Source organism: Emys orbicularis, chromosome 10, assembly GCF_028017835.1.
Source record: "Emys orbicularis isolate rEmyOrb1 chromosome 10, rEmyOrb1.hap1, whole genome shotgun sequence".
NCBI classification, from domain to species: Eukaryota; Metazoa; Chordata; order Testudines; family Emydidae; genus Emys; species Emys orbicularis.
Genome location: NC_088692.1, coordinates 42,486,312 through 42,557,813, shown reverse-complemented (window position 1 = coordinate 42,557,813; position 71,502 = coordinate 42,486,312). Strand labels below are relative to the sequence as shown.

The 71,502-nt window shown below is 49.0% G+C and overlaps 1 protein-coding gene across 1 annotated transcript; it reads left to right on the top strand.

The window, feature by feature from the left end:
- The first annotated feature begins 35,534 nt into the window (after positions 1-35,534).
- TBC1D21 (TBC1 domain family member 21) lies at positions 35,535-62,162 on the top strand. Its single transcript, XM_065412812.1, has 11 exons — positions 35,535-35,594; positions 36,510-36,617; positions 40,295-40,398; positions 42,842-42,936; positions 49,690-49,800; positions 51,341-51,441; positions 52,569-52,665; positions 53,719-53,816; positions 57,873-57,989; positions 61,942-62,031; positions 62,118-62,162. The coding sequence occupies exons 1-11, from the start codon at positions 35,535-35,537 to the stop codon at positions 62,160-62,162; spliced, it is 1,026 nt and encodes a 341-aa protein (XP_065268884.1).
- Positions 62,163-71,502: the final 9,340 nt, after the last annotated feature.

Genomic DNA, 71,502 nt, shown 5'->3' with positions numbered 1-71,502 from the left:
TTGATGCAACCTCAATAAGGATTCTTTAAAATACAGCCAGCTGTCCTGGACTACTTTCCCCCTCATGTTATTCTCCCAGGGGATCCTGCCCATCAGTTCCCTGAGGGAGTCAAAGTCTGCTTTTCTGAAGTCCAAGGTCCGTATTTTGCTGCTCTCCTTTCTTCCTTGTGTCAGGATCCTGAAATCGACGTTCTCATGGTCACTGCCTCCCGGGTTCCCATCCACTTTTGCTTCCCCTACTAATTCTTCCCTGTTTGTGAGCAGCAGGTCAAGAAGAGCTCTGCCCCTAGTTGTTTCCTCCAGCACTTGCACCAGGAAATTGTCCTCTACACTTTCCAAAAACTTCCTGGATTGTCTGTGCACCATTGTATTGCTCTCCCCGCAGATATCGGGGTGATTGAAGTCTCCCATGAGAACCAGGGCCTATGATCTAGTAACTTCGGTTAGTTGCCTGAAGAAAACCTTGTCCACCTCATCCGGTCTGGTGGTCTATAGCAGACTCCCACCATGACATCACCCTTGTTGCTCAAACTTCTAAACTTAATCCAGAGACTCTCAGGTTTTTCTGCAGTTTCAAACTGGAGCTCTGAGCAGTCATACTGCTCTCTTACATACAATGCAACTCCCCCTCCTTTTCTGCCCTGCGTGTCCTTCCTGAACAGTTTATATCCATCCATGACAGTACTCCAGTCATGTGAGTTATCCCACCAAGTCTCTGTTATTCCAATCACATCATAATTCCTTGACTGTGCCAGGACTTCCAATTCTCCCTGCTTGTTTCCCAGGCTTCTTGCATTTGTGTATAGGCACTTAAGATAATTCGCTGATCATCCTGCTTTCTCAGTATGAGGCAGAAGTCCTCCCCTCTTGTGCTCTCCTGCTTGTGCTTCCTCCCGATATCCCACTTCCCCACTTACCTCAGGGCATTGGTCTCCTTCCCCCAGTGAACCTAGTTTAAAGCCCTCCTCACTAGGTTAGCCAGCCTGCTTGCCAGATGCTCTTCCCTCTCTTCGTTAGGTGGAGCCCGTCTCTGCCTAGCACTCCTTTTTCTTGGAGCACCATCCCATGGTCAAAGAATCCAAAGCCTTTTCTCCAACACCACCTGCGTAGCCATTCGTTGACTTCCACGATTCGATGGTCTCTACCCGGGCTCTTTCCTTGCACAGGGAGGATGGACGAGAACACCACTTGCGCCTCAAACTCTTTTATCCTTCTTCCCAGAGCCACGTAGTCTGCAGTGATCCGCTCAAGGTCATTCTTGGCAGTATCATTGGTGCCCACATGGAGAAGAAGGAAGGGGTAGCGATCTGAGGGCTTGATGAGTCTCGGCAGTCTCTCCATCACATCGTGAATCCTAGCTCCTGGCAAGCAGCACACGTCTCGGTTTTCCCGGTCGGGACGGCAGATAGATGACTCAGTCCCCCTGAGGAGGGAGTCCCCGACCACCATCACCCGCCTCCTTCTCTTGGGAGTGGTGGTCGTGGAACCCCCATCCCTAGGACAGTGCATCTCATGCCTTCCAATCGGTGGAGTCTCCTTCTGCTCCCTTCCCTCAGATGTATCATCTAGTTCACTCTCCGCATTAGTACCTGTGAAGCCCTAACGGATAGAGCTTTGCTCTGACAAGTGACGGTAAAGTGCTAGAATGGGAGTCGATGCTACTTGTCCTGGGTGCTGAAGCCCAAAGGGCTTTGCATGGGGTGTAAGCCCAAGCAGATTTTGGCCCAAGTTTACACACAGTTTTCTTTTTACTAATTACCAACCTTATAAACTCAACCTGGGCCCTGAAAGGTAGGTGATGTGTGTATTCCTTCTCATGCATCGTCTTCAGAAACCTACTTCAAATGAGAGGTAGCTAAGGAATGTCTATGTGCATCTGATTTTGGGTCAGGATCACAGGCGATGACAAGAGGATAAAAGACCCTAGCTTGAACTTCAGCTCCCAGATTGGCTTTCCAATGGTGGCATCTTGTAAACTGAGCTAATGCTGAGATGGAGTCCTTAGGCCAAAACCTGCCTGGGTTTATGTAGTGACCACCATCTTGGTCATGACCAGTGACTGAAGTTAAAACACCTCATGCTATAGGACTAACCCCCCACCCTCCAGCTAGGAGCTGCAACAGGCTCTAATCCTCTATGGAATGAGCAGTGAGAAGGGGACATGTCACGCTCACTGAAAAATGGTGTGATGGGGTAGTTTGCCCTTAAGGGTAGTAGACAGGGCTGGCCTGAGGGAAAATGGCACCCTGGGTGAATTTCTATTTTGGAGACCCTGATCCCTGCGTGCTCCCCCCCCCCAATTATCCATGACCCCCACAGGTTCCCCCCCCCCCCCAAGAAGTTAGTTCCCAAATCTGTAACATGTCTGAGGTCCAACCTACCCTGGAAAAAATGTTTGCCAATGTCTGGCTCACGCTTTTAGCCCTGGTGTTGCTTAGAGCTACTGTTTACGGCCATCAGGTGGCAAAATCCGTGAAGGTCAGTATGTACAGCTTTCCTCTGGATGTTTTCTTAGGGAAAGGACCCAGAATCTCCACAGCTAAACGCTGAAATGGAACTTCAATTATGGGGAATGGTTGGAGAGGGGCCTTGACCTAGTCTTGGGGCTTTCCAACTCTCTGGCACACCTCACAAGACCCAGAGGAGTTGCCAAGCCTGCCCGGCACCAGCGATCCCGAGGAACCTATGGTGCTGGACCCCCCTGAGGACATCACCGTGACCCAGGTACCTCAAGAGGGGGAGTCCGGAAGTAGCCGGGGACAGCCAACCCTAGTCTGGCTGCAACACTGCCAGAACCCATGTCAGTGTGTTGCAGCCAGGATCCCCACTGATGCAGCAGCGGGTCTTCTGCTGCCACTAGGGCCCCGGGCTGGGCCACAGTGGAGTAGGAGGGCCTGCGTGCCCCCTGCCACTCAACTCGCGGGTGGCAGTCTCCACCTCTCCCAGGCCTTCGAATCTAGGGCCTGGGCTCACTGTTTATATACTGCTATTGCTCAGCCCCTGCCTGAGGGCCTGAGCACCTGACTCACCATTGCCCCGCCCTGACCTAGGGCCTGGGCTCATGACTAACTGTTTATTTCTGCCCTCACAAAGGCCACGGAGGAAGACTCCTGCGGCTGGACTAATTCCCTGCTAGGCCTCATCCCGAATTTAGTAAAGCGGTGGGGGTCCCCGCTGCCCCAGAGAGAGACAAGCCCCAGCTAACCTCTCTACAGTGCCTTACATCACCCCTCCACAGTTAGGGAAATCCATTTCTGCAAAGCCATCCACTATTTCATGCACATTTCCCAGAGTCACTGTCCTTCGTAGCAGAATGCGATTAATTACTCTGCACACTCGCATTAATGCAGCCCCAACGGTCAACTTCCTGACTCCAAATTCAACTGCTACCAACTGGTAGCAGTCTGGAGTCGCCAGCTTCCACACCGCGATAGCCGCAAACTTCTCTACCAATAGGGCAGCTCTCGTGCTGAGGCAAGCTCCGCACACAGTTCCAGGAAGGTGGCTTTCTGCATCTGAAAGTTCTGTAGCCACTGCTCGTCATCCCACACCTGCATGATGATACGATCCCACCATTCAGTACTTGTTTCATGGGCCCAAAAGCGATGGTCCACCCTCTGCAGCTGTTCTGTGAATGCCAAAAGCAATCTAAAGTTGCTTCTATCCATATCACACAGCATGTCAGGCAACTGGGAGTCTTCTGCAGTTAGGAACTTCGCGATTAACTGCACTGCCATCTGCGATGTCTTCATGACAGTTATGAGAGCATAGGAGAGAAGTGCAGGATCCATCCCTTCTCGCAAGGATGCTGGGGTGCACAGCAAAGAAGGGCCATTGAAAAATGCTGTGAAAGAAAACCGGAAGCCCATGGAATGCTGGGACAGAAAGCAATGCACCAGGGGACATTGAGCCTGGTCCCAAGTTGCACCATGATCCGCTCTGCCTTCCCACAAGTCTAGTGGCAGAAGGTGTCAAGCTGGACTGTGGGATAGGTACCCACAGTGCACTGCTCACACTGTCGATGCTAGTGCCCCAACTGTGGATGCGCTCTGCTGAAAGAGGGAGGGAGTGTGATGCAATACTGATTTTTATTATAGTGCTTTTTGAGTGTCGACATAACATCCAATCTTAATTCAAAAATTGCCAGAATTGGAGAATCCACCATGAGCCTTGGGAAGTTTTTCCAATAGTTAATTACTCGCACCCTTAAAAATGTACAGCTTATTTCCAGTCTGGATGTGTTACTTGCTGGGGAACAACTTGGAACAGCTTTGTTGCTTGCTGAAGAATACCACCAATCTGAAGCATCTGAGGACGGAAGATGGGCTAGTTTGTTTCTGATGTTGATATCCCCAGGAATAATGGAGAGCCTTTTACCATAGGGGAGCTGCGACTGCCTGCGGAGCCTGAAAGACTGCATCCCCTCCTTGGTGTGAGAAGGGGACCTGGCCCCTGGTGGGCCTTGAAACATTTTTCTTTGGGCTTGTCTACACTGGGAAGTTTTTTCGATTAAACTAATGTCGCCAAGGAAAAATCGACAAAAGCAAATGTCAAACCAGCAGGGTGATCCTCAGAACAGCAGGTGTTGGCCAGCCTGGCAGAGTAGGTAGCACGGCAGATCAGAGCGGACTCTGTGAGAACACCATTGTCTGGAACTCACCAACATGGTCACTGGATAGAACTTTTCCTCTCACTTTCCTGATAGAGTTCTCTGACCTGCTCTGACCCAAATAGCAGCTCCACCCTCTCAGCAAAGTACAGTGTGTGTGTGTGTGTGTGTGTGTGTGTGTGTGTGTGCACGAGGATGCATTCAGTAAATAAGCCATCAAGATCACACATTTCCAGCAACCTCACTGGTGAGAATTGATGGGTGTGAGGAGCACCCTCCCCAGCTAGTGACTCAAAAGCCATATCAGGGAAGAGTGGTGATTTTCCACTCCCACAACCATTCCAGCATCACAGATAATCACTGCATGCATTTCTTTTCCATTAGGCAGAATTACTGAACATTAAATAATGTGTGGCAAAGTGCAGAGAAGCAGATGGCTTAGCAGTGGTTGAGTGCCTCTGCTAGTCGCATACATTCTAGTAATGGGAGGGAAGGAAGAAGGGAAATGGTCTAATTAGAGGACTCTCTTTCTCAAACTACCCACTGAAGTAATGGTGCCAATGTAGAAGTCATGTAATTGTATGGAGATGTATGATATGGCCTGGCAGGGAGGGCATTCAGTGCTGGGGAAAGATGCCAAGACAGAGAGCCCTGGAGAATGAAGGTGCTATTTATCCACACAGCCTAGACAGAGGAAGTTCAGTGGCTGGGATGATACTCCAGAGACTTTGCTTCAATTCCTAGCTATGCCATACACTTCCTGTATGACTCTGGGAAAGTCACTTTGGGTGCGTCTACACTGCAATTAGACACCTGCACCTGGCCGGTGCCTGCTGACTTGGGCTCACAGGTCTTGGGCTGCAGACCTATTTAATTGCAGTGTAGACTTCTGGGCTCGGGGTGGAGCTCTAGGAACCTGCGAGGTGGGAGAGTCCCAGAGCTCATGCTGGAGCCCGATCCTGGTAGACTTCACAAAAAGCAAAGTCGCCAAAGTGTGTCTACATTTGCTCCCTCTGTCGACAGATCATGTCCACATTTGGGGCAACTTTGTTGACAGTGAGAGCAATGGACTGTGGGTATGTATTCCATAGTGCCCGGTGACAAACATCTGTTGCTAGGTGTTGTGGGAATGCGGAAACGGAGCGCAGCGCATTCTGAGATATGCAAAATGTACCCGCTTTGTGTCCCACCCCTCCAAAGGTCTCTGGCTTCCTTTCGCGCCATTTTTCCAACTGTCATTCTTTTGTAGTGCGCGCCAGCATCTGCAGTGAGAGAGGATGGATCCCGCACTTCTCTCTTATGCACTGTTAGCTGTTGTGAGGACATCGCGCATGGCAGCACAGTTACTCTCAGAGTTACTCGCAAAGTTAGCAGAGGATGAATCGCAGGCACCCGAGTGTGACATGGACAGCAGCAATTTATCAGTGCTTTGTGCATTCACAGAGCAGCTACATACAGTAGACCGTCACTTTTGAGCTAGGGAAACAAGCACTGATTGGTGGGATCGCATTGTCATGAAGGTGTGGGATGACGACCAGTGGGTACAGAACTTCAGGATGCATAAAGCAACCTTCATGGAACTATGTGCTGAGCCGCCCCCGACCTGCAGCGCAAGGACACCAGATTGAGAGCCGCCCTTCTGGTAGAGAAGCAATCGCTGTGTGGAAGCTGGTGAATCCAGACTGCTACCGGTCAGTCGCAAATCAATTTGGAATAGGAAAGTCCACTGTTGGGGCTGTATTACTCCAAGTGTACAGGGCAATAAATGGCATCCTGCTGCGGAGGACCATGACTCTGGGAAGTGTACATGAAATAGTGGATGGCTTTGCAGAGATGGATTTCCCTAACTGTGGTGGGGTGATTGATGGCACGCACATTCCAATTTTAGTGCCAGACCACCTTGCCTCTGAATACATCAGTAGGAAGGGATACTTCTCCATGGTATTGCAGGCGCTTGTGGATCACTGGGGGCGTTTCACGGACATCAATGCAGGCTGGTCTGGAAAGGTGCATGATGAACGCATCTTCAGGAACAGTGGCCTGTACAGAAAGCTGTAGGCGGGGACTTTCTTTCCAGACCACAAGTTCACAGTGGGGGATGTGGAAATGCCCATAGTAATCCCTGGGAGACCTGGCTTACCTCCTACAGCCCTGGCTCATGAAACCTTACACAGGGCACCTGGACAGCAGCAAGAAGCATTTTAACAACAGGCTGAGCAGGTGCCGCATGGTAGTCGAATGTGCCTTTGGCCATTTGAAAGCCCGCTGGAGGAGTTTAAATGGCAGGCTAGACCTTACCGAGGATAATATTCCCGTGGTCATAGCCGCGTGCTGCACTTTGTATAATCTCTGTGAATCTAAGGGTGAAATGTTTGCTCAGGTGTGGAGCACTGAGGCAGAGTGCTTGGCTGCACAGTTTGAACAGCCAGATGCTAGGGCTGTCAGAGGAGCCCAGAGGGTGCTATTAACATCAGAGAGAACCACTTTGACAATGAGGGGCAGTAACACCTCTGCTTTGGAGTTGCTTCCCTGTTGCATCCATGTACAATTTTGGGGCCCAAGATATGTGCAACACAATGCTTTAGGAACACAGAATAAAAGCGCTGTACCATTAAAAACCTTAGCCAGTGGTGAGCTGGAGCCGGTTCCCACTGGTTCACAGGAACCAGTTGTTAAATTTAGAATCCCTTTTAGAATCTGTTGTCCCAACTGGTTCTAAAAGGGCTTTTAAATTTAACAACTGGTAAAGCTCCGGCAGCTTTCCGCCCCGCCCCCGGCCCCAGCTCACCTCCCCCTCCTCCCCTGAACGCTCCACCCCCTTCTCCTCCCCCTCCCCTGCTTCCCGCGAATCAGATGTTCATGCAGGAAGCCTGGAAACAAGCAGCGGCAGGTAAGCTGGGGCAGGGAGGGTGCAAGGAGGTCTCCAGGGAGGCGTGGCGCGGCATGGCGCAGCCAGTCCGGCCCCGGCCGAGCGGCTCCCTCCGTCCCGGCCCCATGGCTCCGTCCCGGCCCCGGCCGAGCGCCCCGGTCCCGGCCGAGCGGCTCTAGCCCCACAGCGTGGCTCCGGCTCGGCCCCGGCCCCGATTCTGGCCGGGCGGCGCGGCTCCGGCCTGGGCCAGGGCCCGGGCCCTAGCCCCTGTGCAGCTCCGGCGGGGGTAAGCGGTGTGGTAAGAGGCCGGGGCCGGGGGAGGTTGGATAAGGCAGGGGCAGGGAGTCCCGGGGACAGGGAGCGGGTGGGGGTGGTTGGATCGAGCAGAGGTTCTGGGGGGGCGGTCAGGGGATGGGGAAGGGGGGGTTGGGTAGGCGTGGGAATTCCGGGGGTCTGTCGGGGTGGTGGTGGATGGGGTCGGGGCAGTTAGGGGACAGGGAGCAGGGCGAGTTGAGTAGGGGGTGGGGTTCTGGGGGACAGTTAGGGTGGGGGGTCTTGGGAAGGAGTGGTCAGGGGACAAGCAGCGGGGGGGTTGATGGGTTGTGGTTTCTGAGGGGGGCAGTTGGGGGCAGGACATGGGTGGGGGTCGGATGGGGGGGTGATGTACTCACCGGGCGGTTCCCTACCGGGTCTTCAGGGGCGGGTCCTTCACCTGCCGGAGCCGTGCCGCCAAAGACCTGGTCGGGAACCGGTTCCTAAGATTTTGGCAGCTCATCACTGACCTTAGCCTTTATTTATTGTTAAAAAGGGTAAAACCTCACAACTGTGTGTAGCTCCAGCTATCATTATGCAAGCTGTTAGAGGGGGTGGAGTGATGGAGAAACTCAGGAATGCTGTAAAGTGAAAAGGAATGTGTGGGCATAGAGGGGGGTTGGGTTGGCAAAGAATTGTGCATCTGCTGCAGTGGCACTCGAACTCAGATCTGTTCAGTCTGCAGCTGTATCAGAGACTTGAGCATCTCTGTCTGATCCTCCATAACTTTTATCATCTGCTCTGTCGCTTGCCTAGCAAAAGCAGCATTCTCTTTTCTGTCCTATCTTTCGGCTTCCCATCACTCTATCCGTTCCCTGGTCTGTCTCTCATCACACTGTATAACCTTGCGAAACATGTCTTCTTTGCTGCGCATAGGTTTTTTTTCTTATCTGCCGCAGCCAGTCCGCGGGGGTGCGTGGTGTGTTTTTCAAGGTCTGTGCTAAACAGAAGAGGGATTGTTACATTCCAGCAAACAATTGAAACATTTTAGTAAAAAGGGTATTTTCCTAGTAGAAATCACTTTCTCTCTGATGAGACTCTAGGCAGGCACACAGCTCCGCGAGCACTCCAATGATGGTGAGTTTTGGGAGTAGGGGGAAGGCAGTTGTGCATACAGACAAAAAGGTCACGGCTTGCAGGGCAGCTTTTTAGGGGACTCATTCTAAAATTATCCCACAATTTTTCACAGGCAGCCAACCTGCTGGCTGACATCTCGCTGTTGAGGGTGACCAGGGAAACCAGGGCTCAGCTTCTGAATGCTTGCAGCTTTCACCCTGGTCTATATGCAGCTCAGCTATGTGCTGCTTTGGTCCCACCTCCAGTGATTGCTAAATGGCATGGTACAGTTTCCTACAATGGGGGAACTAACAAAGCTGCAATCCCTTGGAATCTGCAGCAGAGGATTAACAAGTACCTCTTGGAAATTTTCCACAGCTTCTCTCTGGAGGATTCCCTGAAGGTCTCTTGGCCATGCACATTAGCTACACAGGGCAATGTCCAGCTCACAGAAAACACTACCTGCCTCCCACTTTTTGATTCCCTACACAAGCCACAGCAACTTACCTGGCGTCTCATCTACTTCCTGCTCCCTGTTGAGCACTTCTGGAGTGGAGAAAAGTTCCTGGCTGCCTGCCCCACCAGCCGACCCCGCTGGGAGCACCACAAATTCTTCTAGCTTGACTTCTTCATCCACAATTTCAGCCTCCAGGTTACCCCCTCTTTAAGCTGCATGCGAAGTATCCACGGGGCAATCAGTGATGGAAGTGGGGTCACCACCGAGGATAGCATTCAGCTCCTTATAGAAGTGGCAGATCTTAGGTGCACCACCGGAGCGATGGTTCGCCTCCCGTGCCTTATGGTACGCCTGCCTCAGCTCCTTTATCTTCGCTCTGCACTGCTGCGTGTCCCGATCATAGCCCTTTTCACACAAGCCCCGAGAAATTTGCCCATATGTGTCCCGATTCCTACAGGTCACTCGCAGCTGCAACTGAACAGACTCCTCTCCCCATATACTGATCAGATCCAACAACTCAGTGGTGGTCCAAGCGGGAGCACGTTTGGAGCGATAGCCAGCCATGCTCACTTGGGAAGCCACCTGGGAAGCTCCTCTGGGAAGCCAGCAAACAGGAAATGAGATTTAAAAATCCCAGGGCTTGCAAGGGGGAGGGGTGGGTTGGCTGCAGGGCAGCGGAGTTCAAACCGCTGACCAGATCGGCAGCATGGGAATTGTGGGATACTTTCTGAAGGCCAATAAAATCGGGAAAAAAACCTGTGGTGTCTACACGGGCTGTTTGTCGACAATAAAGGGAGGGGAAAAGAGGGGAAAATTCTCTCGCAGGGGTGAAAGTTTTTTGTTGCCAAATCTAGGTGTGGGGGGGGGGGGGTTTGAAAAAAGGGACCTTGCAGTGTGTACGCTATCGCTGTTTTGTCACCAAAAGGCAGTTTTTGGCGACAAAACGTGCCAGTGTAGACAAGCCCTTAGTTTGGACTGTTTTTACAACCCCTGCTCTGCCCCTCTTACAAAGGGGTGGACTTGCTAAGAGAGAGAACTAGATGGCATACACCAGGACCAGTGGCAGGACTGCTGTTATCCAGGGAACAAAATATGAGGTAAGTGGGGTGTGACCTTGAGACAACCTTTAAGAGCTAGTTAGGTCCATATTGTCCAATATTCTGCTTCCAAAAGTGGCTAATGGCCGAGGATGATGAGGACATAACATAACACGTCTCAGTGAGTAAGATCTTGCCTTCTTCAGGAATTTACCCTTATTCCCACAATCAGGGTCCAGATACTGATGTATCTGTACCAGTGTGAGCCCTTCTTGCAAATCAGCAGATCTGTGATCGCCCATCCTTGCTTGGAACCAGCCTTAGCTCCCAAGATACAAGTCACCACTCTCCCTGTCCACACTCAGGCTTGCGCTGGTGAAATCCATATGAGAGCTGAGGCACATTGGTGGGGAACAGAATGGAGCCAGCTCAGGTGCGAAGCCCACCCCTTCTTGACAGCACAGTTCTGTGTATCAGGATACAATGTGGCAGCTCCATGTACCGCGATCTGACAATCGTTGGCAAATGATGCTGTTTAATTGGTGAGCCTTGGAAGTTATTTGACTGGCCATCAGCTGGTGGAAATGAAACACATTCTCAGTGAAGACAAGCTGTGAAGTTATCTGATTAAAATATGACCATGTATATCATTGTTGCTACCATTGTTATACATTGCAACAAATCTTGTACAAAGTATGTCATGTAAGGTATCAATGGAAAAGTTATGGTTTGCTGAATAAGATTATTCTATGTGTATGTATGTATGATTTTTGTATCTGAAATTATGAATATTGACTATGTACCTGTATTTCAAATGTGTTTGCTCATGTGGTAACACCCACAAGGCAGTTTGCATCCAGTCTAGCCAGCACATTGTGAATGGACTATTCAAGTTGATGGCCTATCAGCGAACACAATGGGCATGGAAGAAGCTTATCCCCACCTGATGGACTTTCCTATGCATGTTCCAACCAGAATATGGGTAATGGCTGCTATGACTCATCGAAGCATGAAAGGACATGTGACCAGCTCACGTGATACTGGACTCCATCTTGTACCTGTACTTTCCCACAAACTGTGCTGAGGGCTTTCTTGGAACAATGAAGTTCCCTCCACATGGCAGAAACTATAAAAGGTCCTGGGAGCATCACCATTTTGCCTTTTTCCTGCTCTGATCTCTGGACTATGGACTTACACTAATGGGAGCATTCTAACACAAGGGATTGAGGACCTTCCAATCTTTTGGAAGCAACCAGAGACTTAACAAGCCAGGAGTTTATTCCATCACTGATACAAGCATGATCCAAGAACTTTGCAATTACTGTATGTATTTGATTCGTTTAACTAGTTTATACTCTCATCTCTTTCTTTTTTCTTATAAATACCCTTTAGATATTAGATACTAAAGGATTGGCAACAGTGTGATTATTGGGTGAGATCTGAGTTATATATTGACCTGGGTGTGTGGCTGGTCCTCTAGAATCAACCCTTTGGTTGATGACATTAGTTTTAAATAACCACTTATCATTAAGTCTAGTGTCTAGGTGTTGAAACAAGGACTGGAATACTTAAGGAGGCTGCATTTCTGACTTGTTAGACAGTGTGGTGAGACAGTTTACTTTTGTTACTGGTTTGGTATATCTTATGGAAGAATAACCATCAGTTTTGGGGTGTGTCTGCCCTATTTCTCAGCAGTTTGTCCTGAATTTGTGACCCACTGAGACACGATGGCCCAATATTCATATGGGCTAAATTCCCTCTTGACCCTAGCCAGTAGCCAGGTTATGGCCTGAAGCATAAAGATCAGCAGCTCTTCTTAGCTTGATCCAAACTACTGAGGTTGATTCATCTGTTTCATCTTTTCTTACTTTAAAGACAGAAAATGCAGGACTTCAGTAATCTGCACCAATGAGTGCCATGGGTTAACTATATGGGGTGTGTGAAAAGGCATTTCCTTTGGTCACATTTTAAATGGTTTGACTTTCCTTCCATAGTTACATTTCCACAACTACTCTCCACTTCCCTTTTGTTGTTGTAAATTCAGGACCAGACTCCCTGATACAATTTGTGTTTCATCTTCCCAATGCTGCAAAGTGACCATAAACCCAACTGCCGCCATGTTTATAGCTGCTACTCATTACCAGACAGGCATAAAGCTGTTAGAGAACTACTAGGGAATCCAGCCCTGCAGTTCTTTCCTGAATGTCTTCTTTACACCATTCTCCCAGCAATAGATCAGATCCTCAGCTGGTGCAAGTCAGTCATAGCTCTGCTGACTTCAGTATAGCTATGCCCCAGCTGTGGATTTGGTCCATTATGTGGAGCAGAATACAGTCATTGGGTTCTTCACTTGTTTTTTATACGTTTTGTGTTTCCCTTGGCACTCACCTGTCTAAGAGCTATCAAATTGCCCTTGGCCAGATCCTTGGGGTCTGGCTGGCTGAGAGGGGAGGGTGGTTCTTCATTTGGAGTGTAATGATTTGTAAAGGTTCACTGCACAGTATTTAGAAGCCCTATAAATGGATAAAATGATAAATATTTAATGACCCCGATGCCAGGTAGTAAGCTTGTAAACTGTGAATTCATTCCCAACCTACTGACATGAGTGAAATTTACAATTATGGTAAGCAAGAATAACAACAACAACAAAACCCATGGAGAGTTGAGTTAAAGTGCAGAACACTTAAGCTGTATTGGGACAGACAGTGTAGTCCAGTGGCGAGCGCCTGGAACTCATCAGGCCTGGGTTCTATTTCTGGCATGTGTTGCTATCCGCAGGGATGTGTTTTCAAACACAGTGTCCCAGCGTGGGCCCAAAATGTCACATACATATACTGGCTGTTGATGATGTACCCATTTTGTCTAGACAAATGGATACCTGATCATGTGCCAAGGAACATAGGACTTGTCAGACTGGATCAGACCTTTGGTCAACCTTATCCAATGTCCTATGACTGACTGAGGGCAGCCCCAGATGCTCAGAGGCAGGTGCAAGAAACCCTGTAGTAGGCAGTTGTGGGTTCATCATCTTGATGGCAAATCCCAAAGGGGCTAACTTCCTTGCAGACTGAGCGCCACCCTATCAATCTCTAGCTAGCTCTTTAAAATGCTCTGGCTGGATATTCAGTTTATGTCCATCACTGTCGATCTTACTGTGCCCTAAAAGCAGGAGGGCTTAGATCCCTTCCAAAGCTCTTGTTTGTTTTGGTCGTATTTACTATTCTAATTCTGAGTATTCTTGTCATCCAGATGAACATCTAATCCCTTTAGGAAACCTGCAAAGCTCTTGGCATTGATAATACACCTCTACCTCGATATAACGCAACCCAATATAACACGAATTCGGATATAACGCGGTAAAGCAGTGCTCCGGGGGGGCAGGGCTGCGCACTCGGGTGGATCAAAGCAAGTTCAATATAACGCTGTTTCACCTATATCGCGGTAAGATTTTTTGGCTCCTGAGGACAGCGTTATATCGAGGTAGAGGTGTATCTTTACACAAGGTGATCCGCAAGCTACCCATGCCCTGGGTGATGAAGTATTTCCTTCAGTTTTGAATTTACCACCTTTCCATTTCCTTGACTGTCTTCTTATTCTGGTATTAATAATAAGGATGATTAGTCATTCCTGATCTATCTTCACTATTTTGAATGTTTTCATCATGTCCCCTTCTTATTGATCTTAATCAGGTAACTGAGTCCCCGATTTCAGTCCATAAGCAAGCCCCTTCTGGGTCCAAATGTGTGTGTTTGGGGACAGGGTGGTGGTGCTTCTGCTGTAAACATGGAGCCTGCTTGGAGGTCAGTTGTGAATGAGCTCTCTGTGTCATTAGTGCTGAGGGGCTTATGAGCTGGACAATGATCATTGTTCACTTTCATATCAACTCTGAAAAGCAACCACATGCTACAACTAGAGCTGGGAGAATGTCTTCACAAACCATTTATAGGGCTGGCCGGAAAATAAGAATTCTACTCTGCAAATGTGTTTGAGATTTCAGCATTTGGTTTTGTTCCACATTAGGATGAAACTGAGACCTTTGAAAATATTGAGTGCTCACTCCAGACTAGCCAGTAACCCAGTGGTTAGGGGACTGATGTGAGAGACCCAGGTTCAAGTCCCTACTGCACATCAGGCGGAGCAGGTACTTGAATCACACTCTCCCACATCCCAGATGCTAAATTCTGACCATTGTGGGTGACTGGAGAAGTTCTTCTGCCATCCAACTTCAGTCCACAAGAGACATGGCAGATGCAATGGGCAGGCTGTGATGTAAACAACAAGCGCATCATAGATGATGCTACGGCCGACCCGCCTGGTCCTGTGCTCTGCCAAAGACAGAGGATGACTAATAAGCATGTCAGGACATCATATAGAAGATGCACCTGATGTACAAATGTTGAAACCTCCAAATCATTGAAAATATTGTGAGCAAGAGTCCCATTGTGTTAATTTTCAGGAGGTATAGCACAGGTATAGCACTGGGCATCTCCTGAAGCCCTCAGATGGATTTCAAACCTTTCTATCAACTTGAAAATGTTGCTATTGCCATACGAAAGAAGGATTACCATAGCCACCCGGGCTATTGGCTATTCTGCCATGAATCTATCTCCCTCCCTCTGGTTTTGACTGTAAATTCCATCCTGGAGCTGTGAAACTTTTCTGATTAAACTTTCACTTTTGACAAATCGGCATCTTCTGCCAAAAAATTCCTGACCAGCTCTCATAATTTATTCAGTGAATTTATCTTTTTTTTCCCCTGTTCACAAATTGGCCATGGAGAGATGGATTTTTCTTACATGCGTTCATTACTCTAAACAATTCACTGAATAGCGCCTGAAACTAAATCCTGCTCTGTAAATTAGTTGCAAGCAATTAGTTATGAGTTTTCTAAATTTAACCTGTCTCACTTAGTGTGAATGGTGCATGTGGGTCACATGCTGTGTTTTCCACCCCCTGATTGGGTGAGTTTGACTCTTAGAACTAGTGTGAATATGCATGTTTTGAGAACAAAATTTGCTTTCCTGAATAATATGCAATAGCTAATTAAATTTTGCTATTTCCAAGGTTCCTGTCAGTAAACTTGCTTGCTAGAATATTTGCAGGAAGGAGCCACAAAAGGAGAAGCAAACTGAGAGTTTTGTTGCCATCAAGTGGCTGGAGGCGTTCTGAAAAGGCAAGATCTAATACTAGTAGAAGCTAATGAAGGTTTTTCTTTAGCTCAAGTGGTGAGTGATGTTTTTTTAAACAGAATATCCTTCATTCTACTCTTGTGGATGAGTGCCAATATTTTGTTGCGAGAGACAAGGTAGGTGAGGTTATAACTTTTATTGGACCAACTTCTGTTGGTGGAAGAGACAAGCTTTTGAGCTACACAGAGCTCTTCCTCAAGTCTGGAGAAGGAAACACTTCTAAGCTAAATGTGAGATGGGACAGAATTGTTAATCATAAGGGGTTCACACATGTTGTAGGTGACCACTTAAAATTAGTGGGCAATTAAAACCTCTGCAGTCATAGGACAATGAAGGGTTAGTAGGCAGCAAGGTGTGTTGCAAGTTGTTGTAATGGGCCATAAAACCAGTGTGTCTGCTTTTTGTGTAAAAGTTATGCCAATATTTCAAAAGGGTAAGCGGGAGGACCCAGGTAATTATACGCTTGTCAGGGTGATCTACACTGGGAACTTATATCAGCATAGCTCCGTCTCTTGGGGTAATCCACCCCCAGATAGATGTGACTATGCTGATCTAGTTCCCGATATGGGCAACGCTAGGTCAACAGATGAATTCTTCCATCACCCTAGCTACCACCTCTTGGGAAGGTGGATTACCTCAGCTGAAAGGAGAACCCCACCCCTCAAAGTAGGTAGTGTCTATACTGTCGCATTTCAAGTGAAGCAAAGCCTTCAGTCTGACATCGATCCCAGGAAAGGTAATGGAGTGGCTGATATGGGACTTGATTAATAAAGAATTAAAGGAGAGTAATATAATTAATGCAAATCAACATAGGCTTATGGAAAACAGACCCTGTCAAACTAATGTGATATATATTTTTTGAGATTATATATTTGGTTTATAAAGCTAATAGTGTTAATGTCATATACTTATACTTTTGTAAGGAGTTTGACCTGGTACTGCATGACCCCAAACGGGCTAATGTGATCCTGGGATGCATAAACAGGGGAATCTGGAGTAAGAGCAGAGAGTTTGTTTTACCTTTTTAATTTTGCACTGGTGTGACCACTGCTGGAATACTGTGTCTGGTTCTGGTGTCCTCAATTCAAGAAGGATGTTGATAAATTGAAGAGGGTTCAGAGAAGAGCCATGAGAATGATCAAAGGATTGAAAACCTGTCTTATAGTGATTGACTTAAAGAGCTCAATTCATTTAGCTCATCAAAGAGAAGGTGAAGGGGTGACTTGAGCACAGTTTATACATAGCTACTTTGGAAAAAATATTTAGTAAAGGCTCTTCGGTCTAGCAGAGAAAGGTATAATGATGCAGTGTCTGGAAGCTGAAGCTAGAAAAATTCAGACTGGAAATGAGGCATACATTTTTAATAATGAGTATAATTAACCATTGGAACAATTTACCTATGGATGTGGTGGATTCTCCATCACTGGTAACTTTTAAATCAAGATGGGAAGTTTTCATAGGAGAGATGTTCTAGGCATTATTTTGGTGCAGCTTTATGGCCTGTGTTATACAGGAGGTCAGACTAGATAATCAGAATGGTACTTTCAGGCCTTGGAATATATTAATTTATGACTGCAAAGTGCGTGTAGTGAAAATCAGTAACACAGTAGAAGATTGAAGCATCTATGCTGCCAGTATTTAAGAAGTTGAATGCCTGTGAAAAAAAATCCTACAGTATCATCTTTCAGTATCTACAGTGAGAAGAGGCTAGAGCAATGGGTGTTAATGAGATTGATTGGGAGCAGCAGTTGCACAAATGAACTTGGGAGCATATTTGTTCTCTATGGCCCCTGTGCTGGAATTGGGTCAGCTAGCACAGACTGAAATTCCACATGGGCACAGGGTGCTAGTGGATTTTATATATATATATCATAGAATATCAAGGTTGGAAGGAACCTCAGGAGGTCATCTAGTCCAACCCCCCTGCTCAAAGCAGGACCAATCCCCAGACTGATTTTTACCCCAGATTCCTAAATGGCCCCCGCAAGGATTGAACTCACAACCCTGGGTTTAGCAAGCTACTGCTCAAACCACTGAACTATCCCTCCCCTGGATTGGGACCTGTAAGATGGATGTGCCTGTCTTGGATGATCTTATGACCAAGCCTCAGTGCATTATTTTTCATACTTTACTAAATTTTCCCCTCCCCATCTTTTACATTAGCATGTTTGCTGATCGCATCAGAACAAATTGGTGACAAGGCTGCGAGAGAATATGAAAGATTAATGGAGCTTTGTCTCAAAAGACTGAAAATTAGGCTGTTCCAGAATTTTTACTTTTCCACCATCCCTGCTGCTGATGTGGCACATTAAATGTTTAAAGAACTTGCTTCCCATGCATATTCCACAGTGAGGAAAACTGCAACAGGGGATTGAGTCTGAAAAAAGCTTGACATAGTTTTAGCTTTCAGGGTTCAACTATATATGGGGCCATACCCCCAAACCCAGATATCCTTAATATAACCCTTCCTTCCTTCTTTAGCGTTCAAGTCAGGAAGAATCAGCCCTACAATAAAGTTTTAACTCCAACACAACCACTTTGTCAGCACTCCAACACACATGCATGCATGTAAGCACACGTTGTCAGGTTACAAATACAAAGGACTGGGGGCTTGTTTACATGGCAAAGATGCCCCAATATAAGGTGTGAATTTAGACCAATATAGTTAAACTGGTGCTAATCCCTATGTAGATGCTTTGATTTTGGTTTGAGTTTGGTTTTCTTCATTTTGCTTAAATCAGTTGGAAGCAGTTTTAAATTCACCTCAAATAAATCTCTCTTAATCCAAAATCAGAGTATTTACATATGAGTTTGGACAGGTTTAACTATATCAGTTTAAAAACCAATTTAAGTTCAACCAGTGTAGTTTTTTTCATGTGGACGAGGCCTAGACCACTGGTTCTCAGTAGAGTTGTTTGAATAAGCAGTGTTTTGGTTTGCTGGCCAAATTAGAAGCAGGGGAGTTTGGGGTTAACTGAAACAATTTTGTGAATTTTTGACAAACCAAAAGAATTGGAAAAAATTCACTTGGGGGGTCAAACTAAACATTTTGTTTTCAAGGTTGTTGTTTTTTTTACCTTAAAAATATAAAAATGAAATCAAATTAGAAATGAGAAGTCATTTCAAACTGGAAAATTACAGTGTTTTGCTTTGAAAATGTCAAAATGAAACTTTAAAAAAATATGGGGGGGGGAAGGTTTCCAACCAAAATAATTTGGATAATTTGACACAAATTCACAAAATATTTTGATCAACTGAAACCTTCATTTTTAGGTGGAAAGCAATTATATCCAAAAAATTTCACCTAGTTCTCAGCCATTTTCACATCTTGACCCCTTTTCCATACCAAGACCCCCCGAGGCTCCCCTCCATTTCTTTCATTAGTAATAAGGTGATGTATAAGGCAGGCAGAGTTGTAGGAAAGAGATCTTTATTAAGTATGCTGACTGGCCAGTGATACATACTGGTATTCTATACTTTCAGAGATAGCAGCTTGGCCTCTATTTGCATTCCTGACTCCGAGCTCCCGGTGTCACACCAAAGTAGGTCCCTCCTGAAACGTGACTTTCTTTCTCCAGTTCCATTCCTCATACTCTACATTGGGTGACCACCTGTCCCGAATTGGGCAGGACAGTCCCGAAATGCAGAGTTCAAGTACCGGTCCTGGGCTGAATGACTTTGGGACAGCATTTGTCCCGGATTCCCGGCGGCGTTGCTCTGCACTTGGCCAAGGCTCAGGGGTGGCGCCAGCCTCTTCCTGGAACAGGGGTTGAGGTGGGCCTTAGCCCCCCTTCACCATGAGGCCCCATCCCCGCACCTCTTCTTCCCCCTGAGGCCCTGCCCCCTGGACAGGCCAGAAGCCGGAGCAGGGCCGGCTCCAGGCACCAGGCAACCAAGCTGGTGCTTGGGGCGGCACCTGGAGGGGGCCGGCGTGGCGCTCGGGCCGCCGGGGAGAGCGGGGCCACAGCCGGGCTCGCCGCCCTCCCCCCGGCGCTCTGGCCGCCCTCCCCCCGGCTGCCGGGGGGAGAGCCGAGCCCCCGCCGGGGCTCGCCGCCCTCCTCCCAGGGCTCCGGCCGCCCTCCCCTCCGGCGCCCTCCCCCCGGCCGCCGGGGGGAGAGCGGAGCCCCCGCCGGGGCTCGCCACCCTCGCCCCGGGGCTCCAGCCGCCCTCCCCCCGGCGGGAGAGCGGAGCCCCCACCGGGGCTCGCCGCCCTCCCCCCCCGCGCCCTGCCCCCGGCCGCCGGGGGGAGAGCGGAGTCCCCGCCGGGGCTCGTCACCCTCGCCCCGGGGCTCCAGCCGCCCTCCCCCCGGCGGGAGAGCGGAGCCCCCACCGGGGCTCGCCGCCCTCCCCCCCCGCGCCCTGCCCCCGGCCGCCGGGGGGAGAGCGGAGCCCCCGCCGGGGCTCGCCACCCTCGCCCCGGGGCTCCAGCCGCCCTCGCCCCGGGGCTCCAGCCGCCCTCCCCCCGGGCTCCGCCCCCCCCCCCCCCCCGCGGGGGGGGGGGGGGGGCGGCCGGAGGCTTTTTTGCCTGGGGCGGCAAAAAAGCCAGAGCCGGCCCTGAGCCGGAGCTGGACCATGGTAATTGCTGTGCAGGAAGCCCAGGCTGCTTTGGGGAGCTCCAGACTCTCCACCTGCCCTGGGCAGCACACCCTGGGGGTGGGGACATGGGTCAGGGGCTACTCTTGGATACCCCACCCGCCCCCGCCCAGGGCAGACGGACGGTCCGGGGCTTCCTGGGGGAAGAGGCGGGACAGGGAGCAGAGCCTTGAGGGAAGAGGAGGAACAGGAGCAGGGCCACAGAGGGGATGGGCTTCTGCATGTATTCTGCTTTTGCCTTTTGAAAAGGTGGTCACGCTAACTCTACATCTATCTGGGATCTAGACAGTGTCCCCTCCCAGTCAGCAGTATGGGAAGGGCAGTGTAGTGGTCACACCCTGACACTTGTTTGCAGCCCCCATCTTGAGAATCACTCGACTAGCACATGCAAACAACTCACTAAGCCAGACCCAAAGCCCATTAAAATGAATGGGAGTCTTTTCATTGGCTTCAATGGACATTGGATCAGGTCTGTATTTAGGTATATTCTACCATCAAATTCAGCCATGGGGGCACTAAAAGATGTTGAGGTCAATAATAATGTGACCTGCTGGTAGAAGGGCTGAATTTAGCACCATATTTCTATATCCTTTGTGTCCCACTGTTGCATGGGCTAAAGAAGTTTAAGGAATGAGTGTTAATTTGATTTTTACTGCACTGACATAAAATATGGATTTTACTTTGGTTTCTTTTAAGGACAAAAGCAAATTGACTTGGTTGTTGATGGGGAAATGACTCAATACAAATGTTTTTTAAAAATTATTGGACATATAAAAGAAAATAGTATTGTGGTCAAGTGGAGAGTCCTCAAAAATGACACACTCTGTGTTCTTATTGGAACTTGGAAAACAGCATCTGCTAATATTTGCAGTTCAATTTGAGTTGAAACACATTTTTTGAAAATTTTCATTGAATCAGAAGCATTTTGAAAAGACTGAAATATTTCTAGTTGATTCAAAATGATTTTTTTTTGAGTTTTTTTGTTTAAATTCAGCCATTTCAGGTGTTTTCTCCTTTTGTTTTTAATTGGCCAAATTTGAAATAAAAACACCATTTTGAAACAAAAAAAGGCTAAATGAACTGCTTTGACTCGTTTGAAATTTTTTTAACTAAAAGCATTAATCAAGTTCAACTCAAAATCGACAATAGTTTCAGGGCTCCCAAAATGCATTTTTAGATTAAAAACAATTTGTCAATTTTTTTTTTGCCCAGTTCTACCACTGATTGATTTGTCCGCATTTGTGCATCTGCATTAGTTGCTGTTTGGGAGCATTTACACTAACACATTTTTGTACATCTGGACATTAAGGGAATAGCCATTCCTCATGCAAACACACAAATCACAAGGGTACCTATAGGAACGTAGGACTGGAAGGGATCTCTTGGGTCATTGAGTCTAGTCTCCTGCCCACTTGTTTATGACCAAGAATATTCACTGTTTGCTATTATAAAAGATCATTCTCCATTCTAGAAGTGGGGCGACATTAGGATCAGATTTTCAAATGAGTGTCAGGTTAGATTTTCAAGGGCTCAGCTGTTTAAGCACTTAAATAAGGGACAGAGTTTCAATAATGCTGAGCACCCAGAAGCTCCCTTAGTGATGTTCATGGCCAGATTTTCAAAGATCTCTGCACCCAATTTGCTCCGCTCATTTGGAAATCTGGCCACTTATTTGGAGCTGAAATTCCTTTGGAGGGAAAAAGGATGGTCTAGTTCCAGACTAGGACTCAGGAGACATTGGTTCAAGTCCCAGCTTAGCCACTGACATTTTACACAGTCCTGGACAAGTTGTAGAGGGTATGTCAACGCTGCAGCTAAGAGCGAGCCTCCCAGCCCAGATACACAGACTCATGCTAGCGTGGTGCAAGCTAATGCACTTAACACTAGCAGTGTGGATGTGTGGCACAGGCTCTCAAGCCATCCTGACCTCCTGGGCTCAAAATCATGAGCCTCAGTCTGAGCTGCAACATCCACACTGCTAGTTTTAGTGCATGAGCTCAAGCCATGCTAGTCTGCCGGGACTGAGCGGCTCACTCCCACTTGCAGGGTAGACGTACTCTTAGTGTAACGCCAACAGACCCCTGTCGTCAGCAGGTGGGCTCGAATCTGGGACCTCTGGAACTTAGTGCATGAGCCTCTACCACATGAGCTAAAAGCCAACTGGCTGTTAGCTAAGGCTGTAGAGCAAACTCATTAATCAATCTCTCTCTCTCTCTCTCTCTCTCTCTCAGTGCCACTACATGGGACAGAACACCACACCCAGGAGGTGTGGGGGTTACATTAGCAGAAGAATTTTAAAGGTATTTAGGCACCTAATGCCCATTGATTTCAATGGGAGTTAAGCACCAAAATATCATTAAAAATCTGGCCCTTCATCTACCCTGTGCCTTAGCTCCCACTTTGTAAAATGGGGATTAACACTTCCCTACATCCCAGCAGGACTGTGAGGCTAACTTCTATTAATGATAATGAAGTTATGAAAATCTGAGCCCTTATGATTAGGGATGTAAAATATTAAACGGTTAACCAGTAAGCATTAGTCTTACCAGTTAACCCACCCTAACCATTAGCCTCCAGCCCTGGGCTGGCCGGCCGACCCTAGCCCCAGCCGCACCGGCTGTCCAGAGTGACCCCGACCCCAGCCACGCACCAGCGGGAGCGACCCCAGACCCTCTCCCTTTAATCGGTTAACCAGTTAAATGGTTTTTAATCATTGAACTGGGTAACTTTTTAAAGGATATTTACATCCCTACTTATGATTAATCAGAGGAAAATATTTGCCAACAATTCATATGCTTAAAATGCGTCATTAGTAAGGCTACAGTTTTGTCACAGTGGTCACAGAATTCATGGAATCCGTGACTTCCAAAGACCTCCGTGACTTCAGTCCGGTGGCTGGGAGCTGCAGGGTCCCACCGCCTCCCACAGCAGCAGGGAGCTGAGAGGTACCCCCGCCGCCTGAGGCAGCGGGGCCCCCAACCTCTTAGTTGCCATAGTGTCGTGGTGACAGCTCCTGCTGTCATGGTGGGGCAGGGGGCTGCGCGGCGGCAAGGGGACCCAGCAGCTCTGAGCCCCCACAGGTGGCACGGGCTCCTGGAACTCCCAGACACCCCACAGCTGCCCAGCCCCTTCTCATTTTATTATGGATATTTTTAGTAAAAGTCACGGACAGGTCACAGGCTTCCATGAATTTTTCTTTATTGCCTGTGACCTGTCCGTGACTTTTACTAAAAATATCCATGACAAATTCTTAGCCTTACTCATTAATGAATAATCTTGAAGACATTTTGATCCACCTGCAAGAAGAAATATTCAGAATTAGAGCTGCTTGGATTATTTTTTTGTAAGAAAACATTTTATTGTTGGGAAAAGTGGTTTTGTCAGACAAGTATATTAGAAATTGTACTATGAGAAGGGGTGAGTAGCAGCACCTAATTTACCCTCTTTGTTCCATTCATTATTTTGCATACTTCTATCATGCCTTTTCTTATTCATCTAACCATCAGTGGAGTGAAGTTCTGGAACAGCCTTCCAAGGGGAACAGTAGGTGCAAAAAACCTAACTGGCTTCAAGTCTGAGCTTGATAAATTTATAGAGGGGATGGGATGATCGGACTGCCTACAGTGGCATGTGGCCCATCAGCGACTGCTAATAGCAAAATATCTCTAACAGCCGGAGTTGGGCCACTAGATGGGGAGGACCCCAATGTTTGGGGACCACTGGGTTAAAGGGAACTAATGGTACTTTCTTACCTTCCATGGATATGATGTGACATGGTAGGCCAGATCTTCAGCTAGTGTACACCGGCATTGCTCCATTGAAGTGGATAAAACTACACTGATTTACACCAGCTGAAGGTCTTACTCAGTATGTGTAAAGTGCTTCGAGATCTCAAACAAAAAATGTTTCTGAAAAGGCTAGCATCATATACATTGAATGTATCATAATCTTCCTGGAAATGCTAGATTTATTTACGTGTGTTTGTGGAAGGGGGAGAGAACAGTGACTGTATTACCATTAATTCATCACAGCACTGTTCCACTCCGCTGCTGATGAGCCATGCAAATGCTTGCCAATAAAGCTTTGATTTCAAGTAGGCAAGGTGACTCTACTTTCCTTTATGCTCTGTAAATAAAATATAGCCCCTTTCAAGCATATGATTACCTATGTTGATTTTTATTTTGTTTTAACTTGACCAAAAATGATATCTGCAAAATAGACACATTAGATCTGAAGCCAGGCACCCTCCCTCCACGACTGCTCTGGCAGTTCATGCAGGGAAGCAAAAGACCAGCGATGATTGAGGGCCTAGTTCAGATTCCATCGTGATTGTTGAAGAGCCATGCTGTTTGACAGAAGGAAAATGGGTCCTGTTAGGTCTGCGTAGATGTCAGGCACAGGGAGTGGATGGGGAAATCTCCCAGGGAGTATTTCAATGAGCTGCCTGAGAGATTGCAATAGTCATAGATCGGCCTTTATAACAATGACAGCTTTATTAGAAAGAGGAGGACAAAGGGTTGCAAAGTGCTTCCTCGCTTCTTTTTTTCTCTGACACTCTTTCTTTCCCACAAGGCCCTTATCTTCACTAGGAAATTCATTTGAGATCAGGGTCCTATTGTTCCTGGTGATGTAGACATCTAATGAGAGACAGCCCTGACCCTGAAATGCTAACAGTAATAGACATGAGAGACAAAGAAAATAGAGGCTCAGAGAGGTGGAGTAACATGACCAGGGTCACCGTCAAAGCCTGGAACAGACCCCAGATCTCCTAATTTGTTGTCCAGTCCCTTGTTCACTAGATGACCCTGCCAACTCAATGTCTAGTGAGCCACTTAATGGCATTATGCTGAGTAAGGAAAGGTCATGCTCTGTATGCTAGCTAGTGATGGGTTATGCCTTCCAGGCCTAGGGTTTAACCACAGCTAGTTGGTGCCTTTCTGCACCTGAAATGTGCTTGCATGATCTGGGTCAGGTATGCTTGTATACCAGGGTCGGTCAGCCATGATCTGGGTCAGGTCACCTAGCTTAATGGTTTGAACATGGTTATGTTTCCTAGTGCAAACAAAGCTCTTGGATTTTCCACAGTTCAGTTCTATATATTGGGGGAGCGTTGCTTCAATTTGTCCCATCTAAGCACATGACCCCAAAATCAGGGCTTTTAAGAAAAACACCAAATATTGCAAGAGCTGTGATAAAATCACAAGAGATGGCAACTCTGGACTCTCAGCTTCTAACTGGTCTGTCCCAGTCTTAGATTTTCTTCAGAGACACCCGCACCTTGTGGGAGAAGTCTCTTGAGTTTGGCTGGATAGAGTCCATTATGCAGCCCCTCCGCTAGTTCTGGCACCATTAATTTCCATCCACCATCATCACATTGATTAATTAGAGGCCAGTGGGATGGGGTAATGGATAGTGGCATATTTCACCCTCACTGATTTGCAGTCTTTTTGGATCCTCTGTTTTTTCAGGTGAGAAGCATCTGGTGTATCCTTTGTTTTTCAGCTCTTTGGGGCATGGTCTGACTTTTTGTTTTGTGGCTGCATGGTGCCCAGCACAGTGGGGTCCCGGTCTATAACTATGGCTCCTAGGTGTTACCATAATGCCAGTAAATAATTGCATGGAGGGCCAGATTATTATACCTTCATGCACAACGCATAGCAGCATGTTTCATAAGAAATCCTGTTGACTTCTTGTGAAATAAAGAAGTAATCAATATGTGTAAGGTTATCAGAATCCAGCCCAGACATAGCACTGTTCTCATCTCTCCTCCATTCATCCTTCTTGCCTTGCTGGACTGGTGACATGGTAGATCACACTACGTGACTAACATGACTGGACCTTATTTAAATCTAACGTGACTGGAGCTTATTTTTTCAAGGCGGGGGGGGGGGGGGATGCAACTTGATAATAAGGAAGCTGGAAAGTCCTAGACTAAGCCTACATTAGGAGCACTTCCCAGTATAGCTACATCAGTGTACTATCCCACGAAGCACTCCTTGTGTGAATGCAGCTGATAGTGGCAAAATGGTGCTTTTGCTGGAATCATTTATCCCAGTGCAGTTTTGCTGCTATAAGCAGTGTCTAAACTAGGGGGCTTTTGCCTGCACAGCTATATCAGAGAGGGCTCCCATCTCTTCACACCCCTTACTGAAAAAGCTATATCGTGTAGACAGAGCCCTAGTCACCAGTGCAATCCAACTCCTCTATTGACCTGCAGGCTGTGACATGCAGGTTGCAAAGGTCAAGTCTATTTCAGGCGATTCCTGTCAAGAGTGAGGAATGCCAGAGCCTGTTCTTGTGGAGATGGGCTGCGGAAGTGATGGCTGCTTTCAGTTTGTGTCATCGCTTGCCTTCAGCAGACAGACCCCCCTGGTACAAGCTAAGGAAGATTGTCACTTTGTGGGGCAGTGTTACTGAGTTGTCAAATACTTGGGAAGCATCGCAAACGGCATTGAAGGAGGTTCGAAAGCTGTGTATCCTCATATAGCAGCAGCTGCTGGCATGTTTCAAGTACATAAAAGGTTGGAGGAGGGAGATAAATTGTTCTTTTTAACCTCTGAGGATAGGACAAGAAGCAATGGGCTTAAATTGCAGCAAGGGTGGTTTAGGTTGGACATTAGAAAAAACTTCCTAACTGTCAGAGTGGTTAAGCACTGGAATAAATTGCCTAGGGAGGTTGTGGAATCTCCATCATTGGGGATTTTTAAGAGCAGGTTGGACAAACACCTGTCAGGGATGGTCTAGATAATACTTAGTCCTGCCTTGAGTCCAGGGGACTGGACTAGATGACCTGTCAAGGTCCTTTCCAGTTCTATGATTCTATGTTCAGTGCTCTCTGTGAAGACATGAGGGCATCAAGCATACTACGAACCTGCGGATCGAGAGGACTCCGGTTTTACTGACTCTGTGGCTTGGCAGTGAAACATGGGCACTGAGGAAGGCTGATGAGCACTGGATTGATGTTTTCAATGCTTGGGGCCTTTGTCAGCTGCTCCATATTAAGTGGCAGGATGAGATGAGCAATAAAGATATTCATAGCCAAACCCAGCAACCACCTCCATCAGCACTACTTGTTTTTGACAGCTTTCTTGATGTTTATATTTTATTAGGATGGAAGTTCAGGGAATGTCATCACTACGTGGCCATAAATCACATGGGCACCAAAAGCTTCAGTGGTGTGATAAGATCGCCAGTGGTGGATGTTGACTGAACATCCAGACTTCCTTAAGGACCTAGCTATAGATGGATCCTGGAGGTGCTAGATCTGCAAGGAGGCTACGTCCTTTGGGATTTGCTAGGATGATGATGTACCTGAATTGTATCCCTGCTTTAGGTGCAAAACTCAACTCAACCTGCAACTGACCCTTCTATGACAAATGGCGCTGGTTTCAGTTCGCAGGGACTTGCTCAGACAATTTCTTCCATTGTGGCGACATAAGTTCACATCTCCCAGGCTTTACTTTAAGGGTCAGATCATCAGTGAGTAGATTGGCCTAGCTCTATTGCAGTCAATATGAAGCTCAGTTGTCTGCTAGAACTAGCTCCACTGAAGTCAAGAGAGTTATATTAGCAGAAAGTTTGGCCCGTCACTTTGTGGTGTGTGTGATGCCCCGATGCCCAGAAGTCACAGTTTTGGGGGCCATCTCCCCAGCTTTACTTTTCTTTGTGAAATAGCTGGGAAAGTGCATAATTTTTTTCATTAAAAATTCATTTTGGAGCGGCTCTGTTTCACAGCACATAATTAACTGAGTTCTCCTTCTCTATTAGCCATCCCCAGAGTCTGCAGGGATCTCACTCATCTCTTTTCCTCTTCATTTCATTCTCTCTCAACCCTTTTGAAACTCGCTCTGGCATCTCTGGAGACGAAGGGAGCCAGAGCAGCAGCTTGTGCAACTCAGCTCCACTCTGCAGAAGTCAGTAGAGCTGTGCTGATTTACACCAGCTGAGGATCTGGCTCAGGTATTTCATCTGACAGCTGAAGGGGGAGGGAAGAGATAGCTTCCCTTTCTCTCCTATTCTCCTGCCCCCAAGATGCACATTTCTTAGCTCTCCCTTGGAAGGATGGCTTCTAGGGGTGAGAAGGGACAGCTGGACTCATGCCCCATGCAGTCCTCTGCCCCTCTGCTTAGACTAGCTACAAGGGAGACAATTACTGATCCATCCATAGGCTATGTCTACTCTCCACACCAGTGCTGGTGGCATGTAGGCAAGGTGTAGCTTAGGGCAGGGCCGGCTTTAAGCCAATTCACCCGATTCCCCGGAATCGGGCCCCGCTCCGGGGGTCTTCGGCGGCATTTCGGCGGCGGGGGGTCCTTCAGTGCCGCGGAAGACCCAGAGCGGACCCCCTGCCGTGAAGTGCCACTGAAGCCCCGGACTGCCGCCGGGTATTGGAATCGGGCCCCGGGGGTCATAAAGCCGGCCCTGGCTTAGGGTGGACACTCACATGTTCCCACAATACCAGACATTCCAGTACTTCAGGGAATGGCGTGGGCCCACCCCTGCTGGTGTGACTCCGTTGCGTGACCTCACATGCACTGTGCCTGCAAAGTTACGTTGTATGGGGGGGCGTGCCATCTGTAAGAGTGTGCTGTTCCACCCCCGTAGGTGTGACCTCACATGAACAGTGCTTTTGAGGTCACGCTGAAAGGGGGAAGAGTGGCACGCTCTTAAAAATGGTGTCCCCCATCCAATATCAGACAAAACCAGGTCCAGTTTTGTCCCAAAGCCAGATAGGGGACAAACCACCCCGAAAGAGGATTGTCTAGGTCAAACCTGACAAGTGGTCTCCCTAGGGTAGCTACATGCCACCGTGAAAAGCAAGCTGTGTCCACACTGTGGTGTGTAGCAACACATGTCAGGGAAAGGCTCTAGCAGTGGGGCAGCAGCGAGACACTACACTGCTAAAAATAGTGTGTAGACAGGGAGACACGGCTTGGGAGAGTAGAGAGCCATGCAGGGTACATATCCCCAGGCTTCAGGGTGTCTTTACTCTACTCGCCTAAGTCATGACTCACCATCTATACTGCTACTGATACCCATGCTAGGTATTACTAGCCAGGTTGGTACTCTACATGCCACCGAAAGAAGTGTGCAGTGTAAACATATCTATAGATTCAAAGGCAAGAAGGAACCATTATGATAATCTAGTCTGACCTACTGGCGACACAGGCCAGAGAACTTTAGCCAGTGACTCCTGCCTCACCTCATTTCTCTGTGTGTCCATTTTCCCATCTGTCAAAGGAGGGTAATGATACTTACCACCCTCATAAAATATTTACGGGAAAAGGCTTACCTCCTGTAACAGCTGTGTTCCTGCCCAGATGATCCACAATTGAGCTTTGCTCTTTAAAATATCCCCAGAGGGTCTGTTAATACCCCAATGATAGGGCAATTTGCACCTTTGAGATCAGGTTCAGGCTTCCTGCAGACTCAGACAAACATCACTGCAAGGGTTTCTGTTCCTTTCACCTTTGGCAGGTTAGTTTTGTAACTGTAAGTGTGGAGAGACTCAATTTTTTTCTTTTTAAATTTAAGGTTGATTCAGGTTTATTTTTTTAACTGAGAGCCTGGAACCCAACTGTGCAGTAAATTCAAGAAGAACAATTCTGCTGCAGTTCACAAAGCCTCATAATCACATTATAGATGGAATATGGCCCAAGTTGACCCGATCCATTGTAAACAGGTCATCAGCAACCCAATAGAGGGTGACAAAGTTAGTCACCGCTAAGTCCTTGGCTGGGGTATGATTTGAGGTAGTGTCTAGAGATGAGCTCTGTGATAAATGAAGGGAGGGGGTAGCTCCCTTTTATGGACACCCACCCAGCCAGTTAGCTATAAAACCCCTGTTAGTAGCTGTTCTCTACTTGCTTTACCTGTAAAGGTTTAACAAGCCCACAGGTAAAAGGAGTGAGCACCTGACCAAAAGAGCCAATGTGGGGGCTAGAACTTTTTAAAATTGGGAAAAAACTTCCCTTTGTCTGTGTGTTGTGGTTCTCCGGGAAAGAGGGGAACAGGGATCAGTTATGCTGTGAGAAGCTGAAAGCCAGGTATGAAAAACCATCAGATCATACCTAAAGATTTCTTAATTGAAACTGCAGAAATGTAAGTAAATTAGGGAATGTCTAAGAAGACGTGATTAGGATTATTTCTGTTTATTTCTTATTGGCTTGTGGATGCCTCTGTGCTAACCCCAAATGCTTTTTGTTTTGCTTGTAACCTTTAAGCTGGACCTCAAGAAGGTTATTCTTGATGTTTAAATTTTGTAAGAGGGTTTTTTAAATCTAGCAAAAGCCTAAGTTCCAGATATATATTCTTTCTGTTTGTTTTTAATAAAATTTACCTTTTTTAAGAATAGCATTGGATTTTTGGTGTCCTAAGAGGTTTGTGCTTATGTTGTTTAATTAGCTGGTGGCAACAGCTGATTTCCTTTGTTTTTCTTTCTCAGCTCTTCCCTGGAGGGGGGGTGAAAGGGCTTGAGGGTACCCCCACAGGAAGGAATTCCCAAGTGCGCCTTTCTGGTTTCAAACGGAAGCTAGTAACAGTTGGTGTGGATACCAGAAGGGGCAACCTGAGATGACACCCCACCATTGGGGTCAGCCCAAAGCCCCACATCGCAAAGAATCATATCAGGATTGGAAGGGACCTCAGGAGGTCATCTAGCCCAACCCCCTGCTCAAAGCAGGACCAATCACCAGACAGATTTTTGCCCTAGATCCCTAAATGGTCCTCCTCAAGGACTGAGCTCACAACCCTGGGTTTAGCAGGCCAATGCTCAACCCCCTGAGGTATCCCTCCCCCCCCCCAGGAGGAGCCCACCACACAGCCAGGGAGACCCCAGATGCCCTCTTGTCCCACCACCCCACTCTCCAACCACCCACCTCGCCCCAGCCCACCCTCAACTGGGCGATGCTTTTAATGTAATGAGCTGGGGCATGTGAAGGCCAACTGCCCCAAGAGCACCAGACGACTGCAACTCATCACCCCAGAGTCCCACCAAGAGCCTTCAGGCCCAGATGTCTCCCAAATACTCCCAGAGCAAAGGGAAACTGTGAGTGTGGGCAGGAGGAAGATTACTGTGTGGAGAGACACTGGAGCACAGGTGTCAGCTATCCACCAATCCCTGGTGGACCCCAAACTCTTTGAATCAGAGTGATGGTGCAACCCTTTAAGGCCAACTCTTTTAACTTGCCTACAGCCAAGTTGCCTGTCCAGTACAAGGGCTGCTCAGGAATATGGACTTTTGCAGTCTATGAGGATTATCCCATTCCCATGCTGCTGAAGAAGACTTAGCCAACCATGTGAGGCTAACAAAATGCGTGGGGATAGTCACCTGCAGCCAGGCTAAACAGGCCTCCACAACTAACTCCATTCTTGAGCCTCCTACAGGGACCCAATCAGAGGTGGTGAAACCAGACCCCAAACCAGAGTTTATGGCAGCAGTTGTAGATCCAGTTCCTGGGACCCAGCCAGAACTAGCCCAAGGATCGGAACTGGTGGAGCAGTCAGCACCAGAGCCTGTGCTTGCAACGCCACCAGAGTCAGGGGAGCCAGCACCAAAGGGTGCCACAGAGCCTGAACCTGCAGCAGCAGCAAAACTGGTGCAAGAAGCTCAACCGGAGGCTGAAATACAACCTAGTGCACCAGCGGAGAGTGGTTGACAATCAACGGAGACAACCACATCACCTGCATGGCTTCCAGTGGGACCAAGCCCAAGTCCACAACCCAGCGAGGAACTAATGTCTCCAGCATCAAGGGAGCAGTTCCAGCCAGAGCAGGAAGCAGATGAAAGCCTCAAGCGAGCTTGGACGGCATCACGGGGCGACCCACCGCCTCTTAGCTCTTCCAATACATATAGGTTTGTTGTAGAAGAAGGACTCTTATACAAGGAGACCCTTTCTGGTGGGCAGAAAGAGGACTGGCATTCTCAGAGACAGTTGGTAGTTCCAACTAAGTATAGGGAAAAGCTCTTAAGCTTAGCCCACGATCACCCTAGTGGCTATGCTGGGGTGAACAGAACCAAAGACCGTTTGGGGAAGTCAATTCAGTGGGAGGGAATGGGCAAGGACGTTCCTACTTATATCCGGTCTTGTGAGGTATGCCAGAGGGTGGGAAAGCCCCAAGACCAGGTCAAGGCCCCTCGCCAGCCACTCCCCATAATTGAGGTTCCATTTCAGCATGTAGCTGTGGATATTCTGGGTCCTTTCCCTAAGAAGATACCCAGAGGGAAGCTGTATGTGCTGTCCTTCATGGATTTTGCCACCTGATGGCCGGAAGCAGTAGCTCTAAGCAATACCAGGGCTAAAAGCATAAGCCAGGCAATGGCATACCTTTTTGCCAGGGTAGGTTGCCCTCAAACATCCTTACGGATTTGGGAACTAACTTCCTGGAAGGGACCATGAAACATCTTTGGGAAGCTCATAGGGTGAACCACTTGGTTGCCACCCCTTACCACCACCAAACAAACGGCCTAGTGGAGAAGTTTAATGGGACTTTGGGGGCCATGATACATACATTCGTGAATGAGCACTCCAATGATTGGGTGTTATAGCAGTTGCTCTTTGCCTACAGGGCTCCATCACGTCTCAGTTTGGGGTTTTCACACTTTGAACTCGTATATGGCCACAAAGTTAAGGGGCCATTACAGTTGGTGAAGCAGCAATGGGAGAGGGTTACATCTTCTCCAGGAACTAACATTTTGGATTTTCTAACCAACCTGCAAAACATCCTCAAGGACTCTCTAGCTCTTGCTCGAGAAAACCTACAGAATGCTCAACAAGAGCAAAAGGCCTGGTATGATAAACATGCCAGAGAGCGTTCCTTCAGAGTAGGTGACCAAGTCATGGTCCTGAAAGCGCTCCAGGCCAATAAGATGGAAGCGTCATGGGAGGGGCCATTTATGGTCCAAGAGTGCCTGGGAGCTGTTAATTACCTCATAGCGTTTCCAGAACCTACCCTAAAACCTAAAGCATACCATGTTAATTCTCTAAAGTCCTTTTATTCCCAAGAAATCAAGGTTCTCCAGTTTACAGCCCAGGAGAGAGATGGCACTGAGTGGACTGAAGGAGTCTACTATGAAGGAAAAAGCAACGGTGGTGTAGAAGAGGCGAGCCTTTCCATAACCCATAACCAGTTAGTCTCCACCTTAGACTTTACTAAGGGATACTGGCAAGTGCCGCTAGATGACCCAGCCAAGGAAAGGTCAGCCTTCATCACCCATGTAGGGTTGTATGAATTTAATGTGCTCCCTTTTTGACTGCGAAATGCATCTGCCACCTTCCAGAGACTGGTAGATAACCTTCTGGCTGGATCTGGGGAATTTGCAGTCGCCTACCTTGACAATGTGGCTATATTCTCAGATTCATGGGCAGAACACTTGAAACACTTCCAAGCTGTCTTCCAGCGCATAAGGGAGGCAGGATTAACTGTTAAGGCAAAAAAAAAGGCAAATAGGCCTAAGCAGGGTAACGTACCTTGGACACCAGGTGGATCAAGGAACTATCAACCCCCTACAGGCTAAAGAAATGCTATCCAAAATTGGCCTGTTCCTAAATCAAAGAAGTAGGTCCAATCCTTCTCGGGCTTGGCCGGGTATTACCAACAATTTGTACCACACTACAGCCAAATTGCCACCCCACTGACAGACCTGACCAGGAAAAAACAGCCAAATGCAGTTCAGTGGACTGAGAAGGGTCAGAAAGCCTTTAACCACCTTAAGGCGGCGCTTACGTCTCACCCTGTAGTAAGGGCCCCAGACTTCGACCAACCGTTCATCGTAACCACAGATGCATCTGAGCGTGGTGTAGGAGCAGTTTTAATGCAGGAAGGACCAGATCAACAATTCCATCCTCTTGTGTTTCTCAGCAAAAAACTTTCTGAGAGGGAAAACTACTGGTCAGTCTCAGAAAAAGAATGTTAAGCCATTGTGTATGCTGTGGAGAAGCTACGCCCATATATTTGGGGACGGCAGTTCCACCTGCAGACTGAACATGCTGCACTGAAGTGGCTTCACACAGTCAAAGAGACTAACAAAAACTTCTTCAGTGGAGTTTAGCTCTTCAAGACTTTGATTTTGAAATACAACACATTTCAGGAGCCTCTAACAAAGTGGCTGATGCACTCTCCTGGGAAAGTTTCCCAGAATCAGCTGGGTAAAAATGTCCCTGTGTTCTAAGTCATTGTAGTCCTTAAAATGTGAAAAGTACTGTTTAGTTCTTCATGTAATTATTAGTAAACTTAGAGGTGCATGTATCTTATTAACTGTTTCCTAAATCTCCAGGAAGAAATCCCAGCCGGTGTGGACCCAACTTGAACCAGGCTGGCCAGCACCATCTGTGATTTGGGGTGTGTGTGTGTGATAAATGAAGGTGGGGGTAGCTCCCTTTTATGAACACCCAGCCAGCTAGTTAGCTATAAAACCCCTGTTAGTAGTTGTTCTCTACTTGCTTTACCTCTAAAGGATTAACAAGCCCACAGGTAAAAGGAAAGGAGTGGGCACCTGACCAAAAGAGCCAAGTTTCTTTGTTTGTTTTTAATAAAATTTACCTTTGTTAAGAACATAAGAATGGCCCTACTGGGTCAGACCAAAGGTCCATCTAGCCTAGTATCCTGTTTTCTGACAGTGGCCAGTGCCAGGTGCCCCAGAGGGAATGAACAGAACAGGTAATCATCAAGTGATCCATCCCCTGTTGCTCATTCCCAGCTTCTGAAAAACAGAGGCTAGGGACACCATTCCTGCCCATCCTGGCTAATAGCTATTGATGGACCTAAGAACAGTATTGGATTTTTGGTGTCCTAAGAGGTTTGTGCATATGTTGTTTATTCAGCTGTTGCCACCAGCTAATTTTCTTTGTTTTTTTTCTCAGCTCTTCCCCGGAGGGGGTGTGAAAGGGCTTGAGGGTACCCCACAGGAAGGAATTCCCAAGTGCGCCTTTCTGGTTTCAAAGGCGTTTTCTGCACTTGGGTGGTGACAGCATCTACCCATCCAAGGTCAGAGAGAAGCTGTAACCTTGGGAGTTTAATAATACAAGCCTGGAGTGGACAGTATTAATTTTTAAAATCCTTGTGAGGGCCCCCCTTCTGCACTCGAAGTGCCAGAGTGGGGAATCAGCCTTGACAAGCTGTTATAGAATGTCCTTTGTAGGGATCCATACTCACAAACCCTTTGTGATGAGTCACCTCATATCCCTATGACATCGTGGCAACTATCAGCAACCAGCTCAGTCTCTTTCTGCTCTTGAGACAGGAAGCACCACCTCTACAGTACTCTTGGAGTGGGCAGAGACAGGACAACCTTTTAAAAAAAAACACTTAAAAAAAGGCGCTACGAAACCCCCAACTTGTTTGGTTTGGTTTCATATGCCCACCTGTCTTGCAGGGCTCTGGTGGGAATTGCCAAGGGCAGGTGGAAAGGGCTATGGAAACCATCTCCCCACATGTGAGCATCTCACTAATCAAATCTCTCTCATCTCTGCTGGTAAGTGCATCCTCCCCTATTCAAATGGACTTCCATCCCAGAATATAGATCCACAGCCCAGGAAGATTAATGGAAAGATTCCCTTTGACCTCAGTGGCAGTTGGAGCAAGCCCCAGAAAACCAGCCATGGTGCCTCTACTAAAGATAGTTTAATAAAGGCATATAAAGGCAAGGGGCTTCCTCCAGAGCAATATTTGTCTCAGCCTGAGACAAAGAACTGCTTGCTTTGCCCTCGAGTTCCTGTATCGTCAAGATATTTGGACTCTCTATGCATCAGTTTCCTGTCTTGAAAATAGAGATCACAAACCTATTATAAGGGGAACCATGGAAGAATTGAGATAGAATGTATTTCTGTCACTAATATTCTCTATATGGAACCCCATACCTCTTGATCTCAAAGCATGAGCTTAAAGCCAACATGTTGGGGATTGAACCAGGGACCTCCAGAACTAAAAGCATAAATGGTTAGAGTTGGAGCTAAGGCTATGTAGCTGGAGGCTGTAACAGATTCTCATCCCAAAGGCAGTCAGAAGATTTTATAAATTCTTGATGAGACAAGCTTTACAATCACTTTACCCACTACTAAAGTGCAGCCATCTCTGGGGTGAAACATAGCAGCTGTTTAACAGCACAGAGCAACAGTACATAGCAATTTAGGCCAAGACATGAAGGATAATAACTTTCCAGCTGAAGTGCACAGGGAATTAGGTAAGCACAGTGCAATCCCTAAGAGGGAATTTAACCAGGATGCTGGGCACCAATTCTGGAAGTTTCCCTGAGTTTTTAACATCCACAGCAGGAGGGACCTGGAGTCGATATCTCCCTGGCTTTCAGAGATTTTTAAGGCCAAATGGGCCCCCTGTGCTCACCTAATTCTTGATTTGAGTTAATTCTGAGCTCTCTTTCTGTCTCCAGGGGATGAAGAAGATGCCTATCGACAAGGCCGAGTGGGAAGGGTATTTTGATGAGAGTGGCCACCTGGTGAAATCTCGGGATTTTATTTCATCCAACATCCTGGACAGGGTGAGCAGGGTCTGCTCTTAAATGTGACAGTCAGCAGGGAGGGCTATGCAGGGTGGGCATCGTGTGCCCTGAGGCAGGGTCTCCAGCTGCAGCAAAGAAGCACTCAGGCTGGGCACAAAGGTGGCGTCAAAACTCCTGTATCCTCCCACAATCCTGAGGCCATACTGGTGCCAGGCTGGACCCTTCCACCAGTGTAAGCGAGAGCAGTCTGCTGCCAATGCAATGCCCCTTCCACACACCTTTTCCCCAGGCCACAGCCTCTGCAGCTGGTGCAGGGAAGAATGATGTAGGAGCAGCTACACTGGCTCTGTGCCAGCCACACTTCTCCCTAGGTGAGGAGCATCCTCCAGGGGGAGGCATGAACCTGCTCCTTCACAAGGAAGGATCTGGTGTTATTTCAGCAATGCCAAACTCCATACAGGGATTAAGAGAAGATTAAGGCTCATTTCAGGACAGCTAATCCATCTGTAGGGTTGGTGACCTCCGCTGGCCATCAGACTTTAGAAGTACCACATGCTGAGGTTGCTATGACGATTTGGAATCCAAGCATTTTTTAGAAGAAATGTCGTTGATCGTTTCAAGTTTGTGCATCACTAGACAAAAAAATCACTGTGAAAAATATTAATTTTTCACTGGCTTCCCAGTAAAACACAGGAATTCCTGGCCCACTCCAATACAGCCATTATGCTTATTTGGCTTTTGTATTTTGGAGTTTGTTTACAAATGACTCACTTTTGCCCAGTGAGAGAGAACATATTTTATCACAAAATAACCTGTTTTTTTTTAAACCAGTAAAAATAGCTTTTAATTTTCATCAAAGCAGCCATGGAAACCTGAGCTGACTCCGGACAACCTGGCACCTTTTCAGAGAACTGTGACAATGTCCTAGTTCCCCTTCGGCTTTGCCACTAGTGAGAAATCTTAGTGCTCAGCCTTAAATGCAGGTAGTTAGCTCTTGTGCTGGCTCCTGCAGACACTATCTTCCCTTGCACAACTCCACTGACCTCGGTTAACTTGCACAAAATCTGATATCTGCATATTTTGCATTTTGTTCTCCTTGTGCCTGTGCTGCAAGATTTCACCTTGTGACTCAAAAATCACCATTGCAGTGCTCTGAACTTCTGGCTATGCTGTGCCCAGAGAAGGGTTATGGCTAGGTCTGTCAAGTAATCACAGTTAACTCATGCAATTAACTCAAAAAAATTAATTGTGATTTAAAAAATTAATCGCAATTAATCACACTGTTAAATTTCAATTGGTATTCTATTTTTTTTATTAAATATTTTTGGATGTTTTTCTACATTTTCAAATATATTGATTTCTATTACAACACAGAATACAAAGAATACACTGCTCACTTTATATTATTATTTTTATTACAAATATTTGCACTGTAAAAATGATAAACAAAAGAAATAGTATTTTTAAATTCACCTCATACAAGTACTGTAGTGCGATCTCTTTATTGTGAAAGTGTAATTTACAAATGTAGATTTTTTTGTTACATAACTGCACTCAAAAACAAAACAATGTAAAACTTCAGAGCCTAGTCCTACTCAGTCCTACTTCTTTTTCAGCCAGTCGCTAAGACAAACAAGTTTGGTTACATTCACAGGAGATAATGCTGCCTGCTTCTGATTTACAATGTCACCTGAAAGTGAAAACAGGTGTTCACATGGCACTTTTGCAACCAGTGTTGCAAGGTCTTTAATGCCAGATATGCTAAATATTCGTATGCCCCTTCATGCTTCAGCCACCATTCCAGAGGACATGAGTCCATGCTAAAGATGCTCGTTAAAAAAATAATGCATTAATTAAATTTGTGACTGAACTCCTTGGGGAATAATTGTATGTCTCCTGTTCTGTTTTACCTGCATTCTGCCATATATTTCATGTTATTGTAGTCTCGGATGATGACCCAGCATATGTTGATTTTAAGAACACTTTCACAGCAGATTTGACAAACTGCAAAGAAGGTTCCAATGTGAGATTTCTAAAAATAGCTACAGCACTCAACCCAAGGTTTAAGAATCTGAAGTGCCGTCCAAAATCTGAGAGGGACAAGGTGTGGAGCATGCTTTCAGAAGAGTTAAAAGAGCAACACTCCAATGCACAGGGCCAGCTCCAGGCACCAGCGCAGCAAGCAGGTGCTTGGGGCGGCCAACGGAAAGGGGTGGCACGTCTGGTTCTTCGGCGGTAATTCGGCAGCGGGTCCCTCAGTCCCTCTCGGAGGGAAGGACCGGCCGCCGAATTGCCGCTGAAGAATGAAGCAGCGGCGGTTGAGCTGCTGCCAAAGTGCCGCCAATCGCGGCTTCTTTTTTTTTTTCTGCCGCTTGGGGCGGCAAAAACGCTGGAGCCGGCCCTGCCAATGTAGAAACTACAGAACCCAAACCACTAAAAATGAAAATCAGCCTTCTGGCATCTGACTCAGATGATGAAAATGAATATGTGTCGGTCCGCTCTGCTTTGGATCATTATCAAGCAGAACCTGTCATCAGCATGGACGCATGTCCTCTGGAATGGAGGGACATATGAATCTTTAGGGCATCTGGCACGTAAATATCTTGCGACGCCGGTTACAACAGTGCCATGTGAATGTCTATTCTCACTTTCAGGTGACATTGGAAACAAAAAGCGGGCATCATTATCTCCTGCAAATTGTAGCCAAACTTCTTTGTCTGAGCGATTGGCTGAAGTAGGACTGAGTGGATTTGTAGGCTCTAAAGTTTTACATTGTTTTATTTTTGAATGCAATTATTTTTTGTACATAATTCTACATTTTTTAAGTTCAACTTTCATGATAAAGAGATTGCACTACCATACTTGTATTAAGTGAATTGAAAAATACTATTTCTTTTATTTTTTCAGTGCAAATATTTGTAATAAAAAATAAATATAAAGTGAGCATTCTACATTTTGTATTCTGTGTTGTAATAGAAATCAATATATTTGAAAATGTAGAAAACATCCAAAAATATTTAAATAAATGGTATTCTATTATTGTTTAACAGTGCAATTAAACGGTGCAAATAATCGTGATTAATCGTTTTAATCGTGATTAATCGCAATTAATTTTTTCAATCGCTTGACAGCCCTAGTTATGGTTAGAGCCAATTGGAAAATGCCAATTATTTGTCATGGGAAATTTTAAAAATATTTGTTTTGAAATTTCCTGTGAAAATGTTTCAGTTTTGTTGATGAAAGAACTGAGAGTAAAAGCCAAGAAACTTTTGAGTTTTACAACACCATTTTCAGTAAGAACGATCAGTAACAACTTACCCAAGATTTTTGCTTGTATACCAAAGTTGTTTACCTCATTCTTCTCCCTCCCCCCCCATTAAAATTAAAAGGTTTTTTTTAAAAAAAAAATTAAAAAGTTGTTTACCTCATTCTTCTCCCTCCCCCCCCATTAAAATTAAAAGGTTTTTTTAAAAAAAAAAATTAAAAAATTAAAATTAAAATTAAAAACTCTGTTTTCATCAAAAAGCTGTTTTCCATCCAAAAAACGTTTTGACCCAAAAATGGTGACCATCTCACTTTATGGCCAAACACCAAGACATGAGGACTAAGGAAATATTCAGAGGTTTGAGGCCGCAGAACTTTCCCTGGGAAGTGGGTGCCCAACTGCCCTTTGTGCCAATAAAAGCCCCCTGTATTCACCTTGCCATCCCTTTCAGGGTCTGGATCCAGCAGTGAGATCAGAGGCATGGAAGTTTCTCACTGGCTACTACTCCTGGAGGAGTTCGCATGACGAGAGGCTGACTGTTGACAGTATGAGGAGGTATGGATCTATCTGTTTGCAGTGTCCTTCTATATCGGGCTCCAGAAGGTACACAGGTGAAGCCGGTGGTTTCACAGGCATCCCTGAAGATTTGATGATGATGATGATGATGCAGACTATGGTAGAATCTGTGAACCCCGGCCAAGGATCAAGGCCCCATTGTGCTGGGAGCTCTGCAGACAGGAAGCAAAGAAGAGAGCTCACAGTCCACATGTCAGAGAGGGCACACAGGGAGACGAGACAGACACTCCAGGGTGAATGGGTTGGGAGAAAGAGATATCACAATTGAGCAGAAACCCATCTGTCCCAGCTTGCCACTTGCCAACCCAGTGCACCCCGATGAAGGCTAAGCATCATGGGTGGGTTCCACGGAGGGATTTAACAGGGTAAGGTGGTGGCTTTGCAGATACTGATGGGCCACGCTTATGTCAGCTTTGAATGCGGTAGAACAGATTTAATTAAAACAGGTTCTTAATCTGGTGACAAAAGTCAGGACCCTCATTGTCCACAGGTACCAGCCCCAAGGGTGTGATCCCACAGCAACTGTGCTGAGCTTCTCTTTTGGTTTCTTCCCTTCCAGCCTCAGGGCTGCTCCAACTTACACTCTGTTTCCCATGGGCCTCCTATGGTCCTTGGAAAACAGACCAGCTGTAGTACCGAACATTCGAACTATGTCCCTGAGCCACCCGCTATGCTATGGCCTGGCACAGCCCCTATGCCAGCTTTGCACTGGCTGAGGAGGGAATGTTCTGAGAGCCCTTTCTGTCCCCTTGAAGCTGAGTGGTATAGAATGGCCTTAGCATAAATGAGATGTAGATTCTAACTGTTTTAATAACAGGCTCAGTGGCTCCATTGCAGTTGCATGGTGGATTTTGCACCTTTCCATGCACTCAGGACCATTACTTTGTAGAGGTCAGACATGGACTGGATGGAAACAGGTGCAGCAACTGTGCCTCAGTGGGAATGTGAACATATCTGAGGTCAAGCCTTAGGGGTCAGATCCTGCAGCAGTCTGTCCCTGAAATCCCTACTGACATCACAAGTTGCTCCCCAGATGACCTCCAGCTGTCAGCTGCTTTGCATCTCAGTTTGTTTCCAGAATCCTCTGGTCATTAGCACTTGCCTTGGAAGAAACCAGAGGGAAAAGCCTAAATGTGCAAGCAGAGCGTAGGGCTAAAGTGTTGCTATTGCTCCATGGAACTGCAGGTGAGCTCTGCCAAGGGAAATGAGGGTGGGGAGGGAGTTATTACCCATGGCAGAAGAATAACAATAAATGAGTGGAAGAGACACCTGGATTTCCACGCTGTGACTGGGTCAGCAATAGCAGGGAGCAAACCCAGGACCTCTGCTGCATGTGTGACCAGCCACGAGTGGGGTGGACAGAGTGCCACTCTGAAAGGGTGGGGGCAGTTACCATTGAAGATGGCTCCCCAGCAGGAGGTGTGATTAGAAGAAGGTGGGGAGGGGCTAATGGCTTGTCTTCCTATGGTGACCCGGTTTTGGGTCTAACACCCCTGCATGCTGCAGTTACCTTTAGAATTTCTATTTTGAAACATTTTCTGGAGCCTTCCCTTTTCCCTGCCAAACTGTAACTGCTACATGGAGAACCCTGGCCTTCCACCCAGGTTACTAGGGTGCACGCCAGAGCACCTAAGAACTTCACAGTGACGGCTGGGAGAGAGTCCAGCAGCCACTTTGTTATCAGTGTAATAGTAAATATTTATATAGTGCTATCACCCCTTTGTATTGGGTGCTGTACAAATGTAGAAGAGAGACAGTTCCTGACCTGCAGTCTACAATCTAAAAGACTGACTTTCAGGACACTATTCTGCTAGATACCAGCTGAGCATAAGGCCCCAGATCTTCCTGCTCCTAAAACACAGCCTTTTAGCTCTTGAGCTAATGGAGAATCTCTATCAGTTGTTAGCAGTATAGGACTTAGGATGTGTAAACTATGCATTCTGTTCTCCTCTTGTGGTGGCTAGGTCAGCTGGAGATTGATGAGCCTGCCACAGCAGTGTCTAGAAGAGACAGCTCTTTTAGCTCAGGATTTAGGGCTCATATATTAAGATCCAGAGGTCCCGCATTCCATCTCCACTGCCAATGACCCACACAAGGCTGTCAGCATTACCAATGTGAAGTTGGACAGGTTTGCAGAGGGTAGTGGTGCGCATGCACATGCCAGTTCATTGCAATATTAGCTAGACAACCAAAATTAAAATCTTGGTAAAATTATTCATTTTTTGCAACCTAGTTGCAAAACTGGGGACAATTTCTAAATAAAACAGATCAACTGCCTCTTTCCTACCCCCCTGATTTCCTTCATTTACTGTGAATCTTCATTCACCAGGTTCTGATGGTGCAAAACTCTTACCAATCCCTTATGACGTTATGCTCAATTCTTGCAGCGTGTTCTCAATAGCTACCTCCCGCATTCTTTCAGGAAAAGTTACGAGGCCTTGTGCAATATGTATGACAAGATCCAACCGTTACTGGAGACAGAGCACAGGGACTTCATGCAGGTCTGCAGCTTCATCAGTAAGTTGTCACAGGGGTTGAATTGGGTGTTTCCAGGGGTAGAGGAGCTGGGGGGGAACAGATAGATGAATCAATGTGATTTGCCAGGTCGCTAGCCCCTTGTCACATGGATCTCCCTAAGCTCCAGTGATCACCCTTCACTGGAGATTCTGACTCAAATGGCTCAAGTACTGTGATCTGTTTGCCTTTCAGAAGTCTAACACCTGTAGTTTGATTTCATTCCTCGGCGTGTGATCATTTTCCATCTCATCTGTTAAGCAGTATTGGACGTAACTTTATCTGGAGGCAGACCTCCAGGTGCAGTCAGGAATATTATTGTTATGATTCACTAGGTATCACTGTTCTTTCTGTATCATTAATGATTTGGACCACCGCCCTGACACTGTTCGAGGGGGCACTGTACTCAGGGCCGGCTCCAGGCACCAGGCAACCAAGCTGGTGCTTGGGGCGGCACCTGGAGGGGGGCGGCGCGGCGCTCGGGCCGCCGGGGAGAGCGGGGCCACAGCCGGGCTCGCCGCCCTCCCCCCGGCGCTCTGTCCGCCCTCCCCCCCGCGCCCTCCCCCCGGCTGCCGGGGGGAGAGCGGCGATCCCCGCCGGGGCTCGCCGCCCTCCCCCCCCCCCCCGCGCCCTGCCCCCGGCCGCCGGGGCTCGCCACCCTCGCCCCGGGGCTCCAGCCGCCCTCCCCCCGGCGGGAGAGCGGAGCCCCCGCCGGGGCTCGCCGCCCTCCCCCCCCGCACCCTGCCCCCGGCCGCCGGGGGGAGAGCGGAGCCCCCGCCGGGGCTCGCCACCCTCGCCCCGGGGCTCCAGCCGCCCTCCCCCCGGCGGGAGAGCGGAGCCCCCGCCAGGGCTCGCCGCCCTCCCCCCCCCCCCGCGCCCTGCCCCTGGCCGCCGGGGCTCGCCACCCTCGCCCCGGGGCTCCAGCCGCCCTCCCCCCGGCGGGAGAGCGGAGCCCCCGCCAGGGCTCGCCGCCCTCCCCCCCCGCGCCCTGCCCCCGGCCGCCGGGGGGAGAGCGGAGCCCCCGCCGGGGGAAGAGCGGAGCCCCCGCCGGGGCTCGCCACCCTCGCCCCGGGGCTCCAGCCGCCCTCCCCCCGGCGGGAGAGCGGAGCCCCCGCCGGGGCTCGCCGCCCTCCCCCCCCGCGCCCTGCCCCCGGCCGCCGGGGGGAGAGCGGAGCCCCTGCCGGGGCTCGCCACCCTCCCCCCCCGCACCCTGCCCCCTCCCCCCGGCGGGAGAGCGGAGCCCCCACCGGGGCTCGCCGCCCTCCCCCCCCGCACCCTGTCCCCGGCCGCCGGGGGGAGAGCGGAGCCCCCGCCGGGGGGAGAGCGGAGCCCCCGCCGGGGCTCGCCGCCCTCCCCCCCCGCACCCTGCCCCCGGCCGCCGGGGGGAGAGCGGAGCCCCCGCCGGGGGGAGAGCGGAGCCCCCGCCGGGGCTCGCCACCCTCGCCCCGGGGCTCCAGCCGCTGCCCCCCCGGGCTCCGCGCCCCCCCCCCCACGGGGGGGGGGGGGCGCCGGAGGCTTTTTTGCCTGGGGCGGCAAAAAAGCCAGAGCCGGCCCTGACTGTACTGCCAGAAGCACTGCCTTTCAAATGAGATGTAAAACCAAGGTCCTGATCACTGCTAGTCATTGCTATTGGGAAGAGCAGGAGTGTTAACCCTGGTGTCCTGGCCAAATTCCAACTCAAGTAATTACATCGCTGCTTACCTAAACTCCCGCCCTGCAGTTCCACTTTGTGGCATTCTTCTAGTCCTGAACTGCAGTATTTGATTTCTTGAGCTAATGAATTCCACATCTTTGCCTGGAGCCATGAGCATTTCAGAGATGGGTCAAGTGACCCAGTAAAGAAAGATACTAGATAGAGATGTAGTAAGAGAGAGACTAGGAGTCTGGAAATCCCCTCGGGGTCAATTGCTTGTGGATGAAAGGAACTACAAAAGTGATTAGCATTATTATATTCAGATTCTCATTTAGTCTTCTCCCAGTTGTACAACAAAAGGAATATTAAACGATACTGCAAACTTAATGTTACACTGATTTGTAACTTGCATAAATCAACCAGCTGAGACAGGAAGGAGCCTTAGCACTGAGGTAGGACTGGGTGGATACTTTAGAAGCAATTGATTCTCCATCCTGGTGGAGAGCCTTAGAAAAATCAGAGTCATAGAAATGCATTGGAAGGAACAATGAGAGGTCATCTAGTGCAGCCCCCTACACTGAGGCAGGACCAAGTAAACCTAGACCATCCCCAGATTTTTGTCCAACCTGTTCTTAAAACCTCCAATGACAGGGATTCCACAACCTCCCTTAGAAGCCTGTTCCAGAGCTTAACTCCCCTTACAGTTAGAAAGGTTTTCCTAATATCTAACCTAAATCTTCCTTGCTGCAGATTAAGCCCATTGCTCTTGTCATGGAGAACAATTGATCCCCATTCTCTTTACAACAACCCTTAACATCTTTGCACGCTGTTATTAGGTCCTCCTCAGCCTTCTTTTCTCAAGACTAAACATGACCAGGGTTTTTTTAAACCTTTCCTCAGAAGTCAGGTTTTCAAAACCTTTTATCATTTTTGTTGCTCTCCTGTGGACTCTTGCCAGTTTATTCACAACTTTCCTAAAGTTTGGTGAGCTGAGGCTTCACCAGTGCTGAGCAGATCGGGACAGTTACCTCCCGTGTCTTATATACAACACTCCTGTTAATACACCCCAGAATGATATGAGCCTTTTTCACAAGTGCATCACACTATTGACTCACATTCCATTTGTGATTCACTATAACCCCCAGACCCTTTTCAGCAGTACTAAAACCTAGACAATTATTCCCCTTGTATAGTTATGCATTTGATTTTTCCTTCCTAAGTGAAGTAGTTTGCACTTGTCTTTATTGAATTTCACCTTGTTTATTTCAGACCAATAATCTAATTTGTCAAGGTAGTTTTGAATTCTAATCCTTCCTCCATGGTACTTACAACCTCTCCCAGCTTTGCGTCATCTGCAGATTTTATAAGCATACTTTCTGTGACGGGTTGGGTCACAGAAACCCCCTTGGGACTGCCACCTGATGTGCTGGGACTACCTCTGAGCCCATTTTCCCTGCCAGCTTCGGACTTCAGTACCCTGTCTTGTTGAGCCAGACACGCTAGCCTGCTGCAAACACAGAGCCACGTCTGAACCACGTCTCCCCAAAGCTGCAGGCTTAACTGAAAACAGCTTAAGAAGTGCTCCCATCTCTAGCACCCAGATACCCAGTTCCCAATGGGATCCAAACCCCAAATAAATCCATTTTACTCTGTATAAAGCTTATACAGGGTAAACTCATAAATTGTCCACCCTCTATAACACTGATAGAGAGATATGCACAGCTGTTTGCTCCCCCAGGTATTAATACTTGCTCTGGTTTAATTAATAAGCAAAACGTGATTTTATTAAATATAAAAAGTAGGATTTAAGTGGTTCCAAGTAATAACAGACAGAACAAAGTAAATCACCAATAAAAATAAAACAAAAACACGTACGTCTAAGCCTAATACAGTAGGAAACTAAATGCAGGTAAATCTCACCCTCAGAGATGTTCCAATAAACTTCTTTCACAGACTAGACTCCTTCCTAGTCTGGGTTCAGCAATCACTCACACCCCCGTAGTTACTGTTTTTTGTTCCAGTTTCTTTCAGGCATCTCTTTGGGGTGGAGAGGCTATCTTCTGAGCCAGCTGAAGACAAAATTGAGGGGTTTCTAGGGCCTTATATAGTCTTTCTCTGTGTAACATCACAGCCGCAAGATGGGGTCTCTAGCCACCTGGGCAAGTCACATTTCTATGAATGATTCAGCTTTTTGCAGGCTGACGCCATTGTTTACATGTTAAAGAAGTATGGGCTGAATAAATGGACTGTAAGGTGGATAGAAAGCTGGCTAGATCGTCGGGCTCAACGGGTAGTGATCAATGGCTCCATGTCTAGTTGGCAGCCGGTTTCAAGCGGAGTGCCCCAAGGGTCGGTCCTGGGGCCAGTTTTGTTTAATATCTTTATTAATGATCTGGAGGATGGTGTGGACTGCACTCTCAGCAAGTTTGCAGATGACACTAAACTGGGAGGTGTGGTAGATACGCTGGAGGGTAGGGATCAGATACAGAGGGACCTAGACAAATTGGAGGATTGGGCCAAAAGAAACCTGATGAGGTTCAACAAGGACAAGTGCAGAGTCCTGCACTTAGGATGGAAGAATCCTATGCACTGCTACAGACTAGGGACCGAATGGCTAGGTAGCAGTTCTGCAGAAAAGGACCTAGGGGTCACAGTGGACGAGAAGCTGGATATGAGTCAACAGTGTGCTCTTGTTGCCAAGAAGGCTAATGGCATTTTGGGCTGTATAAGTAGGGGCATTGCCAGCAGATCGAGGGACGTGATCGTTCCCCTTTATGCGACATTGGTGAGGCCTCATCTGGAGTACTGTGTCCAGTTTTGGGGCCCACACTACAAGAAGGATGCGGAAATATTGGAAAGAGTCCAGCGGAGGGCAACAAAAATTATTAGGGGTCTGGAGCACATGACTTATGAGGAGAGGCTGAGGGAACTGGGATTGTTTAGTCTCCAGAAGAGAAGAATGAGAGGGGATTTGATAGCTGCTTTCAACTACCTGAGGGGGGGTTCCAAAGAGGATGGAGCTCGGCTGTTCTCAGTGGTGGCAGATGACAGAACAAGGAGCAATGGTCTCAAGTTGCAGTGGGGGAGGTCTAGGTTGGATATTAGGAAACACTATTTCACTAGGAGGGTGGTGAAGCACTGGAATGCTTTACCTAGGGAGGTCGTGGAATCTCCTTCCTTGGAGGTTTTTAAGGCCCGGCTTGACAAAGCCCTGGCTGGGATGATTTAGTTGGGAATTGGTCCTGCTTTGAGCAGGGGGTTGGACTAGATGACCTCCTGAGGTCCCTTCCAACCCTGATATTCTATGATTCTATGTTAGTTTGAACATTCCCAGGAAAGCTCAGATGTGGATTGCCATCTCCCAAAGTCCATTGTTAGTTAAGTATTCCCAATTACTTGAATAGCCCCTTCACACTATGTTGACCAAATCTGCCTTATGTGCTTCCTACAGCAAACACTTTAAATACAAGCATACAGCCAATGCTCATAACTTCAGATATAAAAATGATACATGCATACAAATAGTATGAATATATTCAGTAGATCATAACCTTTGCAAAGATATGTTACATGGTATATCTAGCATAAAACATATTTCAGTTATGTCATATTTATACTCATAAGCATATTTCTATAAAGCGTTATGGGGTGCAACGTCACACTCTCCACTCCATAATCCAAGTCATTAATGAACATATTGAATAATATCAAACCCAGGACTGTGGGACTCCACTAGATACGCCCTCCCAATTCAACAGCAAAGCATTGAGAACTGTCATGCATTCAGCAGAATGTGTTTTTATCACCTTGACTCCAACTGAGTGTAAAAGAAATCACATTTTGCCTCTATGTAAACAGATACGCACTTAAATAGTGGATACCAACAATTGTCTCCTCCAAGTTCAGTCGTGGTTCCAGTGCAGCTCCCTTGTTCAACTTGGCTCAGAGAAAGTTGTGTTTCCCAACATTCCAAGGTCCTACTTTGCCACTCCCCCTGGGCCACTTGCACCCAATCAGAAAGACCCACAGCCAGTAATTCTGGATGCAGAACACTGATTTAAAGTAACACACATTATCTGCCATTTGGTGAGTTATTAGCAGCTGTAGAAGTGTAGTTTAGCAGCAGCTGGTGCTGCCACATCCAGGTACTTGACCAATGTATTCTTCCCTCAGCAGTACATTTTGAGATTTGGATTTCACCTAGCAAAGAGTTTGCCTATTTGAGCAGAATTTCTCTTCTCTTTATTTCTTGCTACTAAGGGGTTATAAGCCCACAGAGGTACACGCAGTACCGCAGCCTACTGAAATCCAACATTCACATTGAAGATGTAGCACTGCCAGCATGCTGGGACTGATTGTGGACCTAGAATACCCTGCCACCTATCAGCAGCTTTGAGATTCTGAGCTCAGAGCCCTTTCATACTGCTCACCTCACCACAGCTGTTTTACCACAACATCCATTCTGTCTATCATAGGCATTTCTAATATACCCATCCCCGGGGTCTCTGCACAGGCCAGTCACATACAGTAAGAGCATTGCAGGGGCCAGATTCTGCACTGTATTAATTTTCCACTCAGTGCAGTATGGAGGGGGAGCTGGTTATGGCTCGCTTATTCTCTGCACAATCCTGGCGCAGGATAAAGCACTCCAGGCTAGCATTAGTCTTTCGAGGACTGTCAGCCAGCTGATGATAGCCAGAGCATAATGTGATCTGGACACATCCCCTCTCCTTCCCTCCCTGAGCATGCCCCTGTCTGCCTTTGATATGCCCTCTGAACCAGAGCCAGAAGGAGAGGGTGGACCAGAAGCCAACTATGCCAGCTGTATGCCCACTGTAGACTCCCTCCAGCCAAGGAAATCCTCGGCAGTGGAGATTGGGCCAGATCCCACACCCAGATCAGTGGAAAGGGAACAGAGCCAGGCAAAGAACCTGTCTCAGTATATCCAGTCATAATATCACATGCATTTCTTTGGATAGTTCTGCAGCTAGCAAACAAGTAGGAAATAAGGAATCTGTAAGCTCCCCTTCACCTCAGGAGGGCTGCAAGATCTGAGCCAGCGATGCAGTCTGCTCCGGGCTTCTGCCTCCATAAGGGAAACATGGCTGTTTCTCCCACAACAGACTCTGACCTGCAGAGACTGTACCTCCGAGACGCACAAGGCTACGCCATAGTGGACAAGAAACAGCTGGAGAAGATCCTTCTGCTAAGTTACGTATGCAACACGGAGGCTGGTGAGTGCTGGGGCAGCGGCACACCTGGGCATCGGCAAAGGATTCTTATCATGTCTCTGAGGCTTACAGTGATCATACGTCCCGTTTTGGCTGGGACAGTCCCTTTTTTAAGCCCTGTCCCGGCCATCCCAACTTTTTTTCCAAAAGGTGGGCATTTGTCCTGTTTCCTCTTGCTGACATGATCAGTTGGCAAGAGCAAAATGGTCAAATGCCCTCTTTTGTCACAAAAGTGGGGTACGGTGCTGAGGGGGCAAGTGGAGATATCAGCCCCCTGCAGGGGGGAGGCAGGGCTGGGGGGAGGAAGCAGGTTCCAGAATTCCAGCATGTGTGGCCCCCCCGTAGGGTTCCAGCAACAGGCAACAGCCTCCTGCGGGGACTGCGCTCCCCCCCCCCGTCAGGGTTCCAGGGATGGACATGGCATGGGGGAGGAGGGGGGCAGGGTTCCAGCAACTGGCAATAGCATGGGGGGGCCTCTGGTGAGCTGCTGGGGGTGTCCCATTTTCTCTTTGGGAAATATGGTCACCCTACTGAAGCTCATTTCTGAAAGAGGGATGTGCAGGTGCTTTCCACTGAGCGAGATGGCAGGACAGGCGAGGGGTATGCAGAATGGCAGGGGGAAAACCACATGTAGAAGAATAGGAGGTGGTGATTGGGCCAGGGAAATCATGGGCAGTGGGGTGACTGGGACACAGTGAGGGATCATGGGAAGTGGGGTGACTAGGGGGCTGGGTGGTAGTGAAAGGGACATGTTTGTATCACTTTCAGGTTTCCTATTCAAGTATGGCCAAAATCCCTCCTCTCCCAAACCAAATGGTGACATGCCAACCATGCCACAGAATGCACTCCTGGAACATGCCCAGACACCACAGTGATGGGCACATTACAAGGACCTGGTAAAACAGAACACAGTTAAACCCTCCCCCAACCCTGCCTGTGCGGTCCCTGCCCCCCAGTGACCAACTAAGCTCCCACAATCTGCGTTCTGTGCAAGGGCAAATCCCCCAGGGTGTTAGGGAACTGTGCATTGTGCACTCATGCAGACTGTCTCACAAAGAGGCCAAGGCTCACGTGGGTCACTGGAACTGAATTCCCCTGTCCCCACTAGTGGTGACCCCTCCCAGTCAGAGTTGCGACCCAGGGGTGGAGGGGAGGGGCTAGCAATGGCACTGCCCAAGCTATGGATAAACAAAGGACTTTGATCTCCACTACTGCCCATGTGACTCTTCCACAGGGCAGTGAGCCCCTGGGTTAGACCCTGTGACCTGCACCCCATGCCTGTACTTCATTCCTCTTTGATCTGTTCATTTCTGGAATTTGTTGCCCCTCCCTCACTTAAGAGGGTGGGGACTTTCATTGTCTTGGTGAGCTCCGTCCACAAATCCCTGTTATCAAGTGGGAGGAGAGCTTCCATGAGCATATTAACCTAATCCCCAGGGACATGCTGTTTCGTAGCATGTTTCTGGACTGCTGCAGTAGTTTGTTTGCACATATGTCTATCTGTACGCGTGGGGGTGTGTCTGTGTGTTCTCTCTCCTGGCAGAGTACCAGCAGGGGTTCCACGAGATGCTCCTGCTATTCCAGTTGCTGGTGGAGAAGGAACATGAGGTCTACTGGCTGTTTCAATTCTTCCTCCAGAAAACAGTAGGTCAGAGGGTTTGTAGGGCCCTGGCTTTGTGCCCTCACTGAGCCATCCAGTTGACCAGCCTGCAGCAACGCTTCCTGGAGGCAATCTGCCTGACCTGACCATCCACACCCAGCTGTGGCAGACACCCCAGAGAGAAGAGGGCCAGTCTGCCCCCTCCTGGTTTGCAAGTCCACCCTCTCATCCCCAGTGATAAGTCACCCAACTCAACTTTTCCTCCCAGCCACCCTGCGCCACCCCCTGTATGACAAATGGCGTGACTTGACCCATGTCCCACCTACCAAGCCACGCTGAGCCAGCCCTGCAGGAGATGCCCAGGCTGCTGGTGGAAAGCTGGATAGTTGGGGAGGTAGTTGCAACATCAGAAGACCTTGAACAGCAATTTGGCAAAACATCCCCATCATTCAGAATGAAGGGTGGGAGGGAATCAACTGTTTCCTAGCTCCTACTAACCCAATAGGCCAAACTTACCAGAACTGAAGCAAAGAGGCTCCTGGGTTTTGTAGATTGGCACCTTGTTGGATAAAGCCAGCCCAGGAAAGCTGCAAACAAATATCCAGTAAGACGCTGTCCTCACCATGACTTCCCACCATGCTTCTCAGGGCATTGCACCTCTCCAAGTTGGCAAGCCAAAGGCGGCGCCCCCTGGCTGTCTCAGAAAGACAGACCACCTTGGACACCACGCAAGCCAGGTGTCTATGAGCACCATGCAAGCAGAGGTTATATCTAATGTATGTTTAACTCTAGACATAATAGTGCATGCTTACAGAAACAGAGAAACATAAGCAACAGTGTGCACGGAGTTTGTGTTTAATGACTGGTCCGCCAGAGGGTAACATCCTACTGCTGCTACCAGCTACTGGGAGTGTACCTTTTGCTTAAGCAGTAGCAATCTATACTACAATTCAGGAGGTCCCAGGTTGAAACTGAGTTGGTGACTCATGCAGGGGCTTGTTTCACATAGATCTTGGTAGTGTAAACCCTGGCCAGATCCATTCCTGGGGTAAGGCCAATGGAATTATGGGAAGGATGAATTTGGCTTCATGGATTTAACAGGAGGTTGTAGCCAAGCTGGGCCATCTGTTCTCTTCCTGTCCTCCAAGCCTTCCTGAATTGTCTCTTCCAGGAGCACAGTTGTGTCGTGAACATTGGGGTCGGGAAAAATCTGATAATGCTGAAAGCCGTGATTGCATTTATGGATCCCATCTTTGCAAAGCACTTGGGTAAGTCCTACTACTCTCCTTCTCTACCCAGAGAACCACAAAGCAAATGCTACTGGAGCTCAGGTGGTGTAATTTCCAGGCGTTGGAAGCAAAACAAAGGAACCGTTTGCACAGGTTTCGCCTAGTTCTGCCACATCTCATGTGCATGGAGGCTGAGGCCCTGAGCAGAGGTCCCATATCCTGGATTTCCTGGCATTGGAGCAGGAATCTCAACCCTCCCCATCCTCTTTTCCTGTCTTTCTCTACCACAATCTTGTGAATTTCACAAGGATGGGTAGAGGGAGTGGTCCTCTTGCATTTCATAGAATCACCGAGCTGTGGGGATGGAAGGAACCATGCAAAGTCATCAAGTCCAGCCCCCTGTGCTGTGGCAGGACCAAGTAAACCAAGACCATCCCTGACAGGAATTTCTCTTTTAAGGCTCCTTTCCTGCACTGAGCTGTCCTTTCCTCAGACTAGAAAGGCCAGACCTGGCTTCCTCTACTGATGTCACCTTGGTGGAAAATCCAAGCTCTTCCTTCCCCTCCAGGTCCTACACTCTATCTCCATGCCACTTCCAGGGACATTACATGGGTTTAACTAGAAGGCTTGAGAATGACTGGGGTTGCCAATACATCCCAGTTTCCATGGGACAGTTCCAATATTGACTCACGTTCTACATGTCATGGGGATGGGTCGTCAGAGTCTTGGCATCTTTTGGGGCCTGTGTAACATCCTCTTGTTATGACATAGCATGGAGTTGCCATGACAATGCCTTGACGTTGCACAGCAATGTAACAGCATCCCATTCTGTGACAATGTCACTACATGCTGATGCTGCATTGCCTGATGACAATGAGAGCTGGCAACATGGTGATGCAATGTCGAGGCGTTGCAACAGGATGTTTGCTCTGGAGAACCAACTTTTAAAGGTGGCAACCCAACATGTAGTGCAGCAAACAAAACAACTGAGAAGAGTGCCCTAGTGTGAGACTCTCTGACTTATACCTGCACAAGCTGGATGGTAAGGTGTGTCTCAGTCCCTGACCTGAGTTTGCTTTTCTCATCCTCCAGAAGGGAAGAGCAGAGTTGTGCAGTCACTGTTCCCCTGGTTTTGCCTCTTCTTCCAGCAAGTCTTCAAATCCTTTGATGATGTCTGGAGACTGTGGGAGGTGAGAGCTTTCTGCCATTCTCTGGCTTTCCTGGCGCCTAGAGGCATGATGGATACCTGGCATTTGTGACTTTCCTTTCTCCCTACAGAGGGCAAAGATTCTCAGCCAGAGAAGCTGCCTGAGTGACTTGCCAGAGTGGATGTGACTCCAGGGTAATGAACTAATCACCCCTTGCATCATTTCTGTGATTGAGGACTGATGACATGGCCCACTCCAAAGTGGGACTGGAAACTAAGGCTGGTCACAAATGTTCCCTCTAAATTGTTTTTAGATGGATTTTTTTTTTTTTGACAGAAAAAAAATCTTCATGAGAAGTGGCTGCTTTCCTTGGGAAATTTTGATTATTTTTGTTTGTTTGTTATTCTTGAAAAACCAATCTCCTGAAAGCTGAAATATGTCATAGATTCCAAGGCCAGAATGGACCATTGCAATAATCCAGACTGACCTCCACCCAGAGAGCTTCCCCAAAACAATTCCTAGAGCAGTTTGATTTGGTAATACTGTCCTAGTGTCTCATGGGAGTTGTAGTTCTATTGCCTCTTGTACCCATTCTTCTCTAGGACCTCTATGGGTCTACATCTCTCATAATGCACCATCCAGGGATTCCCATTATGCACTACTTTTCCTCTTCAAGAGGGGAGGCTGTGATGCATCATGGGAGATGAAGTCTGCCTAGGAAGCCTGGCCTATAGAAACTGTGGACTTTGACTTTGGAGTCCTGGGTTCTATTTTAGGCTTTTTCACTAGCCTGCTTGGTGACCTTGGGTAAATCACAGCCCCGCCCTGTGCCCCAGTTTCCCCATCTTTAAAATGGGGTAAGGATATTGCCCTCATTTGTAAAGCACTTTGAGACATGCTGATGAAAAGCACTTAGATAAGATCTAGGAATGATGATGGTGATTTTTGAGACTGGGAGAATGAGGCAGCTCAATTACAGCTTCCATGAGGCATCGGCAGCAGCATTTCCAAATTGAAATATTTTGGGTTTTGGTTGAAAAGATTCAGTTTTTGCCCGCGATCAGATCCGCAATCCGCTAGCTGACTTTTACCTGTATTTGCATCCACACCCACAGCAGCAAGCTGTCTCACAAGGGCTAGCGATGGGAGGGAGGGGCGGGGGGGGGCAAGGTCTTGCAGGGAAGAGGCAGCGCGATGGTGGTGACTGGGGATAAGGAGTAGTGTGGGGGTGGGGTCTTGAGGAGAAGGGTAGGGTTGCTAGGCATCTGGTTTTCAACCGGAACGCCCGGTCAAAAAGGGACCCTGGTGGCTCTGGTCAGCACTGCTGACCAGGCCACTAAAAGTCCGGTCGGCGGCACAGCGGGGCTAAGGCAGGCTCCCTGCCTGCCCGGCGCCGCGCTGCTCCCGGAAGTGACTGGCATTTCCCTGTGGCCCCTAGGTGCAGGTGTAATCAGGGAAGCTCTGTGCGCTGCCCCAGGGAACTGTGGCCAATGGGAGCTGGGGGGGGCAGTGCCTGCGGGCGCGGACAGTGCACACCGGGTAGAGCCGCCTGGCCACCCCTGCACCTAAGAGCCAGACATGCCTGCTGCTTCTGGGAGCAGCGAGGAGCCAGGGCAGGCAGGGAGCCTGCCTTAGCCCTGCTGTACCACTGACCAGGAGCTGCCTCAGGTAAACGTCGCCTGGCTGGAGCCTGCACCCCGAATCCCCTACCCCAGGTTGGAACCCCCTCCTGCACCCTAACTCCTTCCCAGACCCCATACCCCCACCTGCACCCCAACCCCCATTCCCAGGTCAGAACACCCTCCTGCACCCAAATACCCTCCCAGTAGCCCGCACCCCAACCACCTGCCCCAGCCATGAGCCCCCTCCTGCACCCAAACTCCCTCCCAGATACCCTAACCCCCTGCTCCAGCCCTGAGCCCCCTCTTGGAGCCTGCACCCCACAGGGTGGGGGAGAGTGAGTGATGGAGGGAGGGGGGCTGGAGGAAAGGGGGCCGGGCCCTCAGAGAAGGGGCAGGGTAGGGGCGGGGCCTTGGGGAAGGGGCGGGGAAGGGGCATGGCAAGGAAGTTCGTTTTTGTGAAATTAGAAAGTTAGCAACCCTAAGAAGGGGCGGTGCAGAGGGGGTGGCTGTGGGGAAGGGGTGGCACATCATGTGCTGCTCCCCAGGGGCTCGTGAGCGATGGCACACGGCAGCAGCAGTGGGTGTTGCATCACAGCGGGGTGGAGGGGTGGGGCCCCACCGGGGCCCCACCCACTCCAATCCCCGTGGCCGTGGGCGGGCCCTGCGGCCCAGGAGCGCGGCCAGAGCTGCCGGGCTGGGCCATGGTGGGGATGCTGGTGCTACCTGAGGAGCCCAAGCTGCTGGACAGGAAGTGTCGCAGCGAGCGGGTGCTGGGCAATCCTGACTCCAACCTGCCGCTCAGCCCCAGGCACTGGCTGCTGCCGCCGGCCTGAGCATGCCACGCCCCACAGGCTGCCTGAGTCGGACGCCGCGGGCTAGGCACCACTGGTGAGTAGAGCCCTGCACGGTTGTATTTGCATCCATTCCACTATCTGCGAAGATGAAGTGAATGTCTGCAGATTTGCAGGGCTGTACAGAGAGGTTCAGATATTTCGAGTGAGCCTCTGAATCTGTGAGACTTTCTTGTGGTTTGCCCACTGGCAGTCTTCCCTCATGTAATTCCCCTCAGCTTGAAAGATGACAACATCTAGTGCTCTTCATCAATAGCTCTTAAAGCTGCTCACAAATGAGGCAAGGATCATTACCTTAAATGGGGAAACTGAGGCACAGAGACTTGTCCAAGTCTCACCACAGGTTAGCCAGGGTTAGTATCCAGATCTCCTGAGTTCTAGCCCAGTGCTCTACACACTGGACAATGCTGCCTCATTGAAATCAGTAACTGCTGATTTACACCAGCTGAGAATTTGCCTACCGCCTTTACCCCAGTAGCTATCCAAAGCCCTGTGTGTGTCTCCAAGTTCCAAGGCTAAGGGAGGATTGCTGCAGCAACAGGATTCTTGCTCCACCAAACCAAACCACTCACTTAGTGTTCTCATTTCCCGGCCCTCTCCCCGGTGGTTTTCATATCTCAATTGGTATTTGCACAGAGCTCTCTCTCCATGCTCGCCCTTCCTGCTGAGGTCTCAGGGCTGTGCCATGGAAGGGGAAATTCTGTCTGGGATGGGGAGGATGGTGTCTGAACACCCTGTGCAGACAATGCTGGAAGTGAGATTATTTGGCCAAGTGAGTCTCCAAAAAGATATCAAAAGCTACTTTGCCCTTGAGCAAAACCTAGAATCAGTTCACCCAGCAGCAAATGCAGCTCAGACCAAGTGGATGAATTCATTGAAAGATGAACGACCAATATTGGTATATGGTTAATTTGCACTTGCTTAATATAGTGGAGTCTGTATGGATCCAGCAAGTCAGGGGGCTCTGTGCTGTTGCAGGTGCCATGTTTTGGCTGAGATGTCAAGCCAAGGGCCTAGGCACTTGTTTTTGATAAAGAGCCCCTACTACGTATTTTGCAAGAGGAGTATCATTAGCTCCAGTGTTGTCGGCCAAGATCAGGGCCCTATTTTGCTAGGCGCTGTACATATAGCAGGAGACGGTACCTACCCCCTAAGAACATATCCTCTAAATTGATCCCTGCTTTACACTCAGGTGGGAAGCTGAGGTCAAAGAGGATAAGGGAATCTGTGGCAGAGGTGGGAATTGAAGCCAGCTCTTCTCAGTTGCATTCATGTGCCTAAACCACAAGCCCAACCCTCCCTAAAATTGCTCCTGTAATTTCATGTGCAGCAACTGTTTCTCCATTTCCCCTATTTATTTGTGTAGTGTTGCTGCATGCTCTGAAATAGCTGCCTTGTTCCACCACACAGGTGGTTGCATTTGAATGGCAGATGACTCAGTGATCTCAAAGATATAGTCTATGAAAAGCTTTGGGATCCTCCAGCATAAAAGGTGCTATAGGCTGTTAGTTCCTCATGTTTGGTTCCTGAAACAAAAGGTTCAGATTCCGCTGGGTTTGGGTGGAGCATGGGAATCACCTCTGATGTTTTTCACTGATTCTGGCCCATGGTCTGTTTCTTCCAAGGTATTCCTGATGGGGATGCCCTGCAGAAATTTCCAAGTGATCGTGGCCTACACTATGCTGCAGAGTGTCAGAGACCAAATCCTCCGCGAAAATATGGGTGGAGATGACATTTTAATGGTGAGCCAGCCAGCAGGGAGCTTGGTGTGTAACACAGCTCCCCGCCCCCCAGGAAATCAATAGATGAGGGGGGAATGGGATGCACTGCATCACCCCTCTAGGAGAGGGGTTCAATTCCAGCCCTTCTCAATAGCAATAGAGGGTTGTTGCCTTCAGGCTGCTGTTTGGTGCCCTGAGTGAGATAAGTTGATGGGTCTCAGGCCAGGTCCCAGTGGACAGCTAGCTACATCACCTGACATACCTTTCTGCTTGGTATGGATCGGCCCCTGTACAAGGGTTTGCCGGGGCTCGACCCTCTCCGGGGTGGCGGGGAGCCACACCGGCTCACTACACACTGGTGCTTGGGTACTTCGTCCGGCTGCAGGGTCTCCCTCGGCAGCCCTTGCAGTCCTGGAAGACACAGTAAGCCCGACCCTGGCTCAGGGCGGGGCACCAATGCTACGTCAGGGGCTCAGGCCCTCAGTCAGGGCTGAGCAACTAGCAGGAGTATTTAGCCCAGGCCCTAGGTCCAGGCGGGGCAGCAAACACTGAGTCAGAAGCTCAGACCATCAGTCAGGGCTGAGCAGCAAGCAAGAGTGTTTAGCCCAGGCCCTAGGTCAGGGCGGGGCAACAAACGCTGAGTCAGGAGCTCAGGCCCTCAGTCAGGGCTGAGCAACAATAGTAGGCCCAAGCCTCAAAAGGCCTGGGAGAGGGGGAGACTGCCACCCACGGGTTGGGTGGCAGGGGGGATGCAGGCCCTCCCACTCCACTGCGTCCCAGCCCGGGGCCCTAGCAGCAGCAGAAGACCCGCTGCTGTCAGTGGGGATCCTGGCCGCAACACACTGACATAGGCTTTGGCAGTGCTGCAGCCAGACAGGGGTCAGCTGCCCCCGGGCTACTTCCACACTCCCCCTCGGGGCCTACCTGGGTCCTGGTGTCGGCCTCTGGGGGATCCAGGATCATAGGTTCGTCAGGGCAGGGATTGATCGACAGGTCCGGCAGCTCCTCCGGATAGCGGGCGCAGGGCAGGCCCGGCCAGTCCTGGCGGCCGCCTTGGGCCGCGGGGTCTTCCCAGCCACGAGCTAGGCTGGAGACATCTGGTCTCTCCGGCGGCTGGGGCCTGACTGAGCTGTGAGGGCGAGCTTTTATACTTCTGGGTCGCCGCCTGACCCTCTGAGGGGCGGGCTCAGAGCTCCCTAGCTCCGCACACTCCGGCCTCTGGATGGGCTCTTCCCCCTCCGGGGCGGCGGGGAGCCACATCGCCTCACTACAGCCCCCTTGTTGGCAGAGGCCAAACAATGAATGTGATTGAAAGGACACACTCACTCGCTGAGGTGGGCCTCCCCGCTCAGGGATAGGACATATTGGTAGGGAACACTGAGGGAAGCATGCACTTCCACAGCATGAGCTCTGCCTGTCCTGGTTGCCATTCTCCAAAGTAGTCAAGTGGCACTTTTCTCAAATGTGAGTTCAGTGTTTTTAGTGGACATGAGCCCAAATATGAACTCAGAATCCTAAACCCCCTGAGCTTTGGGGATATTCAAACCAGGAGCCAGATCCAAAGTCTACAACTTGGTCCTTTCCTGATATGCAGAACTTGAAGGAAGCTTGGCATCAGATCTGATTCCTAGCCTGACCTTTGTGAAGAGGTCCCATTTCAATTTTTCAAGCTATAATCTCTGAGAATGGATGGGGAAGGACAAAGGGGCAATTTTCATGTCAAAAAAGGGAATTAAGAATCTAGATCCCTGGTTCCTTCCTAATGCAGCAAATTAATTCTTCAAGAGGACTTATGAGGAAAGATTTATTATAGGCAGAGCTAGTAGTGCTGCCTGGAGTTAAAGTTCTCCAACACTTTCTTTTATATGGCCATGTTTACACTTGCTCATACGTTTGCCAAACTGTAACTATTCTGGCTGAAATTTCCCATGCTAGGTGTCAGCCTCAGGCTGATTATTTTTGGAAAGTTTCAGCAAAAGCAATTCAGACATTTCTGATAACAAGATTAGGGAAAGATACGTTGTTTTGCCCATGTTAAAAATTCTCACAACCATTTTTTGAAGCTCTCCCCTCCTCTCCCCTCCTGCTTTGGGACTAGGACTTGAAATCTGGTGGGGGAGGGGGGAGGGGAGCTCCTACTAAAAGAGGCAGGGGTCCTGTGGAAAAGATAGTATGTGATCATATAATTAAAGACTGTATCATAATACATACACGCAAGGGGAGCCCAATTAAGGGTGCCCAGAAACCTTAATTCTGGCCCATCCTAATGTTTGAGTTCTTGACTTTGCAGTCTTCGTGGTCTTTTAATGTAGGTTTGCATGTGTAATATAGGATAGGTTCCCTGAAGGAAGTGTGGGGGAGGGACAGGAGTGATGGCTGTGTTCAGTATTTAAAGATTTGAAATACCAATAAAGGAAAAGGCTTGTTTGGATGATCAAAAGAGGAATAAATAGGAGTAATCATCAGATAAAAGCCAGCAATGGAAAACATCAGAGCGACTCTCCTGACAGTTAGATCTGTGAGGCTGTGGAGTAGCCTCCTATGGGAAATAGTAGGTATTCCAACACCTAATAGCTCTTTCCTGCCTCTCATTTCTAAGATTCCCTGATATAACCTTTTCATGATTGCCACTTCTCTTGACCCTCCTCTAGTTTTGCATTTGGCACCCCTAAAATTTACAGATGGTCTAAAAGATGAAGTGGTTCAGTTCAGCACCCATGAACATGGATGGTTGTCTAAACCTCCTCCAGACTGTCCTGAACTCATTGTCTCTCCAAGCATCTTCAGTGACCGGCATGTCCTGTTGAATGTGCATTACTTTTTATTAATATTACAGTAGGACCACTAGAGATTGGGGTCCTGTTGTGCTAGGCACAATAAGAGACACTCCCTGCCCAACAATCTAAACAGGCAAGGGCCAGGAGGTGAAACAGAGGGACAGGGACTTGCCCAAGGTCACCCCACAGTCAATGGCAGAGCCCCAGGTTTTTCATACAAAAATGCTGAGTTTTCTAAACTGAAACATTTGCACGAAAGGGCCAGTTTCCACTGGACATTCGGTGGGAAGGTTTCTCAGGTCCAGGATGGGATTTCTGGTCAAAACCACAGGGAGCAAATGACCCACTTCAGACCAATCAATAGCCTAGTGATCAGAGCACTCACTTGGGACACTTACGGTCACATTCCTGCTCCCAATACAGCAGAGCAGGGACTGAAACTGCAGTCTGTCACATCCCAGGGGAATAGCCCCTGGACTATTCTGGGGTGGGGCTCTGTCTCTCTGGTTCATCCTGATGCGGGATGAGATTTTTTTTTTAATTTCAAAATTTTTCACAGGACAGGAAAACTGTTTCCTACTCAGCTCTACTCCTTAGGCCTTAGCCTCCATGGGACCAGGTCACCTCTCCCCATCGTAGAATGCGCCAAAGATCTGCAGGGCAGAGTGGAGAGGAGACTGCTGTATATCGTATCAGAGCAGAATCTCTCAGGAGATTCCCAAACCCTGTCAGGGATGATCTAGGTTTACCTGGTCCTGTCTTAATGCAGGGGGTTGGACTAGATGTCCCCTCAAGGTCCCTTTCAGCACTGCATTCTATGATTGTAATACCTGGTGGGAAGTAGAAGGAGGGGATGAAATAAAGAATGGGAAACGTGAGAATAAAAAAGTGAAGCAAATGTCAAAAATGCATAGTGTTCAGACTTGGATGAAGATACAGGTAGCTCCTGGGAGCTGAGTCACCCAGTCCTAGCTACCACATCAGATACCCCCTGCCCTGGTTAGAACATTCAGCAGGCAGGAGAGCCAGGTTTTGAGTAGTGGCAGGGTTGGGGGGTGATGGTGCCAGCTTCGGTGATACCTATTGGCTTGAAAAGGCACTCCACATACAGCTAACGGCCACTGGGGGAGCAGCCTCCTGCCCCCTATTTGCTCCACCCTGGTTGGTGGTGTCTCTGGTCTCCTTTCCTCCTGTAGGTCTGCGGGAACATCATAGACCTGGATGCAGATGAGCTGATCTCCAAAGCCTGCTCCATGTACAAACTGCTCATGGAACACAAGGACAAGGTAACGGACAGAGGCTTGTGCTGCCGGAATGGGAGGGCTGGGAGAATCATCTCATCAGTGTCTCACCCAGCCCCTTTTCTCCACAGGTCCCAGATGAGCTGAAGGAGTTCTTCCTTCAGGGAGATCCATAGAGACAGAAGGGTTAGCAATAAATGTGTGTGTGACCCGGAGTGGGCATCAGAGTCTGGCCCTGGCTGCTGCGCCACCCTGGCAATATAAACAGACCAAGTAATGCCCCCCGTCCCCAGGGGATCTATCAGTTCAGGGGTGGGGCAGGACTGACATAGGTAACTGCTGCTGGAGAGGAAAGGGCTGCAGCTGGAGCTCACTGGCAGCTGGAAGGAAGCCCCCAGCAGGGGCTGCTCTGTTGTACACCCAGAGGGCCATCAGCCCTAGACCAGCTCCAATTCCTGGAGGTGCAAGAATGGCATAAAGCCACCATAGTAATCCCTGGGGCTCCTGGGGCCATGCCCACCCCTTAGTATGTGAGCCCATGTGGCATCAGGCAGAATTGAACCTGCAGTTCACCCTGTCTCTCAGGCCCTGAGCCAAAGCCCCCTGGCATGAAGAGGACTTCCATTGGCTGCAGCAGGCTGTGGCTCTGTGCTGTGTGAATGCCCCAGCTGAGCAGACAGCTTGTGGCACTAGAAGGCAACTAAGGTTCAATTCTACTAGCCCCAGGTGCTGTTAGTAACTCTGGCAAACCCGGTGGTGGGCACCTCTATTAGAGCCCTGCCCCTTGCCCTGAACCCGACGGGACCTGACTATGCGTCAGCTCCAGTCAGGGGAAAATAGCTGGACCTTCTCGGGCTCGGGTCGGCGTGGCAGCCCACTGTGGAGACAACATGACAAGGTGTGGCGGGATACTCAGGACAGTGAGGTGGTGGCCGGCAGGAGCAGGACACTCAGCCATCAGTGCACATGGCTGCTGCCACTGGCTAACCCAACGCACAGGAGGAGCAGAGATGTCCCAGGGCACAAGGCAGTGGCAATGCTGACTCAGATTCAGGGGGAAGGATCAGGGTCAGGTTGGGTGGATTTGGGTCCGGTTTGGATCTGGATTGGACCTATAAATTAGGCCCAAGTAGCCCAATAACTTCTATTGGGTAAATAGGCAACTTGTAACCTTGCAAGGGTCCCTTCAAGGACCAGGGCTTTCCAGCCCCACAATCCCATTTCTTCCGCCTGTTTGGACAGGTTTCCTTCACCCCGGGGCACCAACACTGGGATCCTGTGCTGCTTGCACTGGGTTCCCAGCAGGACGCAGCAGCTTTTCTGGGTGTGCAGCCTTCTCCCAGCTGGGCACAAAATCCTAGCCAAGCTCCCTGCTGTAGCGCCCGGGAAGGGAGGGGGCTGGTAGTTCCCCCTACACAGATCTGCCAATGCACTCTCATGCAGAGCACGGGTGCCCCCAGATCATAGAAGATTAGGGTTGGAAGAAACCTCGGAGGTCAGCTAATCCAACCCTGTGCTCGAAGCAGGACCAACCCCAACTAAATCATCCCAGCCAGGGCTTTGTCAAGCAGGGCTTTAAAAACCTCTAAGGATGGAGATTCCACCACCTACCTAGGTGTAACCCATCTAGTGCTTCACCACCCTCCTAGTGAAATAGTTTTTCCTAATATCCAATCTTGACCTCCCCCACTGCAACTTGAGACCATTGCTCCTTATTCTGTAATCTGCCACCACTGAGAACAGCCTAGTTCCATTCTCTTTGGAACCCCCCTTCAGGTAGTTGAAGGCTGCTATCAAATCCCCCCGTCACTCTTCTCTTCTGCAGACTAAATAACCCCTGTTCCCTCAGCTTCTCCTCATAAGTCATGTGCCACAGCCCCCTGATCATTTTCGTTGCCCTCTGCTGGACTCTCTCCAATTTTTCAGATAGTCTGGTCTTGTGCAGCACCCCTCCCCTGCTGTTCTTCCAGGATTGGGCCCCCACAGCTCTGCCAGTGCACCTGAGTCCTGCCCAGTGGCCCACTCTTGCTACTGTGGTTCTGAGCCTCTGCTGAACTACAGCAGTGCTCCTGGTAGGCCCTGGGACCAAGCACTGGATGCACCAATCCTGCCCCCTGCCAAACTAGTCTACATACAGGCTTTGTTCTGCCTCAGCTTCCCCTCCTCCAGCTCTGCTACTACTTCTCAGTCACGGCCTGCCCTCCAACACCCACTGCTAGGGGTGCCCCCAGAGCCCATGGTAGGCAATGGAAAGACTCTGGTTGACTTCAGTGGGCTCTGGATCAGGCAATTAGTCCAGTGCCAGGATTCTCAGACCATTCCATCGGTTCTGATCATACTTGTTGGGGCCCATTTTGACTAGAGTGAATCCTAGTCCCCCAGGGCAGCACTAGTATGCTGGGGGGGCGGGGAGAAGGAACCTAGGTACATAAAGCCATGGTTCTGCCTAACGTCCACTCACATTTGGCTGGGAATCTTAACGCATGTCAAAGCTGGTTCTGATCTGCCCATGTCACGTTAATATCCAGCCTGCTGCAGCCGCTTTATTGAGAATCACCCGTGTTCATTTAAGGGGTTGAGGGGAAGCCAAGAGTGCCCTGCAGAGCTTCCACTTTCTGCAGCCATTCCGACCCCACCGCTCTGCTCTCTTTGCCTTGCTGCTTCGCATGCCATGGGGAGAGCAGATGGCAGGTTCTCTAGTGCCTCGCTGTACCAACAAAATAAACAAAGACCGGGAAGAAGCACTGTAACTGCAATGGAGCAGGGCTGCCCAGTGATCTGCAGCATGTTCCAAGTGACATGCCAGGCACCTGCGCCCTGCAGGAGACACACCTCAGAAGTGACAGGGATGGACAGGAGATGCTGCTGGAGTGACTCAGGATGTTGGAAAGCCACTAGAGCCCCAGCCAGGTGGCACGGCAGATCGATCCTGCCAAATGGGCTTGGTCACCTTCCCCTGGCATCCATCCTGCAAGGTGCTTGGGTGGCTTAATGGGAGGCCTGGGGGTGCTGAAGTCAGTAGTGGTAAGGCTCGTGTAAGGCTGGGTCGTCACATGCAGGGATTGAACCCATGAGCTGTGCATTGAAAGAGTACGAGCCTCCACCCTCTGAGCAAAAGAGCGAGGTATCGTAGGGCAGGGGCAGACTCATAAACATATATAGATGGTCTGGCCACTAGAGTGGGACAACGAGCCACAATGCATTCGCCAGGGGCACAGTTGCATTAACCCTCATCTGAGATACATGCTCTGCCTTGCCTCTTTCTTCCTCTTTCCCTCCCTAACCAAACAGATTGTCCCCAGCTTAGGCTCTGCTTCCTTTATGCTTCACCTCTTCTCTTCCCACACCCTCCAATCCCTCTGAGCTCTGGCTGGCAGTGTTGTTCCCAGCTATGCCTTGGGCATTGCACAGGCAAGGCATGCCCTGAAGTGCTGATGAGCTAAAAAGGCAAAGGGAAGATCATTATCCCATTCGGAACTGAGGCATACTGACTTCTCCAGCATCCCAGAGGATGACTTGAGCACAGCTCTGCACAAGGCTTAACCACAAGACCAGCCTTCACCTCCTAATAAGGCACTGGTGGAAATCAAACCACCAACCACTAGCATGGGAGGGGTAATCCCTCTAGCCACCATCCCCTGGCTGTCCTCCATGCCTTTCTCTTCATACTGCTCCTCTCTACATCTCCAGCCAGACAGCCTGTGCCAGTGAAGGCCGCCCATCTGGCATATTGTTTCTGCTAACTATATTTTAATAATTCTCAGCTTCATGGGGCATGTATCGACATCAAAGCAGCTTTTGAGTCGACAGGTCAGTATTTTGGCTTGCACTGGAAGGTGTTCCAAATGTTCTGCTGAATCTGGTGTGCAATCATCACACCAGTATTGGTGCGAGAGTGCATGTTGGTTCATGGCTTTTGCCAGGTTTCTTAGGTGTGCAGCAGAGATGCATTCTTGCCCTAGAACTATTCTGTTGAGCTATCGACTGGATATTAGCACTTGCCACTCCACACATTGGAATCAAGGTTGGTCAAGAAATGTTCACCAACCATCAACAATGCTGCCCTGCTTGTGGAGAAGTCAGAGAATTTCAGCCCTGCCCTCCAAATTCTCCAAGACATCACCCACACTCTGGGGTTGAACATTTCATGGCAGAACACCAAGATCCAGAAGCTTGGAGTTGGGCCACCAGAACCCCCAGTGCAGGTGAGTGGTGAGTACCATAGAGAATGTTGATGAATTCACCTAGGCTGCAAGCAGAATTCAAACATTCACAGAAAACTGAACATTCTTTGATGAGGAGGTCTTGCCACCTCCTGCATGATGTCCATGTCTCACCTATGGACATTAAAATGTCTTTCTTTGAGACCAGGTTGAGGATCTATCAAACGTGTGTACTGCCTGTATTGCTAGATGGATCAGAAGCCTGGACCCTCTCACAGGCAAACTTGGAGCGGCTAGAGTCATTCCAGGTTCGCGGTCAGTGCCAAATCCTGAAAATAAAGTGGTTTGACTTTGTGCGCAATGTCACAGTCTCGCACAGATCTGGCCTTCCTTCCATTGCTCACTGTATTCAGAAGTGGCGTTGTGTGCTCTTTGGCCATGTTGTGATGATGGACAAAAACACCCCAGCACACCGTGCTCTCAAATTCTCCACTGACACGCGAAGGGATACACGCTTTGGCCTAACTGGTGCCACCCACAGGGCCACCACAAAGATTGGTGGATTAGTAGGAGTGAACCAAATCTGGGAACTTCCCTACACGATGCCTGGTGCGACGCCATCAACCGTGGTATCTGTGGCTGCCACAACAGTCCTTAGTAGGCAGTGATTATTAAAGACAAATGTTGCAGGAGCGCAGGGTGCTATTATGTGAAGGAAAGCGAGATACTTTGTTTAAAAACAGAGAGAGGCACTTCAATTGCGCCCCAAGTTTGGGGGATTTTGTCATTTCCCATGAAGACAGGCCAGCTGTAAAACAAAGTGAGAGTTTAAGATAAAGAAAATCCAACACAGCCAGTGTTGGAAATGCTCAGGTTGGCAGGTGGAGCAGAAAATCTGCCGATATCATATTCAGAGCCCCTAATATGTTCCAAAGGTGTCCAGTGAATATTAACACAGAGCTGCATTTTATCACTCCAGAAATTTTTGCTGACACTGGGCTGTTTATTTTGCAGCAGATGCTCCCTAGGCGGGAATTGGGAAGCTGAGCTAATACAGCCTGAAACACTTCATTGGGAGATAAGAAGAGCCAGTGAAGAGAGAAAAAGTTGGAAGGACCTCAGACAGGAGAAGCCTTCTGTGATAGGGTGTCTGCCCCACCGTGGCATGTAAGGGGTTAATGGAGCCCTAGGAAGCTGTGTAGAAAGCAGCTAATAGAAGAGGGGCTGCAAGGAGCAGCCAATCAGGGCCCAGCAGGCCCATAGAAGAAGAGCTGCAGGGCAGAGCAGGTTCAGTTGCTCCCTGGAGCTCAAGGAGGGAAGTCTGGCTGCCTTGTAGGTGGAAGAAAGCCAGCACTCTGGACAGAGCAGTGCTACTTGGAGGGAGAACGGGAGCTAGGGAGTGGCTGGAAGTTGCAGGCTGTGGCCTTGAGGCAAAGGCAAAGAAGGTGCTGGGGCTGTGTGGAAGTGGCCCAGGGAAATAGACTGAGAGGTTTGAGGGTGACGCAGTGGGCGGGCCCGGGTCCCCCCCCACACACACACACTTGCCACTGAGGAAGTGGCTGGACTGTGGGATTGTCCCCCAGAAGTGGGGAGCACAGAGTGTGGCACAGCAGGAGGGCTGTGTCCTGAAGAGGACGCCCTGGTCCTTGGAGTGACACAGGTCCAGGAGCAGAAGTGATGGCGAGTGAGACAGCACCGAGAGTCAGCATGCTAACTTGTGGAGCTGATCTACAAGATGACCAGCAGGAGGCACTACGGTGGTGAGTCCCACCCCATCACATGTGGTGGAGAATGTAGGTATGGGGTCACCCCTGAGGGGAGGGGACTGAGTTAGAGACTCACTTAAAGCCCCCCTGATACAAGGGGAGTGGAAAGGCTATAGCAGAGGCACTTGGGTCAAAGGGACAATAGAGCTTCTGTGTGTGAAGGCCTTTTTGACAGAAGGCAGGTGTATCTTCCCAGGCTGGACTCCAGAGTTGCTGCTCCCACTGAAGGGAGTTGATAAGCAACCAAGGGGAATCCAGGCCCTAATGAGCCAGACCCTAGAGAACCAGCAGCAACAGTAGGAGGCACAAAGAGACCTGCAGGCAGGCCTGAGGCAGTTAGCGGAAGAGCAGCATTATTTGCTCAAGATCCTCCAGGAGGGGAGCAGGAGCCAGAAGCGAGGCCCCAAGGTCAGGAGGGCAGAAGCCTGAGCAGGGCAGTGTTACACCTGTGGGTGGAGGGGACACTTTAGGAGAGAGTGCCCTTGCTGGGATGGGGGACAGAAGTCTTACGCACAGAGCAGGAAAGAGCAAGAACCCAAGAGAGTCCCAGTGAGGCAAACAGGGAGGGAACAGGCATGTTGGGCCTGTGGGTGACAGGGGCACCTGTGGAGGGAGCACCCTAACCTGAGCTGTACGGTTAAGGCTAGCCCCGGGGAAGGGGCTGAGCAAGGGAAAGATGATGGGAGACCCATAGCCAAAGGGAAGCGAAGGGTTTTCTGTCGGTGCCATGAGGCGGGACATATAAGAAGACATTACCTCCTTAGGAGAAGGCAGGATAGAAAAGGGCTGCCCAGAAACCAGGCTAGGTCAGGGACTGCCCCAAGGGATGTGGCAGTGATGACCATGGACCAGGCGTGGAGCCATCTCCCACGCTCAGACTGAACATACAAAAGGGATTGCTCCAGGTAGGGCTGAGCTTCAGCTCTAAGACTGCTCCCGCTTGCATCAGGGGCTGAACTGGACTCAGAGGGGCCCTAGGAGTGGGAAGGCATACTGCCCTGAGTATCTGAGCCAGCTCGGCCAGACCAGAGGAATGTGCCCATTGATGTCAGCAGAGTTACTCCAGAATGATCTGGGTGCTGATAAGATCAGAATCTGGCTCCTCATCCAATGAGATTGCATGGGCAAGTCCTAGAGAACTGACTGGAAGGGCTCACCTGTCTCCAGACTTTGGGAACCAGCCTATGGAATGCAGGAGAGAAGCCTGTGCTGCTATAGAGTGCTACAGAAGGGATCGGAATCTCGAGTAACCTCTCTAGGTTCAGAGAGGTTGGTTTCTATAGGTTGGTTTCTTCCCTATTAAATTCTATTGGACATTGTAGTGAGGCAGAGTGGCCTCCCACTGAGCCAGAGGGGGAGGGACCACTCTGTGAATCCTGGTGGGTAAAGCCAGGCCATGCTCGTCCCTCCCACTGGAAGTCAGAGAGCTGAACAGGAAGTATAAAGGGTGGGTCCTGGGGCTCAGTTGGGCTGCAGCTGCTGAAGGAGACAGACGCCTCCTGCCTGCTCCCAAGCTGGGAGCCTGCAGCGGATCCCCACTGAGCTGAAGACTGGCCAGAGCTGCTGGAGCCACCCGCTGACCCAGGCACCAAGGAGCCGCTGGGACTGCCACCGGCTTTCTACCCAGACAAATCAGAGGACCCCCTATGGATCCAGGTACCCCCCGAGGGGAGGAGAGGAAGTGGCCCAGGGGCAGCCGACTCTAGTCTGGCTCCATTGCTGCCAGAGATCCCCATCAGCGTGTTACAGCTGGATTCCCCACTGACCCAGTGGTGGAAAACTCTGCCACTGTTAGGGCCCTGGGCTGGGAGGCAGTGGAGTCGGGTGGTCCTGTGTCCCCCTACCCCTGCCACCTCACCCCTGGGGTGGCAGTTCCCCCTCTCTAGGCCAAGGAGCCTGCGATTGTCAGCCATCTGCCAGAGCTAGGATGCCTGACCTTCTTGCTGCTCAGCCCTGAATACAGGCCCGAGCCATAGACTCTTGGCTGCCCTGCCCTGACAAAGGATTTGGACTCGCAGCTGTTTGCTCCTTTGCCTGGATTGCAGGCTAGAGACCCTAACCGACTACCCCTCTGCCTGGAGTGCCATTGTTGTACTATGTAATGAAACAATGAATTGTTGTTTCATTACATAGCACACAGTGGATCTACCAAGTACAAGACAATGGGCTGTGTTCCCCATATTGCGTCTCCTTTTTTTAAACACCCACTTACGAGTACAACAAAGCTGGTGTATCTATCAATCTAGCTCATATCCCATGGAGATCTATGTATCTGGAAGTTAACATAATTAACAATCAAGTTGTGATGTGAAAATGTCTTGAAGATGTAATGCCTAAGAGTTTTGAGATATAGTGTTTAAAAATGCTATATAAGAGCTAGGTATTATTACTAATGATTCCATCTGGTGGGTTGGGGCAGAGTTAAGGCTGTTTTTGAGGCTTCAGATGAAGAATGCTAATGGAATTAGATATTCCTAAGTGTCTCTAGCTGGAAATCCCTAAGCATTTCCAGTTTTAAGTATAATGTTCCTTTCCAGTTGTTCTGTGTCAGTAAGGAATAATTTTAGCTCACCAGGGAGCTTTTTTCAATTTGGTGGTCTTGGTGGTCTAGAAATATAGAAGGACAAAGAACAAAAATAAACCCTAATTGTTACAAATCTTGCAATATAAAAATAGCACTGAGGAGCACAATGGGGTTCTGAATGGCATGTTTGAAAAGAATTTGCTCATGTTTCCCTCTCTGCGGCTGCTCTGTAAAATAATGAGCGGCTCAGTGTAGTGTCCCTCAATCCCACCTTTGGCAATCACGTCTCCAGAGCTGCTCATTAATCTCTGTGAAGTGCCATGGGCCCGAATACTTATTGCTCCCACTAACAAAAACATTCTCTCATTACACAGAAGATTATGTTTCTGACAGCTCTGGCTCCCATTACTCACAATTCAATATCTTCTCGTCTTGCCCTTAGCCTGCTTATCAAGGAGATCTGCAAGCTGCAGGCAGAGGGAAGCAGAATGAAGCTGGAAAGGTCCATATGGTGGGTTTTAGAAAATCCTAGCACTAAAGCTGCCACCCTATCCTCCTTCAAGTTGCTCCTTAAAACTCATCTCTGCCAAAATGCACATGGGAGATTGCCATCTGACCGCAGAGAGGCAGGTAGTGAGTTGGTAGTGCTGCTCCCGATTGGTGAAGAATTAGACTCATAGCAACGTGGGGTTGGAATGGACCTCAAGAGGTCATCCAGTCCATCTCCCCACACTGAGGCAGGATGAAACATGCCTAGACCATGCCTGACAGGGGTTTGTCTAACTGCGACTGTGCTACAACATGCCATTAGTTCCGTTACTCCGTCCTCCCCTGCCCACTTGTTTCTCGCCTCTCTCTGTTATGCCTTACCCCCAGGGTCCCAAATCAGGAAGGGTGCTTAAGCACATCCATCACTTGAAAAATGTGCTTAAATTGCATCAGACTGAATGGAATTGAGCATATGTCTGCATGGGCGGTCGGTGACCCGGCCATTGGGGGAGGCTAGCTCCCACCCCTCCCCTTGTGCCTGAGGCCGTTCCCTCTCCCCTTCTGCCCACCCTTC

Coding starts and splice junctions, on each gene's coding strand:
- TBC1D21 (XM_065412812.1), top strand. CDS start 35,535: ATGGAAACCATCTCCCCACATGTGAGCATCTCACTAATCAAATCTCTC. Junction 40,399..42,841: donor ACTGTTGACAGTATGAGGAG/GTATGGATCTAT, acceptor GCATTCTTTCAG/GAAAAGTTACGAGGCCTTGT. Junction 62,032..62,117: donor TCATGGAACACAAGGACAAG/GTAACGGACAGA, acceptor TTTTCTCCACAG/GTCCCAGATGAGCTGAAGGA.